The 56888-nt window shown below is 38.6% G+C and overlaps 3 protein-coding genes and 1 long non-coding RNA gene across 6 annotated transcripts; 2 read left to right on the top strand and 2 right to left on the bottom strand.

Moving 5' to 3' along the window:
- Positions 1-150: 150 nt before the first annotated feature.
- Positions 151-8707, bottom strand: pnp5b (purine nucleoside phosphorylase 5b). The gene is made up of 6 exons (XM_074688714.1): positions 8570-8707; positions 5829-5998; positions 5618-5721; positions 3276-3451; positions 2450-2640; positions 151-1060 (listed from the first exon to the last, which is right to left on the bottom strand). The coding sequence occupies exons 1-6, from the start codon at positions 8587-8589 to the stop codon at positions 843-845; spliced, it is 879 nt and encodes a 292-aa protein (XP_074544815.1). The 5' UTR covers positions 8590-8707; the 3' UTR covers positions 151-842.
- An 11418-nt stretch (positions 8708-20125) lies between these two features.
- LOC141804438 (ATP-sensitive inward rectifier potassium channel 10-like) lies at positions 20126-38214 on the top strand. Of its 3 annotated transcripts, none has more exons than XM_074688858.1 (6): positions 20126-20702; positions 29378-29723; positions 33657-33868; positions 33966-34097; positions 34185-34362; positions 35453-38214. In XM_074688858.1, the coding sequence occupies exons 2-6, from the start codon at positions 29378-29380 to the stop codon at positions 35845-35847; spliced, it is 1263 nt and encodes a 420-aa protein (XP_074544959.1). In that variant the 5' UTR covers positions 20126-20702; the 3' UTR covers positions 35848-38214. The 3 variants fall into 3 exon arrangements, with proteins under 3 accessions (XP_074544959.1, XP_074544961.1, XP_074544960.1); XM_074688860.1 differs by lacking the exon at positions 20126-20702 and adding an exon at positions 22721-22879 and having other exon boundaries at positions 29410-29723; XM_074688859.1 differs by lacking the exon at positions 20126-20702 and adding an exon at positions 22745-22879.
- Positions 38215-42282: 4068 nt separating this feature from the next.
- On the top strand, positions 42283-47258 carry LOC141804602 (uncharacterized). Its single transcript, XR_012599644.1, has 4 exons — positions 42283-42546; positions 42633-42911; positions 43223-43342; positions 45323-47258. It is a non-coding gene; the product is annotated as an uncharacterized LOC141804602 (long non-coding RNA).
- Positions 47259-53885: 6627 nt separating this feature from the next.
- LOC141804237 (uncharacterized) lies at positions 53886-55610 on the bottom strand. Its single transcript, XM_074688571.1, has 4 exons — positions 55526-55610; positions 55168-55446; positions 54299-54577; positions 53886-54129 (listed from the first exon to the last, which is right to left on the bottom strand). Exons 1-4 carry the CDS (start codon positions 55608-55610, stop codon positions 53999-54001), a joined length of 774 nt encoding a protein of 257 aa, XP_074544672.1. The 3' UTR covers positions 53886-53998.
- Between the last annotated feature and the right edge of the window lie 1278 nt (positions 55611-56888).

Genomic DNA, 56888 nt, shown 5'->3' with positions numbered 1-56888 from the left:
GATCTGAATCCGGTTTTCCCCTTTACGGCCTGTGACTCAAACCCACACACCTGCAGAGGAAACATAACCTACATCCCCCTAACAACAAAACCACCATCAGAAATCAGTTCCTCCACTTTTCAATGAAGCACAAGTGAAACTTTGTCGTCTTCATGTTGAGTCATTTTTATTGTAAAAGTAGAGCTTCAGTTTGTACAGTCACCTTCTCCTCTACATGCAGAAACCCAGCCTGCTTACACAGTGATAGGACATTGAATTCAATCTATCTACTTTGGTAATCTCATGCAGGGTGTAATTTCTGTTCATCATCTATCCTTTTAATATCATCAAAACAAATAAAACACTACTTAAATACATTCAGTATAAATATTTAGTACATCTTCTGAAGAATGTTCAGTATTATTTTCATCTTAAGTAATGATTTCAGTGAGTGGTGTGATGAGTTGGTTCAGTAAATTAAAAAATATAAATATAAATGTTTTAGTTTTTTACTGACATCAAGGAATGTAAAAGAACTGCAGTAATAAATATTTATATTATTCTCTTAAGTTAGAGGTTAAAATATGACGCTGCTTCATTCAAGCACTGGTCAGCTGGATATAGTGCAGTAAACCGCAGCAGGGATTTGTTAGACAGCATCGTTCAGAAGTACAGGAACAAAATGTAAACATGCTGAAAGAGCAGGGTGTATAAAAATAAAATAGGCCCCGTATCAAGGAAGAAGTAACAGTCAGAGGAACTCTATAGCTCTAAGGCTTTTTAGCGTTCTAGCAAGCATATGTAGAGAGCTGCAGAAGGGACAGTCGACCTTGTCCCAGGTGCAGATGTTTTCAGTCACAGGCTCAGTACGAGTTGTTATTTTGCTCCAGCCGAGCCACCATACTGGTCACCAGTTTCTCCAGCTGCTGGCTCCTCAGCCTGCCCGTCTCCAGGACCTCCTCGTGGTTGGCCTTCTCCTGGCTGTCGTAGTCCATTACAGACCGGTTGCTTATCAAGGAGAGGGCGAAGCAGCGCATGCCTGCGTGTCGAGCGACGATGACCTCGTGGACTGTGCTCATTCCTGCAGCGGGAGACAAAAAGAAGGTGAGGGATAATACATGACACAGAGACCCTGTTGATTACAATAGGGATGGTGGGGGTGTGTGGATTTATATTTCAAAAACAAAAATAAAAGCTTTATTTCCTCTGTGTAAATACTGAAATCATGCATAAGCTAGAAGCAGGCATTTCATTGGGCCTCTAAACTGGCAGCTTAACATCAGCTTCTCCTTGTTAAAAGTGAAAAAATGTTACAAAAATATGATAATCTCCTTATCTTTTGACATGATTTGGAGCAATAGAGAAAATTTGTTGTACTAATGCAGGGGTGGCCAACCTGTGGCTCGCAAGCCGCATGTGGCTCTTTGCTTTCGGTGTGTGGCTCTTCAATCCATTCATAAAAATATATATATATATATATATAGTTAAGAGTAGTGGTGTGCTGATCAATCTAAGCTATATATATATATATATATATATATATATATATATATATATATATATATATATATATATATATATATATATATATATATATATATATATATATATATATATATATATATATATATATATATATATGGACGCCAACGTCGAAATCAGTTGGGATTGATACTTAAGTTTCAGTTTCTCTTCTCTAGTACGAATTCAAATACACTTATAAACACAATAAACCTCACTTTGAACATTTATGTCAAGTGTTTTTGTAAGACCCTGTGCGTGATGTGGCTCTGTGTAGTACAACAGTCATTTTTGTGGCTCTTGGTCTCTGACTGGTTGGCCACCCCTGTACTAACATAATAGATCTACAAAACTAAATTTTAAAACATAACCAGCTGGTCACATTTGTTTATTTTTTTTAGCACAAACTTTAACTGTTTGATCTCACCCAAACTATTTACAAAGCAAACACTTAACAGTATGGATTTTGTGTGCATATTACACTGTTTCTTTCCTTTACTGCAGTAATTTCAAGATATTTTTAATATAGTATATTATATATATATATTTAGTATTTTGTCAACCAAGGCTGAGAGTATTTGGAAACTATTATCCCTGTCTGGGGTCTTATCTGGGGTCTTCCATTAGTCCAAATACAACTATTCAGCTTTAGTCAAATGATCTCAGTAAGAAGGTTTTATGCAATCTTAAAATGACTTTGGGCAAGAATTTGTTGGAACATTCATTTCTTACACAAGCATCATGTCTGTGGTGGAGCCGAAAACTTTGAAGTTGCATAAAAGTAGGTCAGTGACAGGAACACTGGTACTGTGAATCACTAACTCAGACCTTTTCTTGTGTGGTTGGTGTTAGTGCTGTTGTGATGATTGTGGTTAAGGTCTCAGCGATAGCACCAACGAGTATAAAAGCAAAAATGTAAATGTGTTTTATTGGAAAGGTTATCACTTACCGACAGCATCAGCCCCCAGCCGGTGCATCATGCGACACTCAGCGATGGTTTCGAAGGAGGGCCCTCCTAGGACACAGTACACTCCCTCCCTCAGGAAGTCGCTGTAGCCCAGCTCTGATGCCACATCTTGGGCCAGCTGCCGCAGCTCGCGATCGTAGGCGTCAGACATGCAGGGAAAACGAACGCCAAACCTGCCGGGAGGAGAAAAGTGTTTATTCAAGCATGAGCAGCCGTTGGATTCGATACAAACGTCCAACTCAAAACTGAAATCTCCCAAAATGACCCAGGTACCACGAAAGCAAAACATCAGGCTTCCTGCCTTCGTGTGAACACAACTCAACCATTCACGTGTCAGTGTTTGTGGTGCTAAACTACAGCTGGGTAATGAATTATTGGCAAATTAAAGATGGAATCACTGCATAAAGTACTCTTTGTGATGCAGGGTGAGCTTAAAGTATTTGTGAATGCGTTGCATGGAGGATTTGAAATGTGAATTCTTTCATTACACAGATTTATTCTCTCGAGCTTCAAGCCCTGTTTGAGAGTTTTGATGCCTGTGGCCTCAGGAAGAAGAGAACAAAAGTGACACAAGCATCAGCTTATTGATGCTTCAGGTCAGGTATTGTATAGGAGATTAAAAAAAACACAGAGTGAAATGCGGCTAGGGAAGAAAAATAGGCTGAGCCCAGTCTTTGAACCAAACAATAAGTTGAATGTCATGAAACTGATGGTAAAAAAGAATAAGACTTAAAGCTCCCTACATTTTATCAGGTCTGATTCTTTTGACTAATCCTGTGTATCTTTGTGCAGGGATTCTTCCCCCTACCTCTCATCGTTTGGTCCTCTCAGCGGGTTGACTCCAGCAAACCCAGGCAGGTTGATGTGGTCTTTGATGATCATGACGTCCCCCACCTTGTAGTCCTGGTTTAGGCCTCCGGCTGCGTTGGTCAGGATCATTGTCTCCACACCCATCAGCTTGAAGACGCGCATTGGCAGAGTGATCTGGAGGAAACAAGGTACGATAAAACCCTCAGACAATAGTGACATGTTTGAATGTTATGGAAAAGTTGTGCTGGTTCATAAGAAAAGACTCAACAAATGCCTGGTGCACAGACTTTGTTTAAAAGGAGAGCTGAACACTGCTGTATGTGTCATGTGTCTCCTGGGTGTGTGTAATTTTCACTACACAGAGCTTGATTAAAAAAAACAGACTATTATAGTTCAAGCTCTAAGGTGTGTCCATGTTTACTGCAAATCTACAAGTGCAGCGTTTGTTTCTGGTTGAACCAGACTGGAACGTACGCCCTGATATCTCTGCCAGGAGCATCTGTGAGGAATCTCAGACTTTTGTTTGAACCACTGAGGGTCTTTATGCCTCTGAAATGATACAAAGAGCAGTTTTGGTACTAAGTATCACATAAGTATCAGGATTTTTTGTGTTATGATATCAAAGTCCTGATTCTTTGTTAAAAAAACCCCTTTTTTTTTTCAAACTTAAATCCTTCGTTCCAGTCTTTGTTTATAAACTGGATTAGAAAAAAGTTTACACTTTTCTCCAGCAGATGTGAAATGTTTTTCTCTGACTTATGTGATATGCATTTTCGGGGAAAATATGTCTCTATGATCTCTGATTTAGGGATGTTCGATACCACTTTTTTATGTAGCCTGATACCAGTATGAGTACTCCTTCTTGAGTACTCACCAATACCGAGTACAGATACTACTCGTACTCTTGATACATAAAATTTTGATTAACAGTGACAGATCATTTTGATCAAAGACAGCACAGTCACTCTGCCATTAAGTCCAAATAAAACACAAACAACTCTCTCTGAGTTTAGAACTTTTTTGATCAATATAAAAAAATAGTATTAGAAGTGCACAATAAAACTAACAACTGTCAGAGTTTAAGTATTTTTTGAAGCAAACTAAAGTGTAAAATAAAAAGTTTAACTGTTAACTCTTCCTGGTTCATTCATTCGTCACAAGTACCGATACCTTGAAAAAAGGCTGGTACCGGCCTGATATCGATACCTGGTATCGGTATCTAGCCATCCCTAATATAGTCTGTAAAAAATCGCAAAAATGGAAATATCGAAGAATTACAATTTAAATCCAATCGACACCCTGAAAATTGAAAAGAACTGAAATGAGAGTAAAGCAAATTGTCCCAGCCTTGAATAATAGATATAACTGCATAATGATGAGCCACGGTTCAACCCTGAGCGTTCACTAAACCCACATATTGAAAAACATAGCTGTGGCATGCACGTGAGTATCTTTAATTGCTTCCTTTCAACTTTTGCAGAAGTAGTTTAGTGGTTTGATGCAGCAGTTTGATGTTTTAACAAATAATTTGATTTTTTTTCCCTTAAATTTGATAAGGCTGTGTGTGGTAGTGTGTTCTAGACCTGTGGTTCCCAAAGCAGGGGAGAAAAAGCAGGTTTTAAAATGTATAGAAAACTCTGCAAACAGAACATTTTTGATCTGTTTTCTTCTTTTTTATTGTTTCAATAAGAACCAGGGATAACTAATCCAGGGTAATGACAGTATCAGTAGCAGCAGATTCATGAATGAAGCAGCAATATGAGCACACAAGTAGTCTAATTTTCTACAGATCAGCTAAACTGAGTATTTAAGGCTTTTTTTTTCTTCTTTTTTTGCCTGTTTTCGAATTGGCCTTTCAGTGCATTCCTGGGTCAGGGGGACCTGCACCACTGTTCATGAAGTTGCAGGCTGTAAAGTTTGGGAATTCCAGCTCTAGTCTATACACGCATGTAGTATGTTTATGGGTTTTGGTGAGGGGTAAAGGGAAACATTGATAAAGTTGTTCAGGACCTGAAGTAATGTATCATGTGAGGAAATCAACAGTGTGTTGTTGGTAAAGAGTGATAGGATTGAAAGATTTTCAGGCATGTAGCAATATTTCTGACAGGAAACCTCACCCGTAACACTATGATGAGCACAGCTCACACACAGTTTTTAAGTGAGTAAGAGTTTGCCAAACAGGATTATGTGCATCAGCCTGAGGGTTGTGAAATAGTTGCATACACTTTATGACAGTATGTTGACTAACAAGTTCAAGCAAGAGCATCAGTAGAAGGAGATAAAATATATGATCATCTTCATTAACCAGAGCTTAAAGAGAGCTCTACCTCTAAGTCTCACCTTCTGGACTGGGTAGCCCTCATACAGGTGGAACCTGCCCTGCATGCAAACACATGGCTTCCCTTTTAGTGTCCCAAACACCAGCCGGCCTGCGTGACCATGCACTGCAACACACACACATTCAGTTAGTCACGCAGTGTGTTTAAGTACAGCTTACAAACGTGCAATCAACAGCAGTGTTCATTTCCAGACACCTGGAGTTAGTGCATACCTGTGCTCCGGGGGAAGTTAGGAATGTCGCTGTATTTGATGACCTGAGGGTCCTTGAGAATATCTGCCAGCCCTCCAAGACCAGAACCACAAACTATTCCCACAGTGGGCCGCACCTGTGTGGTGGACAGGAGCCAATCGGCTGTGGCCCGACACTCCTCATAGCTATCACTGAAAACAGAGAGAAAGGGAAAAGACAGTGAGCTGTGTGTAAAACTCCAGCATCTTAAAAGTGTACTTTCACACATGGCAGAGCAGAATAATAAATCATGCCTTTGCATTGACACCTACACTCATCTCTATACTGCGCTCAAGGCAGTATCTCTGAGGTATTTCAAACACCAGGTGGGGCTTGGGGAATTTTCTTTGTAACATAACACTCATACAGTTGTTGAACACATCACTCCAGAATAACAGGATTATTCTCCTGAAGCTGAAGCGTCACATGAGCCCTGTGAGGTCAAGAAAGCGTGGGATGAGGCTGAGGTATTATTATCTTCTTTTATTCTCATTCATTAAAATCATTATCATCCATCAAACACTCCAAAGTTTGATCCACATACTGAGCTTTCTCTACGGTGGCGTGACTCAGTGCTCACAGCGATGCCCTCTCAGAATGCACGGTCATGAGGCATTCAGTCACCGGGAAACACGCAGGAATATCTGATTAAACAGGAGGAATTTAGGCAGCGAGGAGGGCATAAAGAGTCACTAAACTGAGGGGATATCTATCCCTGCTTGAGTATTGTTTTTACATAAACAAAAACAGTCATAATAACATGTTATGGTCCTGTAGTTAAGGTTATGGTTGCTCTATTGTGCCAACAATGCTTCATTATCAGGTTCGGATGCAGCAAAGGAAACTTTAAAACTACTTTTGCAATAGATACAATTTCTTTTTTGTCAAATAAAGCGACTTTATTACATTCAGCACAAAAGACTTAACTTTAAATGCTTCTATTGATGTATCGCTTTAATCTGACTCTGAATCCAGCCTTGACATTTGTGCAGAATCTTACAATTCTGAAGATAAAACTGTTTCCTTTTGGAAATACAACACTAGTTTGACAGCCAGAGTGGATTTTTGAAAGAACCAATGAGACTTCTGTATGTCTCTAAATTTATTAAGTGTTTATAAAACGTATTAAAGTTTTATACAAGGTTTATTGTTGACTGATTGGGACTTAAGTAACAGTATTAAGGCCTCAACTGTTTAGTAAATTCTAATCTTAAGGTTTCTGGATTTTTTTTTTTACTTTTTATACATTTTTTTAGGATATTTCACTTTGTCTTGTTTTTTTTTTTATTTTATTTTTTATTTTTTATTTTAAAACAAACAGTTTCAGAGTTCAGCCAGAACAATAGCCTCATTTTATATCACTGTAATTTACAACATGCTAATGTTTACTGTTAATCTTTATGACTTGTGCAAACTCACAACTTCTGCAAGCTGTATCACAACCATATAAAAACTAGCCCCTCCCCCTTTACTCAAGAGTTAGATGCTATAATTTTCCACTTTTACTTAAAAGGGATTTACAGAACTTTTTCTTTAGAGCATTGTGAAAGCACTTAATCCAGTAATTAATATCCAAAGAATTCAGTGTGTTGTGGAGTCTCACAGGCATTGATGCTACAGTTTTCTTTTGGAGGAAAAAACTGAAAATTTATGTGGTGACAGAAAAATTAAAATACCTGAATGTTGGATTTTACTTATTTTTATATTTATATTTTCATTAAAAAGGGTGTGTCTTCAAAGACACATCACAATTCTAGACAAGACTTTTAAATCTTAGATAACAAAAGCTGTTAAAATGTGATATTCCTAACCCACTAATTTAGAGGCTTTTCTGTGAATCATCAGAGACAATCTGGCGCTTTAACCTCATACTCTGACTCTAACTCCACAGGTCTGTTCTTAGCCCAGCTGGTGCTTTAAGTGCTGTGCAGCAAATAATGAAATTCCACCGTGGATCGAGGGGGTTAACTGTCACATGACGCTGTGACAATATGTATTAAGACTTTTGGGGATCATGTGCGGTGAGGCATGTGTCTTGCCTGATGTGTGCCAAACATGAGCCACACATGGTTCACTTTGTGCAGGACAAACATCCTGAGGTGCGACTGCGTGAGTCACCTCACGTCGCGCAGACAGTCAGTGGATACACGCACTTCCCGTATGTCTTCATAGATTAATAGTTTTCCTTAATGAGTAAGAAGTCGGTCGGTGGGTTTATAGAATGACGTCACAGCCGATCGCGTGTGCCAAGTGGGGTTTTTCCTCCCCACAGCGAGTGGGCAGATAGACCGGAACTGTTCCGTGCTGTGCTGCGTTATTATCTGATCTCTGGGGAGCACGTTATTCAGCCCCAAAGGCCTGAAGCTGTCTCTTGGTCTTGGTTCAGGAAAGATAAAAAGAAATGTGCAGCATCCTCCCCGCAGCGTCACATCCCGGCGAGGCAGGGGCGCGCTTTTTATTGCGCTCCTAACTATCGCTTTAATTACACAGCCGGAGCGAATCTGTTTCTCATGGGATGTCTGAGAAATGTAGCCACTTTAAAAAGTAAAATACAAAGAATTAAAGCCCACACATGTACCTTTCCTGATTAATCAGCAGGGAAAACCCATCGAGGAATTCATAGTCAGAAATAAAATAAAGCTACTTGACATGACGTGATCACAGCACAGCTCCAGAAACGCAAACAAACCCTGTTTTAGATGAGTTTTAAGTTTCTTACTCACCCAGGCACGGAGTCAGACATGGATGCTGATGGTTGGCGGGCTCTTCCGTGTTATACTGTTCAGGATCAAGGTTATTCTCCGGGTTTCCTGATGAGAGACCGGTTTTAGGTTTACACCCCCCACGTCTATACAACAGGACTGACACACTCCCTTGACGTCATACCCCGGTAGAGGCTCTGATTGGTCGAAGCGCAGTGGTTGTAGTGAGCGTTTGATGCGCTCTTGTGGTACCATTGAGGGTGAGGCGTTCACGTACTCCACTGAAAAACCGAAATTATGAAAAATAGACACGAGGAGGATTTAAAATACAAGATACTTTTATTAAATGCAAGGAGAGGCTAATATGTTTACTAAATTAGTATGTAATGATTAAATGTAAGTGTTATTGGTGTTAGAAGGGTCTTTACCTGGTACTTTTTAAAAACCATATTCAACCATTTTTGTTTTGTTTTTATTTTATTCAACCCATATTTAACCAGGTTGGTCCCATTAAGATTTAAAACATTTTTTTCAACGGAGACCTGGCCAAGACAGGCAGCAATGAAACACAGTTACAGACAGGAAGCACAAAATAAGACAAAACACAGTCAACATAACACAGAATTATGGATTAAAATCATGTTCCAGGAGTCAATTGTTCAAACAACCAAGATAAAACACTGGCATCTTGTAGAACTGCCTTCATGTCTTTTATTATAAAACAAAGCAAAAAACAAAAAAATAAATATATATTAATAAATAAATTTAAAAAACACCCCCACCCCCAAAAAAAAAGAAAAAAATATCTCAAAGAGGCAATGAATATTGATATTACTCTTTAAAATCAGCTGTAAATGCTAAATGTTAGTTAAGAATAAAGGGGGGACGAGCATAGGCTTTCATTTCTTGCAATTTTATGTGATTTAGGTATCTCAGTGTTCTTCAGATTTGATCTTAAGCTCAAGTATATATATATATATATATATATATATATATATATATATATATATATATATATATATATATATATATATATATATATATATATAATTTTGGCAGGTAGGTAACAAATATCAAAGCTACAAGATGGAGATAAACAAAAATAACCTTTACTGTAAACCAATGGAAATGCTTTCCTAAACAACATTAATGAATCTTACACCCTTCAAGTTCAAGAGAAATTTTCTGTTTGAGTCCTCCTTTGATAACTTGTAGTTTTTAAGTTCATAGTACTTTCCATCATGAACCTACGTGACCGCACAGGCATACCATTGATGGAATTTCCCCACAGGACTTGAAAGCAGCATACCGCATTCATCCCAACGTGGTCGTGTTGCTGTAGGTGCTGATGCAATACCCTCCACAGTCACATCTGGTGAATGAAGGGTTACCTTGTAATGAAATAAACAGAGACTTATTCAACTGAGGAGCATTTAATATTTATTTTTTCTTTTCACCAATAAGCTTTTTTCTTACATGTGAAATTTACAAATTTTGCAAAACATAAAAATATGACCCTACATAAAACAAAAGTATGCTAAAGGGCATTTATGTGTACATAGTTATTGGAAAGGAAAGTTCGAGTACCTCAGATTATTTAAAGATAATATTTCATAAGCATGAGCCTTAAGTTTAATAACAACTCAATCCTCCCCATAAACATCACTGTGGTCTCATCTTTTATATCTGTTAAAAAAAAAACTCTTTGAGCTTGGTGGCAGAGAAGCACTGCAAACTTTTACAGCCAGTAAAAACCTCAGCCAGACTTTACAGGAGTGTTTGGCAGTAAAAAAAAAAAAAAAAACGTCCCACAGTGGAATGTCTGTCTGTGAGTGTGAGCAGGAAAAGCACAGAAAAGCCACAAAACAAACCAGACTTCACCTTTTCCAAGTTAGCATGCAACTTTAACACTCCCCAGCAAAAGAGAGCTGGACCCAAACCCAGCCATGCTGTAATTCAGACTGTTACGTAGAGTTTAAACTTTGTTATGAGTTGGATTTTCAGCATGATTTTGGGCTTAAGGACTCATCAATGACTGAGTTATTAAGACAGTTTATATATAGTCATGCATGCAGTATACTCATCATCACACTATGTTAAAAACTTATTTCAAATTGGTCAAAACCTTATAACAACAGAGATTGATTTATCAACAAAAGCAACGCCAGAGGTAATTGACGCTGCAGCAAAAACCTTAGCTCATGCTGGTCTTTGGAGTTGGAAGATAAATACAGTCTTCACACGTGGATGTGAGTGCAACTTCAGGAGAACACAGGATATACCATTAGGATCCACTAGGGGGCGCCAAAATTGACATAAAGGAGTGAACGCTGCAAAGCCATGCTGGTGAATATTCTGAGTCATGAAGCCCTGTGTTCAAAATGTTACAAAATAAGACTTCTTAACTATTATAACATCAATAAACTGGTTATATGTTATTGAAGTTAGTGCTAACATGTTAATACGGTTCTCAAGAGCAGGTCTACTTTTAATTTAACTGTTAAGAGACTGAAGATTAATCTACCATGAGAAAATGCTTGGCAACATTTAGGAACAGCAGAACAGAAGCAGATAGAGAAGTCATCTATGACTGTATATTTAACTGAATATGAAACATGATCCCGGTTTTGGTCTTTCCACAGTTGAATTAATGGCTATTTTGACATCAAAACAACTTTTCTGTATCTTAAATCAAGTAACGGGCTCTCCTGATGGATGCGATTTTTCTTTATTGCTATTTTTATAAGTTATGCTTTTATGCATGAGTAGTATTTTGATGTATCTGATTTGAGTGGAGCAGGTCTTGATAGTTATGTGCATTAAACTGTAGTCTTGATTTATAAATTCACCCACAGAACAAGTGTAAAAAGGTTTGTTTTGTATGCATATGCATGCGTGTGCACTTGCTGTGAATGAGGCAGCACAGAGCGGCCAGTGTTACCTGCTCTTATGTAACTGCTGTTTTGTATTCGGACAGCGTGCTTCGGCCTTTCTGCCTTCAGTTCCTGCGAAAGACACACACTCACTTTGCAAACACATAACAGAAGAGTCACCAGTGGGAAGGTTTTACACAGAGAAAAACAAAAAAGATAATGGATGCTTTTGTTTCTTTGGACATCACTCTGTGGTGCAAAACATAACTTTCCCACAGGAAAAAGAAAAGTGTGTTAGCATGGAAAGCTGCTGCTACTTTCTATGGTATCTGTCTAATGCCTGCTCAATACACACTCGTCTGTAGAGACTCAGTTGTAATGCTAAAGTCTTAAGACTTTTAAAGTATTTTTAATCATCCTTGATTTTTAGGATGGTTTTAGTTCTAGGTCATTCATTGCTCTAAAATATGCTACCAACCACGTGAAACATTTAGAAGACATTTGCTCTGGATATTCATAGCTCCAACAGAATGAATCACAATGGCTTTTATTGTCCCCTGATGCTTGTTGTTGAGTCAGCAGGAGGCTACAATTTCCTCACTTGTTAAGAAGTCTAACAATAAATCTCACTGGTAATCATTAGCAACTATTCTTATGTGACCACACGGGAAATTCAAATATAATGTACTTATAAGAATATTTAATTATAAGAATCTGAGTGAGAAATTAACCACAATATTTATTCACATGTTTCATAGTTTTCTCATCACTTGCTTCAGAAGCCTTTTCTTGTATAACTGAAGAAAAACATGAACTCCTCCGGCTCTCCTGAGGTTTATCTGAAGTGAACACAGAACATCATAACATCTGCCCAAAGGTCTGCTGAGCTCCTGAGCGTCTCAGTTCACTTGATCACATGCAACATCCTCACTGTGAGCCTCCGTGTCCTGAAATGCCCTTGGACAGTGAACCAGCCTTCACACATCAAGAGGGTTCCCCTCGTATGCTGCAGGGATTTTGATTTATTCATCCCACTTTAACTCTGTCTTTAGTTTCTTGAAATGTATATGCAATGATTGCTCTAACGGATAAATAATATGATTCAGTCATTCATTATTTTATTAAAATCAGTGCGTAGATATGCAGTTGATGTGTAGTTAGATATTCAGAGACCACATTACTTGAATTGTTGAGTTGTGACTTGAACTTTGAACTGTTTTGATGGAGCGAGAACCGAACCATAAACACTCTCCAATAACTTTGCAGCAAAACCATAACAGACTGATCCATCCTCAATAAAGCTCAAGCCAGTAACTCATAAACTGTTTATAAACAGTGATGCTTGCTAACAGGTAAGAAACTCTACAATGCTGTTCTGTCACTGGAAGCAAAAGAGCACAACACTTTTGGTTTCTCAAAAAATGCCCTTTATGATGAAGCGCTTGATCCAAATCAAGGTTAAACATTGGACCTAACGTTGCTAATAATTAAAGTCCCTTCCACGCTCTCTTTGAAGGGTGAACCTCTACTGCCTGAGCCTGGTTTTTCCTGGTCTGCTCAAAAGACCCACCAGAGTTTTCAGTGGAGCTGGTCCCTCTAAGAAGTTCGGAGGCTTGATAGCTCTGCTGGCAGCTGGCCTAAATAGGACCAAGGACCCCAGATTTTAGAGTCTCTGCTCTCTAGGCAAGGTGAGGCAAGACAAGTTTATTTATATAGCGCATTTCATCAAGGCAATTCAAATTGCTTTACAGACTGAGCATATTAAAAGAGAACAGTTCAAATTCAATTCAAAAGCAGATTTAAAATAATAAGATACAATAAAACAAAATAAGTTAAAAAAGAAAAGGATGTTGGAGGGGGGGAGAAGGCCTGGGCCCTCGTCAAAACCTAAATTAAAAAAAAAAAAAAAAATAATAATAATAATAATTTAAGTGATCAGCAATGAGGCTGACTGTGGACACTGTAGGGGACAATCTCCTCTGATGGAGTTCCGAAAATACTGGACAGCAAACTGATCTGAAACACCTTTTTGTCCACTGGAGGGCGCAAAATACAAACTTTAAGTTTTACTCAAGTTGAAAAGTTAGAGGTTCAACTTGAGGATTTGAATCTTAAATCATATACATTAAAAACAATACATTACAACAACATTATAAACAATACCTAATGTTTTATTTCCCTGGATGCATTTGTGTTCCTATTTCATTCATATGTGCATAATTCAGCATTTGTATATTCCCATTATGTAGTGTGTGTACTATGCATATAATAAATGTATTGTGCATAAATCCTCGTCTTAAAGCTTTTAGCTTGCACACATCTGACTATATTCTCTACCTTCAAAAGCTCAAATATCCCTGTAGGGGTGACTAAAGTGTTTGTTTTTCTAATGAACAACAATATTCAGTGTTTGTTTTGTTACAACCCAAATCTGATTGTGTGTCTTCTTCCAGGTGGACAGACTGAAGCCTTGTTCACACGAGAAAGATGAAAAGCGAGCCTGAGAAAATCTTGGAAGTACCAGTGAGTGCACAAACACACAAACACTAAACATGACCTGTGAAATGGCGCCACCTGCTGGCTGAACCACTGTAACACAGGTCTAAAGAAAAAGATGTCTTTTTTTTTCATTTCATTGGTTATCACATCATTCAGTAACCTTTCAACCCACAACCAAGTTTGATTCCAATATTTTTTTTTAACTAAAGTAAGGTAGCTACCTATCTAGCTACAATGAAGAAATGGAAAGAAAAGTCTATAGGTGATGACTCAGTGTGAAAACATGAAGCTGTTTTTCTCAGGATGTTTGTTGAGAGAAACAGCAGCAGGTCTTTAAACTCTCTTTGAACCCTTGTCTGTGTTCAACTGAACTGGGACAGCCTGAGCGTCGGAAGGAAGTGGAATAGTGAGAAAAACACCAAACAAACATTCAAGAGACGAGAGAAAGAGCAAAAGGCTGCAGAGATGTAGAAAGAGAGTCTCAAAGAATGAATGAATCAGAGGGAATGCTGCTAACACCAACACTGACACAGGAGCCAAAAGCACCGACTGACCCTCACACACACATGCACACACTGGATCCTCTTCCATCTCTCATCATGAGGAAGCATTAATCAGCTGATTCTGCCACAGACCTTTGATAAAATGTCAGACACACCCAACCAACAACAAAAACACATCACGTACACACAACCACAGTCATTTAACAGTCACACACACACAAGCATGCAGAGACAACACATCATTAGACTCATGATTATATCTCATGTGTTGGCTAACTGCTGTGAAATAATTTCACAATAATCCCTCAAAAACAACTCCTTTATTCTGAGAGGTCATGGCCTCTCCTCTTTCTTTGTTTCCAGATCAGCTGGACATTAGCTAGATTTAACCTTTCAAACATGGCAACATCCATCGTAAGACCTAAAAAAAAAAAAAAAGGATCTTCAGATTACATCACTGTTGCTTGACCATTTTAACCCATGACTCACACCTGAGTTCACAGCTGGAATTAACCTCAGTGCAAGACTTACCTCATGCAGGAGGGGAAAATACTCATGAGAAACAGGAAGTAGTATGCTTGAGTCTTGCTCACAACACAGTGATATTTTACAAAACTGAAACTTTGTGTAATTTTTTTTTTTACCTGTCACAACAAAACATTTCAACAAGTTAAACTTCCCATCAAAATTCCTGGTTTCTTGACATCATAATGAAACATGAAACTTCTGAAATCTTTATCATCATATCCAAAAATATACCAATACATCATCAGTTGTTTGAATCAAAGTATCTAATCCAGTATAAATAAAGAAATAAAGAAATATTGTGGGTAAATAGATTTATTTTAGTGTTGAAGAAAAAAGAAACTGAGCTCATGTGTGAGTGAACCTAAACTGGCTGTGAATTTCTTCACATGATGCCTTGACTTACAGAAAAAACTTCAATCAATCTTTATTCATACAACACCAATTAACAACAGTTCTTCTCTCGAGACACTTTCCAAAAACATTAACAGGTCTAAATCTGTTAATGTTGTATTATTAACAAAGACACAACATCACAACAAGATGAGGAGTCTTAGCTCATCTTAACCAGCAGTAAGTCAACAGTTTACAGCATCTAGCAAGTTACAGCAGCCAGAACAACCTTCCTTTAACAGGCAGAAACCTCCAGTAGAACCAGACTCATATAAAATGGCATGTTACTGTTAAGAGTTACATAGTTCAGATGAATGGTTTAAAAATTCAATTGTAGACAAGATATCCTGATGAAAGATAGTTACAGTAATCCAACCGAGAGCCAACAAAAGCATGGACTAGTTTTTCTGCATCACTCTGAGATAAGATGTGTTCATATTTTTTATTTTGTGAAGGCTTTTCTAAAAATTTGTCGGATATGAGAGTTAAAAGACAAGCCCTGAACGAACAGGACTCCAAGATTCCTCACAGTGGTGCTGGATGCCAGGCCGAGTCCATCTAAGGTTGTTTTATTGTTTCAAAAAGCTTCTCTGAAGTGTTCAAGTCCAATAAAACTAACTGATTTTTCTTATTTTCGCAATCAGAAATGCCCAGTCATCCAGATTTTTAAATCTTTGGCCATGTCCACACGTAGCCGGGTATTTTCAAAAACAAGTATTCCCCCCTCGTTTGTTTTTAAAGATACTTTTGTCCGCACGCAGTGGGCAAATCCGCTGGTGAGTGCAAAGCATGGCAAACCCATACTGGGCAGTGTTTTCCAGATGTAAAACCTGTGCCAGCCAATCAGAATGAGCTGAAAACTCAGTTTACCAGCATCCACACAAAACAATGAAACCGGAGTTTTCCAAAATCTTCACTTTAGCTTTTAGAAAGCATTGTTTTTAGTGACGTAAGACTGCGGTTTAGTGTGGACTACAGGCGTAAACATATAAAAATATAAATGCAGTTTCCCTAATACCTGGCTATGAGTGGACATTGCCTTTGAGGCATGCTTGTTTATTCAACTGACTGGTTTCTCCTGGTTTTAATGACAGATACAATAGAGTATCATCTGTATAGTAGTATAAATTTGTGGAGTGTTTCCTCAAAACAGCCACTAGAGGAAGCATTTGTGAAATGAAAAGCAATGGTCCAAGCACTGAGCCCTGTGGAACTCCCTAACTACTCCTGGTGTTCACTGAGGACCTACTGTTGTATCAGAATCAGTCCATCAATTACTTCAAGCAAAACACCTACATCTTATGTAACACATTTGATAAAAACTTATTGTCAGTAAATGTATTTTGATCAGTCATCCATGAATAAGCTTACAATTTTTTAAAGTTTGTTAAACTGTAACTCTTCAAAATATCTAATTTTAAAGTCCTCAGGAAATCAAACATCGAAGATTTTAATGTTTCCACAAAACAAAAGTTATTCCCATGTTAAATCTGTTTCATACTTTACTTTTGTCAGTTAAGCGGACATGAAACCAAATGCTTTCCGTTTGTGTGTGCACACCCAGCTTAAAAGTCTTCGCCCTAACAGTTAGCTGTGTGTCTTCCACTACACTCTGCAGAAACGCCCGAAATATAACTTTAAAAGGGGGGACATGTCAGGCAGGCAGCAGATGAAAAACATGACTGAAAGTTCTTCTTTTCCAGGGTTCTGCTTCCCCCCACACAGACTGATTGTGGTTTTATAAGCGTGTTATTGAGCATGTATGTTTCTTTCTGCCTTTTCTGGTCTGTTGGAAATTATATTTTCAGCCACAGACAGAAAACACCCTGAGTTACTCACTGAAGTTTGATTCTCAAAGATGCGTTTTGTTGTGGGTGGTTTTTTTTTTTTTATATAACCCCATCCCTCTCAACTACCCACACTTCACAGAAAAATAGGAAAATACTTTAGGTGCTCTCTATCCACCACATGAAGTGTACACATTGTTTCCATCTCAGACTGTTTTTGTAAGGGAACTCTCTAAAAAAACTCACCCTATTTTCAGGTTTCAAGTTCCGCTTCTGGGTTTCGAGATATGTGATGTAGACACATTTGGGTGGTCTTTTCCGTGATGCTAACTCTTCTGTTTCACTTCCTTCCTTGTGTGTTAGATCAGGTTACATGCCATGAAGAGAAATCTCAAGTTAAAGACAGACTGAACTTGTTCACAAGATAACCCTAAGTGTTTTTGTGGGTGTGTGTGTTTTTTTTTATTTTTTATTTTTTTTTGGTATTGCTAAGAACTAGATTTTGGATAAAAAAGATAAATTCCCTAAATTTCTGAGTGACTAAATTCAATCAAAATTCTAGAATAAACTCTTTTTTCAAAGAAAAGACTGCTAAAGATGCTAAAGTTGCCTTTTTGTAGCATTTCATGCTAGCAGAGCACTTCTTTGTCCCTGCAGCAGCTTTTTGATGCAGACCTGATGAGTTTCTGTCCTTTTTAAACTCACTGCAACAGGTCAAATTTTGTGGAAACTCGAATTGTAATCGATTGGTTGTTAGGCGCCACCCTGTTAGCTATGGCTGCCTCTTGCAGCAGCTCTCTCTTCTTTGTCAGTTTCTTGTAATTTTTTCATCTCGTTTTTGTAATTTTTGTATTTGGAGTGGATCATTACTTTATTTGGCTCATTTGTTGAGTCATGGACACCAAACTTTTTGTGGCTTCAGTGATATTTTACTACTTTTTCTCCTGTGTTTGTCTGGAGATCCTACATGTAACCATGGCTGCATTGTTTACATGTGAACTCAGCTGTTAGCAGCCTGTAGCATGTCAATGCTAACTGGTGTAAGGCCTGATGTCTTCCCACAAGGTGAGGAGAAGGAGGTGAGGACGACGTGCTGGTTCTCAGGTGTGAGCTAAGAAGTGACAACATGGACCTGTCCTTCCATCCATCGTTACTGGGAACATAAGATCTATCTCCATAAAGATGGATGAGCTAGCTGTGCGAACCCAGCAACAGAGGGAATACCAGAAGGCAGAGTAGCATCATGCTATTCACTGACATGGCTGACAGAGCTAACATCAAACACCAACACCACATTGGAAGAGCTTCACCTGCTGTGAGCAGACAGGATCCTGGCGACAGAGACTGAACAGACTGCTGAAGAAGCTCAGTCCTGGACCCTGTGGAGGTGGAGACTGGCTGAACTGGACAATGATGGACAAGCTGTCGGCATCTATTTTCTTTAGACCTTTTTGCACTTTCTAAACACTTTCTTGTTTTCTTGATTGCTGCTGTGACTTCAATTTTGTTGTACTTGTTACTATGACAATAAAGTTCTATTCTATTCTATTCTATTCTATTCTATTCTATTCTATTCTATTCTATTCTATGAAACCTCTGAAATACCCTCTGCACTAACTGTTTCTCTCTTGATATATCCTGTAAAAAGGTTAAAGACATTTTTACTGGAAATTACAGTAAAAGTATTTACAGTGTCTGAACTGTCTTCATAACATAATCAGTGTATTTCTTCCCACAATCCTTTAAAATCAGTTTGATTTGAGTTTTTGTTTTCTGGGTAGTTTTTAGTTGTAGGTAAGTGTTTGTGACCTTGAAGATGCTCTTTTTCTAGGTTTACTTCACTTGGGGTGTCGGTCATTTTTGGACTTCAAGTTTTCTTTCAGCTTTTTTTTCCAGTTTTGTTTGAGCTCACTCCTTTTTGTCCTCTGGATCCACCAAGGGGGAAGTGAGACCTTAACCCAAGTGAATCTCTGGGTCTTGTCCACGAGTGAGGATTGTTTAAATTGCAAGACTGGCGTATGGGTTGGTGTGGGTCAGCAGTGACGCAGGTGTTGTGCCATCAGGATGAGGAGCCTGAAAAGTGATCTATGTTCCAGCCCTGACCAACACTTATTACTGTCAAGTGCTATGGACAGTGACTGAAGGATCAAGGATAAGTCTGACGTGAAGCTGCCTCCTCTTACAATCTAAAGGAGCATGCTCAGGTGCTCCAGACTTCAGTTTTAAGGACTCCCCCTTAAAGCCTCCTGTCTTTGGAGGTTCTCCCAGCACGTCTGACTGAGAGGAGACCTGGGGTAAAACCTCACAGGAGGGATTATATAACCTCACCCAGCTGGCCTGGGAACACCTCGGGATCCCCCTGGAGGAGCTGGAAAACGTTGCTGGGTAGCGGGATGTTGACTTGATTAGCATGCTGCCACTGCCACCCGACCCCGGATAAGAGGAAGAAAACAGATTAATCGGTATTTGATGAGGACTAAGCATGCTGATGAAGATTTCTGGGCCTCCAGCAGTCCTTTTTATACATGTGGTCCTAAAGCTGCCTCCTCTTTTTCTAACAGTTTTCATTTTTTGTTGCACTTACACTTCTGTTAAACAAAAACCTTTTATGATTAAGACCTTTGCTGAACATTGAGTTGCTTTGTCAAGAACTCCCAGCCACATTTGACCAGTGGTCCTCATCAGCTCTGCCCACCTCCCCCTCTTTGAATCAAATAATGCTTGGTCACCCTCTCTTGAGGCAGAAAAAAGGCCCGTATTCACCTCACGGATGTCTCTCTTTATGTGTTCGAGCTCGACAGGACGCTCCGTACGGACGCTCTTGGACACAGCAAACGTGGGGCTCTGAAGTTATGAATAGGGGGCTCTGTGGTGCCCCCTAAAAGACTGTTTGTGTGTGTGTTTTTTCTCTGTGTGTGTGTGTGCTGCAGGGGGTGGTCTGTTGAAGTTGTTTGTTGGCGTGTGCTCAGTGCTAAAGAGAGACTGCATGTGATGCCCAAACATGTGCACCTGTTTGTGAGTGTGTGAGCATCCCTGTGCAGATTTTAAACGTTGTGCATTTAGTCTGAAACCAAAGGAGCGATGTGAAGCTCCAGCAAATGCATCAACTGTTTCTTTCAAGCCAATTTTCCAGGCTGCCATTGATGCATTTGTGGTCCTAAGCGTGAATCTGATGCTGAATTGAGACGAGGGGGAGTGGCGATCAATTATTACAGCAATTACACAGACATTTGCAGGATGCAGCAGGAATTCAGGAGTGAGAGGGAGAGAAAAGTAGAAGAGAGAGAGATGCCTCTTATAAAGCCAAGTTGGGTCTCTTTGGGAGGAATTTGTGGGCAGTGAGACCAGGCTTTGGGTCAGAAACAGGACTCGGATGAGCCAATGAATGTCTCCATAACTCTCCTCGATGGTGCTCGGGTGTCGAGGGACGCAGGCTACTGAAGTTTTACAGTCCAGGTCGTGTCGTGTGAGCATGCGTATGACAACAAAGTAGACATGTGGACGACTGGCTGAGGCTCCAGGCTCCTGCCTCCTCTCTGAACGAGTCAATTAGACTTCAATCCAAACAGAAAAGGTAAGAAAACTAACCTCCCAGCAGAGTGCAATGCAAAAACCCAAGTTTCATTAATTAATGGATTTTAAATGGAAACATATCTAACCTTTAATCCCAGTTTTTTTTAAAATCCTGAATCTTTTAAGTGTTTTCACCTGAAATCTCCAGATCCATAACACTTGATCTGTGAATTGATATCATCATGTATGTTTATTTTCTTGACAACAAAATGTGATGATGAACTGTGTCCACAGGCTTCTTCCGATGTCTTTGACATTTCTCTGGTAAATGACTTGGAAAGAATGAAAATTGATTCTGATTTTCTAATTTTGCAAAATTTGTAAGTTTTAGTGAAACAAAATCATCATTACCTAGAATAATATCATGGTAATAAGAATCAAAAATTGTTAGTTGCAAAAATGAGCCTCAGTCTCATGAATTCATGAGGGTGCAGACTCATCACTGAGGTTATAAAGTGAACACAGGTGAGAGGAGGTGCCCACTTGATAACCTCAGAGATGAACCGGCTCACGCTGCCCATCTGTCCCATCGAGCTCAGGCTGTGGGGGGAGATGAGGAGCCAGGTTTCAGGCTGTGAAACTCATCAGATGAGAAGATAGATCGCTCTCAGTTAACAGGAGAAAGTCTGTATTCCAATCCAAACTGACTGAGTGACTATTGTTGCAAAATTTACAAGAAAATGCTAAAAAAAAAAAAACTCTATGAAGTGAATACAATATAAAGGTGTCAGCACGAGCTTGAGGTAGATGGATAAAACCAGAGCATCTGGCTGTAGATCATCAGTTATAAATGTTTTCCCCAAATTTCCTCTTGAAATGCTGCAAAAGAGATTCAAGGTGACACATAAAGAAAGAAAACCTAAGTTGAAAATGTGAAAAAATGCCTGAAAAAATGTCTGTACTTCCTCGACTGATATACAAAGAGTGTAGATAAGAGCTGTCATTGTGTTTTGCAGCATTATGTTAGGTAAAAGAAGAAAAATATACTCTGTTAAAAAACAAACATTATGTCTATGACCAAGAAAGCGCAGGGTATTTACTTAAACCAAACTTGTGCCAAAAATTTTCATATGCAGAAAAAAGTAAAGCCTCTGGAAGGACCTTCAATTTTCTTTAACCTGTTTCCTTTTTTGATCATTATTTGGTTTCAGAGTTTTGGAGAAGTTAGCGTCTCTCCCGCTTCTGAGAAGTGAATGAGGTTTTTATTTTTAACCTGTGATCCATAAAAAACAAACAAAAAAATCCTCACATCATGAGAGAAAGGGAGGAAAATGAGGATACAGAAGAGTTACTTTCTGTTCAAAAAGTCAGGCTCTCCACCAGCGTCTGAATTTAGTATTTTATGCATTTCTGTTCAAGTAGAAACATGATGCTTAAGAAGAAAGTAGAGAGAAAGAAGGGTAAACTGTGTGTGTGTGTGTGTGTGTGTGTTTGTGTTTGTTTGTGTGTGTGTGTGTGTGTGTGTGTGTGTGTATGTGTGTGTGTGTGTGTGTGTGTGTGTGTGTGTGTGTGTGTGTGTGTGTGTGTGTGTGTGTGTGTGGGGTGCAGAGAGGGAGAGGTGGAGGGTGATTCCTCCACACTCCAGAATACTAACGAGGTTCTTTTGTCACAGATCTTTCTCTCTCTTTTCCTCTCTTCCGCTCCCTTGTTTTTCTTTTCACTCATCGCACACACACTCACACACACACTAACACACACACACACAAATTCACATGCACCACACTTGTACTGATGCTTGACTTTCCAGTTATTGCACATCAACGCGCACACACACATACATACATACATCACACACACATGCAGAGAAACAGGCGTGTAATTGCAGTCCCACTCTCACATAATAACACACTCTCACTTACACACACACACACACACACACACACACACACATACGGATGGACACAGTGTGGTTTTTGTCAATGGTGTCTTTTGTTTCTTTTATCTGCGCTGCAAACAAAGCATTCCTGTGTACACAGAGGAGAGAGCGAAGGAGAGGAAAGCAAAAAAAAAAAGAAGGACAGAGGGAGAAAGAGAAGGAGATCAGGAAAACAGTCCGCGGCCTCTTTTGTTTGGCTAAATAAAAAGTTTTAATTCAGCTTTTGGACCCGGCTCAGTGAGGCAGGGCGGTACAGTAAAGCTGCGTGTTGTCATGGAGATGGAATACATCCGACTGGAGAGGTTGGTCCCAAATATTTCACTCTCATTTACTCCCAAATTGCTGTATTAGTTATCTGATATCTGCCTGTGGTGGAATGTGCATGTGTGTGTGTGTGCGTGTGTGTTGGAGTGTGAGGAGAAAATTGGGCGACACAGCAACACGGGGATGAAAGAGAGAAGTTTTCAATGGTGTCATTGTAATTATGAATCTTGAAGGGGCTCACCCTTGCATAATCACCAAAGTGAGACGTAATTAAAGCTGATTGGTTACGTAATCTTTGAGCCGCAGAACGAAGAAGCTATTTTGATTCACAAAAAGAGGCCAAAGTGTACGGACTGCCTCATTTTGTGTGGTTTTATTAAAGGCTGTTTTTATTTTTAATCTAAAATAAATAAAACAAGAAATATGAGGTGATAAAATACCATAAGACAAATGAAGTACAGTGAATAAAAACCAAAAAATCTATCAAATTGATAAAATTTGAATGAGACCAATCAAATCTGCTCTTGAAGTCTTTCGTGTAGCATTCACATAAAAAAAGAAAACAGAAAACCTTGTTATCCTGAAAAAGTCCTGACCCAGGCAAACAGAAAGCACAGATCTGGCTCTCTTCCTACTGGACTCTTACCACCGTCTCTAGTTTCCAGTCAGGAGTTCACTCTTTGTCCATTAAAGGCCTCTCCAGTAAGATCCAACTGTAAAAGACAAACTTTATCTTGATCCATGCTGAGTTTCGAACAAAGATTTCTTCAACCTGAAGTGACTCATTCAAGGTTCTCCTCTTTTTCTCTCTTCTCCGTCTGACAAATGAGACTGTGTGTGGAGTTTGTTCGCTCAATACACTACATCTTCATCCTAATTCTACTCTTTCTCTTCTCTTTCTCTTCTTTCTTATCCTTCTCTTTTGTGGGACCTCTGCTCCCTGCGGGCCTTCCTGATGTGTTGGACGTAAGTGAGCTTGTTGAATGTGGAGATACAGTAACTGTCTGTCTGTCTCTGACAAGGGGGGACTTCATCTGATGTGTGAAAGAGGAGAAATTTAAAGACCATACCACAATGAGAAGCACTAAAGTGATGATATTTCTGTTGCACGGTGGTGGTTTCCTTTGTTAGTCAACTTAATGAGACTGTGAGGAGTTTGAAAGTGATCTTGAAAAAGTCTCCCTTCTAGAAATTTACCCGATTGTAATCCACACTTTAAAATGAGATTATCAGTGCCAATATCGTTGGTTACGGGTTATTTTAAATTGCTACTTCTTTGCTACGGCACGTCTAGGTCTCTATGACAACACCACCCTAGCTGACGAAGGTCAGTGGCGAGAAGAGATAAAGCACAGAGATCTGTGTTTTTCTCTCCTAAAAACGATTTCTGTGATTAATTTTGTAGTGATGGTGGACACAGGAGCCTAGCTGTCCGACATAAAAAGGACAGAAGAGCTGAAGAAAGCTAAATGGGAGAGTGATACAGCCCGAGTTAAAGGCTAATTAGCCTTTAGCTCGGGGTGTAAGAATGAGGTTACGTTAGCTCTGCTTGGTAAATGACTAGCAGGACACAGCTAACCAGGATTTACCAACTTTATACATTACAAACATGTCTTAGGGCTGCCAGCAGCGCTAAATATTAACGGCTACTAAACTAAATACAAACTGACAGTGATTACTTGTTGTCATGTTAGCCTACAGATACGTCTGAGCACCTGGTTGCTGATGTTGCTAACATGTAGCCAGCTGCTACTATGTCTGCTTAATGTCACGTTTCAAACTGTGGCGCTACATAACTGCACTGATAAATACCTTACCTCGGTGCGTTGTATCCAGAAAATAGTTGTCTTGAACATTAAATGTTTGTTTTCAATCAGCTCTCCATTTAATTTCAAAACAAACACACGGTTCACTAAAAGTAATTTACCACAGTGTGCGGAGACTTCAGGCTACAAGTAGCCAGTATGCAAAAACTTGCAAAATCATCAGTATACTAAAAATCCCCAGATGTCCTACTAATCCGGGAAAATTCCTTAGAATGCAACGGACCAGTCTACCTGACATACTGTTTCCCACAATGCATGGCGCCAACGCGGTCTGTCTATGCGGGTGACAGGTTTTGATGAATTACTGCCATCTACTGGAGTGAGTCAGCAATATAGTAGCAACACAACACTAACTTTAGACGGTCTGTGAGATAGACGAGAAATAATGCAAAGAAACACTAGTACATCTTGTCACTTCCAGTTGAAAAAGAGGTGTTTATTTTTAAAAATGTATTAGCCCATATAAACCACTAATTCACTTTTTAAACCATAAATGTATTATATAGAAGTGTTTTTCCATCAGCTGTAAAAAAATAAAAATTCCTTTCAGATTTGTTTTCAGTAAACGATATAACTTTTGGTGTAAGATTAGAAATCATGATGATGATTCTGTGGGATATGATTAACAAAATAACTTAAAGGCTGAGATCTGCCCATAGCTTGTTTTGTACATTAATATTAAAGGCAAAAAATAAAAAATAAAAAAATCATCATCTGTAGCTCTGCTACTGAAACCAGAGTAGTATACTATAAAGCAGACCCAACAGATCAGTCATACTGCATACTACAAGCAAAGCAGTAGGTTGTGCCAACTACATACTACATTCACATGTAGTATGTAGCAGGTGGTTTGGAAAACAGCCAGTGAGTTCCTCTGGCAGGAAGTGAGGCAACCCTGATGCAGGTATAAAACACTTTCACTTCTTTCAAAACTCAAAGGCTGTATTCTCTTCTTATTGGCAGTCTTTAATTTTACTTCACACAGTCTAAAACAGTCAGAGCTTGATATCTGACAGGAACTCTGGGCTGTGCAAATTTTTTATCAAGATCTTCTCTATAACAGGAAGTAACACTTCAGCAGAGGTGTTTAACTGCTCAGTTTGTGGGAAACATGGTTTGACTGATACGGTTCTAAGTAAATTAGTTTCAGTTTATGAGCTTGAAGGTTAAAAAACTAGAGTTGATCAAAATATTTGACCAACCGACTACTGACTTTTACTTTTTCGTGAGCTGTGCCTCTTGTTCCACGCGATTTACAATCATATTCAGACAAATACTTTTGTGCGTTTTTGCGTTATTACAAATGCTAGATTGAGTGGCAATTATAAACTTGAATATGGCACATATAATAGATGTAAAATACTTAGATTATATGTAAAGATGCAATAAAAAGTTCACTCTCTGACCAATATATTACAACAGTGCATTTGAAACCTTCATGTGTAGATTAGGAACCAGTAGGCATGAGTGAGATACAAAGGTCAGCTAGACCACATCAAGACCTGATGCTGTATGCCACAAATTCCCAACAACTATCATTGAGGTGTCAATCAACAAAATATTCAGGTCAACAACACACTTTTTTCCAACCTCAGTGTTTTTTTTTGTTTCCTGAGGTTTGTTTGGCAGGGTTTATTCTGTGGTCATTTGAGCTGCTTGTCAAATGCCAAAACAAAGTGCAAAAAGGTGTTGCATATATGAAGATGTATGCAAAGGCCTTGATTCACACACTTAACATCTTGTTATAATTTATTTTGAAGAGTCTCTCAATTGTTACCCAAGCTGTAGGCGCAAAATAACAACTCAGTAAAGACCATGCCTATCAAAGAAAAACAAGTCCTGTTGTTGGCCACAAAGCAACAATAGTTTATTGCTTCATATTTGTGAAGAAACACCTAAGCTTCCTCTCACAGCTGTAAGAGCTGTTAAACAAAATGAAGAACTACAAGTTACAATGCAACTTCTTCAGAAGAGGTGTTGTTAGATTTTCCAATGGTGTAATTCTTCTGAAATTTCCAAAACCAGCATGGCCGTGTGTTGTAGGTCTCACAGTGAGAGCCCATAAGCAGATAAGACTATCTGTATAAACAGGAGAAATTAATGAGGCCAGTAACTGAGCTTCTTTACAGTTCAACTTCATTCAGCAGAATCTTTATTGGTATATATTCAAAATAATGTTTCCATTCCTGACACTTTATGTGTTTCTGTATCTTCACACCACATCACAAATACAGAAATACCATTACAAATAAACACAATAAAACTCATATTACTTTCCATGTAAACTCTTACTTTATGAAATTATCTTGGAGGATTGGTGGATTAATATAAAACACACATTAAACAGCTTTGTAACTGAGCCAGTCTATTTTTGTTTTAAAAAACTGCTCCCCCTAGTGGCTAGCTGTAGCATAGGTTAAAAAATCCGGCTTTCCAGTCATTCCAGATGGGCTGTGGTCAAACTTTAAAAAATTATAACACCTTGTAGAAATGTTTCTCATGTCCGATTGTTGTGGTGATTTGAAGATATTATTTGGCTGTCTTGTATCCAAGTCCTCTTTTTTTCTGAAAAGTTTTGTTTTTATTAGTTATATGAGGTTAAAAATGAGACTTTGAGTAACGTTTAACAATGATTGACAGCTGCCGTTCTTGTGTATTTTCTTCGGGGATCGTAAAATATGTCGGGAGGTAGAGTCAAGAAGTGGTTAGACTCTCGAAAAAAAAAAAAATATATATATATATATATATATATATTTTTGTCACCCAGTTCCACTCAGATTTTCCCAGAATCTCTCATTGTCTCTACTGCGCAGAATCTGGCTCTAAACTGCTACAATGGTGGCGCCTGAAACGGTGGTATTTTGGCTTCAAAACCTTGCAATGATAAATGGCGGAGCCACGCTGCCCACTCTATATACAGTCTATGGGTTCTGATGATACCAACCTGTATTAACAGAAGAAAATAATGAGGCCAGCAACTTAGCTTCTAGTTCTGCTACCAAAAAGAGTCGATATGAGAAAAGCCCAGTGCCACACTGCCTCCTGCTGGTGACACTGAAATGTCTAATTATTTGGCTATTACATCCATATTGAAACATAAACACATTACAGAAATTATAACAACACATTTTTTTTGACATCACACATTCAGGCCTGAGTCACGCAGCTACAATTATTATTAAGTGCTCAAACAAACTATCCTTGGCTGCACGGTGGTGCTGTGGTTAACACTTCTGCCTCACAGTAAGAAGGTCGCAAGTTTAATTCCCATTTGAGCCTTCATGTGCAGAGTTTGTATGTATTCCCCTGTGCATGAGTGGGTTTTCTCTGGGTACTCCAGCTTCCTCACACAGTCCAAAAACATGCTCCTCAGGTTAAGTGGTGATCCTATATTAATCGTAGGTGCAAGTGTGTGCAGGAAAGGTTGTACCAACATAAAGTCCTCAGTGAAGTACTATTCCTGGTGTACTTTCTGCCAAGTCATCGGGTATCGTCCCCTTTCGGTAACTCCTGACAGTTTCTAGACAGTTTTAGGACACTGGGGCCAAACAATCTATGAGAGACTGTGCATTTTTCACACACAGACTTAAAATATTCAGTTTAGTTTAGATGAGCGAACACCCAGGTGGATCATGAAAGAGGAAGGGTTTTGTTTGAGGATGTTTGATAACACAGATGCAGAAGTAGAAAACAAAAGGAAGCAGAAATAACAAAAGTTCAACCTGAGGTAGACTCCAGGGAAAAGTCAGGGTGTAGAGACTTGAACTGATGCGTCAGCAGAAGTAACTTCTGGTTGTTACTGGAAAACATTAAGGAGTTCAGTCAATGTTTGAAAAGAGTTCATGACAGCAGGGTTAAAAACTAGCTGGTTACTGAGTCTTCTTCTGTTGATGTTTCTTATTTGTCTTCCCTCAAGTTATTTACACACAGAATTATAGTTAGTCTATATTTTAATACAATAAAAATAAGACTTCCTCAAACGCAGTTCTCAGAAAAAGTTTTTTTTATTTGACATGTTATTTTCTACCAGTGTTAAACTAACAAGACAATTCTTGTGCTTGTTCTTGATGACTGAGCTGCTCTCATGATTATTTTGGGGGGTTTAACTCATAAGACATTTCCAGTAGTCTGTGGAAATTCAGTGAAAAAGATCAGTTGAGCTCAGCCTTCTGAACATACTGTTGTGACTACATCATGCTGTGACTTATCAATCATGAAAGCCAAATCAGATTCTAGTCCTAACCCTGGCATTTAGAGGCACTTAAAATAGTTGTTTCAAATTCAGGAAACTCCCAAAAGCTTCATTCAAATTTTAAAAGAACAGAAGTATTCAAAAACATGTGTAGATGTGCAAAGATTGATATGTTTTTCCTTGTTTTGCTTTTAAAATTTTGGATTTTCTACTTTGAAACTCGAAAGACCTTCAGTCTAACCTCATTTACTTGTAGTTTCCTTTTTATAATGCTTGCTCTTTCAGAATATGGATCACTCATGCAGTTGTTAAACTGGCTGAGGTAAAGTCCCCTGTTAGAATGAGAGCAGGTGTCAGATGGATGTCAAAACTCTCAGTTGTTACTGACAGATTCTTGCTTTCCCTTTACATCATGGGAAATCACCAAAAGTGATAGGGTAGGTTTACCCAGCACTTATCTGGAATGACCTTAAAAAGACCTTTTTTTAATTAACTGCTCTTTCTTTGTTATTCCCCAGATGACATCCGCCACACCCCCTTCGTCCCGCAGCTCTTCTCCACAGAAAGTTTGCCACTCACAGACTCAGACTGACGTTTTGAAACCTTTGCTTGGAGGAGTTATTGCTGGTGGGGGTGCAAATCTTCGGAAGAGGAGACGTGTCCTGTCCAAAGATGGCCGCAGCAACATTCGAATCGAGCATGTCAGTGGGCGGAGTTCCCTGTACATGCGCGACCTCTGGACGACGTTTCTGGACATGCAGTGGCGCTATAAGTTCTTCCTGTTCACCGCCACCTTTGCAGGGACCTGGTTTCTCTTTGGGGTGCTGTGGTACCTCGTTGCTCTGGTTCATGGAGACCTGCTTGGTGAGAGAAGGAGAAATGTGCTTAAATCCAGAATGATCCACATTTTTAAACATGCAAAAGTCAATAAATCAACAGGACAAATGTAGCAAAAATAAACAATGAATTTCCAGAAACATGCAAAAACCAAAGGCATGTTCTTAAAAAAGAAATCAAAAACCTTGCATGACAAAGGAGGGGCCCCAGGGCCTTCAGGGGCCCTCAATAAAACCGTCGTTACTGGAAAGAATAAGATAGACGATGCATTGAATGTGCTGCTTGTTAGGCTTTGGTTTACCAAAAACTCAAATTCCACACAAATTTTAGAAATTGGTTTAGTGATCTGCTAGCTATGCTAAACTTTGTTGCCTGAGTTTGGTTATAGTTAGCTTTGACTCTTGCTTAGCTATGACAGCTAGCGGTGCTACGAGCTGGTTCTCTTGGCAGTCAGACGCTGAAGCCAACTACCAAGCTAAATTAGCCCTACAGTGACTGCTGCTGTTCATATTTTGAGCATTTTTTTCTTTTACATCTTTATGTAATTTAATATGTTTCCACTCTTGCATAATTGCAATTTGCATTTGGATTTAGAGCACCTTTTTGAAATGAAGATGGTTTAAGCTGTTGCGATTTAGTCAGCCATACAAGCCAGAGCTTACCGAGTCAGTGAATGGAAGTCTAGTCTTCTAGCAAGGCATTTTGTACCAACTCAAGATGGTTTTTGAAGAACTAGGTTCTCAGTCAGTAAAAGTTCAAATTAAATTTGGTAGGTATCCTAAATCCCAAAGGCCTGCTTGTTCAAAAGGTCCAGTGACACCAAGACAGAAGTTAAGGCAAAGGCTGAAAGGAAGCTGGCAGGAGCTGAAACCACCAATTGGCAACAACATCTGAAACTGTCCAGCTTTGTCCAAGACATCCAGTCTGAATAAGAAAGGTCTGGATCTGGGAATCCACTTTTTGCATTTTGGTACTCCTATTTTTTTAAACTGGGCTTTGTCCAGGTACTAACTTGTAAGGTTCCCACGTCAGGATAAAGTGCTCTATGTGAGATGAATTTCTATACTTTGTCATGGGGGGCTCCGAAATCCCCACATAGAACTTGAGAATTGGGTGAAACTAATTGTCTCAGAGGTAAAATATTTAATGCTGAAATTATGTTATTTTTCACACCATCTCTAATTTGTCAGCACAGAGATACGGCTAATCAAGATCAAAGATAAAAGGATACAGCAACAGAACTACTTCAAATTATTTTGGACCACATTAGGATATTTACACATTTTTTTTTCCATAGTTTCAGGAACTAAAAAGTTTTTATTGACACCAAAGTTTTATCCTGATAAAAACCAAGACTGGATTTCCTTTTTGACTCTAAACAACCTGTGCTGTATTTTTAATCAAATTGAATGTGTTTTAAAGTGAAAGTTGTTAAATCTTGTGCAGTAAAATCTTAGCTGTTTTTTTTTTTTATTTCCATGACATAAACAAAAAGCTTGGTAATGACAAAACAGAAAAATAGCTAATGTCTCACAACTTCATCAAAAATCAACTGGGTTAACCCCAATATATAAATAATAAAAAATCCACCACACTCAAGCCACTACATTCACAAGAGAGGCTGCTGGATTGTTGAAGTACTGTGACCCATTTGACTTTTTGTCATGACTCATTGGTGCTCACTAAGGAATTAATTCAAAACACACAAGGGGGCTTTTTTTCAATGATATAGAGATTCATCATGACAATTACTGACAGGACCAACGTAACCTAAGACAGATAATGTGGGCGAGTTTTCTGGGGATACAAAAATTGGCATGAAATGAGTACTTTTGGTCATTTAATGTGCCATTTTTTAAATTGTAAGATCAGTTTTTCTTTTGTGGAGCAAATGTTGATAAATCCTCAATGTTATGATTTATTCAAGTCTGGTTCATACATTCCCAATTAATGGCAACTATTTTTTTTTTTTTTAGCTTAACTACACAAAAAGGATTCAGGGATGTTTGTTTAATCTAACTGTGGTGAAAGCTGAGACTACATGGATTATTCACTGCCAGTCAGATATGATCGGATGAAGCCCACACCATCCTCTAAAACTGTTCACAAGTGTTATTGCTAAAATTTGACATTATATGACTTGAATTTTCCTGCATGGGTGGACTGCAGTGGGGACAAAAACGTGTCTGACAAACAACATACACCTCCAGTCATAGAAAAAAGTGTGATACCATTTACCATATGAACAGAAGGTGTTATGGCATAAAGGAGAATGACAACTAGGTTGGAGGTCAAGTGAAAAAAAAAAGTGTTACAGAGGCGGCTGTTGCTACAAGCTTGCATGTGCATGATCTTATGAGGTTGAATAGCCTGACAAAGGAGATAACCTTACATGTTCCTGCATTATCTCACTCAAAATATGACGTAATATGATATGATACGATTGGATAATAGAATACAATGAAAACACAATGTGATACATAATGTTTCAAAACGACAATTCCTCAAGATCTCATGATCCTTAATAATATATGAAATATGACACAAATAACATTATATGAAACATTGTTATGTAAGGTTGTGTTACATCATGTCATGTTACATTTTATATTTCATTAAGTTATTATATTACTTTGAGTTATGTGACAATATGTCAAGTCATGGTGCATGGTGTCATGTCACATTGGGTCTTGTCACTTTATGTCGTGTCACGTTATGTGGTGTCACCTTAGGTTGTGTCGTGTCTAAGGCCATTGAAGTTCATGTCACTTTATGTTGTGTTATGTTACATTGTGTCATGTTACATTAGGCTACATTACTCTGTGTCACGCTACATCACACTACATGACACTACATCACCTTTTGTGGGGTTATTCCTCATTGACTTACGATATTTAACATCACGTACCTTACGCACCGTATATTACATCACGATACCTTGTGTTGTGTGTTATTATTAAGTCACTTTACGTGACGTTTACATTATGACTTTATGTTTCATTACATTCATCATTATGCATCTTCATCCATCACGATACATTTGGATATGTTGCATTTCAAAATGAATCAGAACCATGCTGTATTATACTTCATAACACAATATAATCTAAAACTTTCCATCACAACATGATAAATCGCTATAACATATGATGCAATACAAGACAGTACAATACAATACTGCTCTATATGATACACTATGATTGATTACGATAAGTTATGATGACTTTGGCACTTTAAAGTATGCTATGATACACTTTAATACTACACCTGAAAAATGCATTCTGATAAGACATTATATATTACACTTCAATAGGATACAACATGATACAATTATTACGGTGAATTTCAACACAATACACCTTGGTGAAAAGGATAGATCTGTGAAAGACACCTGAGGAGAGAACTACAGTGCATCCTATCATTTATCCACCACATTTAACTCCCTGTTTCAGCCATACACATTTAGGCTGCATGCACTGAGTTCACCATCAGAGTGAGCGGCTGGTAGGTTACTATAACTGGCTGGTGAGCATACAGTAATGCATTAGGCACAGCTTTATCTGCACCACAACACATCTAAGTCCATACACCCCCAGTGTTGTGGAGACTTGAGGATATTGGTGTTAAATTGCATTTCCTGAAAAAGGACCCTGAGCTGAAAGAAGCCTGATAAAATGAGACATTAATAGCATCAGGAAATGATTTAATAACCACACTAAGACACATTTCTCCCCCTGCTTCCTTTATTATCTCTCTGTGTCCAGCACATGCTCAACAGAGTCCTCCAAAATATTGTTTGTGATCAGCAGGTATTTGTGACACCTATTGTAGACGTACAACCGACATTACAATGTCTGAAATCCAAAATTGTACAAAAGTAGAAAACAGCAGCACATCTCAAAAGGTTTTTTCTGTTAACTTATTCAACCTCTTGTTGTCTTTTTAACCTCCTTCCTCCAGAGTTTGACCCTCCATCCAACCACACCCCCTGCGTAATGCAGATGCAGTCCCTGACAGGAGCTTTCCTCTTTTCTCTGGAGTCTCAGACGACCATCGGATATGGCTTCCGCTGCATCACTGAGGAATGTCCAGCAGCCATCATCCTTCTCATTGTTCAACTTGTCCTCACCATGCTGATGGAGATCTTCATCACCGGTACCTTCTTGGCCAAGGTGGACGACACTGAAAACACTTAGCTGCAGTATTTAAAAAAAGTAAAACCAAGTTGTAGAAACTGTAGTATCCAGAACTTATGAAGTGCCTTTTCAGGTGGCGCGGCCAAAGAAGCGAGGAGAGACGGTTAAGTTCAGTCAACATGCTGTTGTATCGACCCACGAGGGTCAACCATGCCTGATGATCAGGGTGGCCAACATGCGAAAGAGCCTCCTGATTGGATGCCAGGTATGTGTAAATAAATGCTATTAGATATACTTTCACAAACTCTATAAAGTTTTAGTCTGGATGCTGAGCTCATGCAATCAAAACCAGGTGACGGGGAAACTGCTCCAATCGTCTCTGACCAAGGAGGGTGAGACGGTTCGTCTGGATCAGAAGAATGTGCCCTTCCAAGTGGACACGTCCAGCGACAGCCCCTTCCTCATCCTTCCTCTCACCTTTTACCACCTGATTGATGACAGCAGCCCTCTGCGAGCCTGGGCAGACAAAGGTAAGCTTACCTGGGAAGACAGGAGGTGTGGTGAATGGTTTGATTGCAGGTTTAATCTGCAGACAGCTATCTTCTGCTGAGTCCCTTCAGTACAATTTTTCAGATTAAACTGGGGATAATTGTTGTAGTTTTTAATTATTGTGAAGTAATCAGCAGCATGGTTACCATGGTTCCAACACATTTCTGCTCAGAGCATTCAGATTTCCAGGAATGGAAATAATGCAGAAGTTTATTACAACACAGCTTGTGACAGGATGACAAAATACAAACTGCTCAGGCCTGAACTTTTGTTTTTAGAGAAATGAAGATGATGTGAACCAGAGATGGTTCACTGGGAAAACACAGCGATGGTAATATTTTGCCCATGGCTTTTTAAAATTTTCTCTTTCCCCACAATACTTTCCTTAAAATGTTTAGTTGACCGACACTGGGCCTTATTGGTAACCTGGATCTCAAATAAGGTGTTCAACAGGGTTCAGTTCTTGGACCTTTACAGTTTTCAATTTACATGAAAACTCTTAGCTATATATTATATATATAATTATATCAACATTTTCATGACATAGATTTACATCCCTTCTTTCACAGTAAAAACAGTTCAATCAAACACCCTTTATGTACATTGTAGATATCAATAACTGGATGGCGACCACCTTCCTACAGTTAAACCCTCAGAAATTGTAGATTCAAGACTTGACTCAGACTCAGGATTTGATGACTCAACTGTAACACCAGGGCTCTTGCACACACAGGAAATAAATATAAATGATTAACCCTTTTTGTCTATGAATCAAAAATATCTCTTTCCCCGGCATTAAAATTTTAGTTTCCAAAAGTACAACTAATTTAAATTTTTTAACGTTCAGTCTACAAGGACTCAAAATCGATGTTCAAAGTCACAACCAAAAGTATGTTGATGGACTGATTTCTCTGATTGACTCTAAGTGGACTTGATGTTTTTCTTTGTACTTTCAAGTAACAACAGATGTGGTCAAACACAAACAATGTGGTCCTCAGGGTTTAGTTCCTCCCCCTCTCCATTTCTTAATACCCCTCTGGTTTTCCTCTTCTTCCACTCTCCTGTGATCAGGTGGAGGCTGGACAGATCCAGAGTTGGCAGACTTCGAGCTGTTGGTGATTATGAGTGCCACAATTGAACCGACCTCCGCCACATGTCAGGTCCGCACTTCATACCTGCCCGATGAGATCCTCTGGGGTTATGAGTTCCCACCGGTGGTCTCCCTTTCCCCATCAGGGAAATATGTAGCAGACTTTGCTTTCTTTGATAAAGTGGCCAAGACCAAGATGACACCCACCTTTAAGACACCCAGCCCCCAGCACGTGTACCAGAGCAACGGGGGTGGGCTTGTGTCAGAGCTGTGTGATCCAGAGAAGATTCGCCTGGAGCAGAGTTACAGGAAAGGAGGGGAAGACCGGGGCCGAGGCAGAGAAACCCCTCTCAGTGTCCGGATCAGCAACGTATAAATAGATGAACGGGTTGGGATTGGAGCATTTCCCACAAGACAAGGTTGTAGTCAACAGAGAATCACTGAGAGACAGTTTATTCAGACTGTTTGGAACTTTTATCAGGAAGATTTCCGTGTGCCAGTCGCAGCAAGACCTGCAGTGAGTTTGAAGGATCTGGACAACTTCATGTTGACGTAGTTTTACACAGGTTTCATTGTAATCATCTGATAACACACTGTCTTACTTTAGCTAATGGATGTGTTATTGGTCATACACTGTAGACTCTCTTAACGCAACAATAATAGCCTGATTTATTTATTCACATAGAGAAAAACAACTATAATTGGAGAGTACGGAAAACTCTGTGGGGTGGTTTGGGCTCCCCCCTGAAACAGAAGCTTTGTGAGTCAGTAACACTATGTAGTTTCCACACGTGATGGATGGATGATTCCAGCAGATGGTTGGTTTGTATAATCAGGTGGAGGGGGAAAGTTCCACAGAAACTCTGTAACCTTTTTTTTTTTTAAATTCTCTTAAAGTCAAAACACCATGTTCGTAAGTTTGGAGTAAAGTGGAACATGTAGCACTGAGAATACTCTCGCGCTGCTTTCATTTCCTGTCTGGCCACACAGTGCAGAGCGTTGTGGTCTGCACTGAAACTTCTGAGAATATGCTTCACATTTCTGAAACGATGATATCTTGGTTCCTCCTTTTTTGTCATTAGGGGAGACTGGGTATAGTTGTAACACATTTTGCTTCAGCTCTTCCAACTCACTAAATTTTTGAGTCAGAGTTTTAAAACTTTAATGCAAAGTGTTTACTACAAGAGGCACCAATTCAAACCTCTGAAAGAATATCACAGACCTCACCAGGTGATGTCAAATACCTGGAAACCCACACTGGTATATCACTGGACCCTCAGCTTCTCCAGTGATTTGTAGGAACATGGCAGATCCCATGTGCCTTCATGACTGATCTGACTAACTCACCGTTCTTCATGACTTCATCAGATGCTTTTTAAAAACATCTGCAGACACACCTCTGTCAGTCTTTCCTTTCCACTGCCTGGGCATTATGTAACATCATTAAAGAGGACATACCATGCTGATCCGTGATTTAATACTTACATATAATATAATAAATTTGAAAACAAGACCTTACACCCCCTGAATTTTCAAAAAATGAGATATTGTATTTTTTTCTGATATCCTAGAACGAGATTTGATGCCTCTGAAAATAGGTCATTGGAATTTGGCTTCGAGATTTCGACCTTCATGACGACACGAGGATCCTTTCTTTTTATTGGAGTAATCTGATAAAGCAGCTCCTCCTGATGTCAGTTAGTCACACAACCGCCACCGAGGGATACACCCACCAAGATACGAGTATCCCCCCTCAGATGCTGAATGCAGGGACTCTGCTCTGCTGAGCAGCTCGGCTTTACATGGTGAATTAGCAGTTAAAACACTGTAGTTTTAGCAGACGTCGTAATACTTGTGAGACTGTGATATTTGCATGCTTGTTCTGACATGCACTGTGAACCTGGACCACAATAATGCTGCGGTAATAACATAGTGACGAACTGACGGTAGAGGCGATCTTTAGACTACACTTTCAGCATGATGGATAAAACAGACAGAGAAAAGTGAAGGAGCAGGATGGAGCCCTGTTATAGAAATTGTTTATTGGTGAAGTCTGCCTATATTTCCACATATAAACTCTACATGTTACAGTACCGGTTTGACTCACCACACTGAAGTGTCCTGAGATGATCTGTGTCGAGGTGGATTTTCTTCCTCCTGAGCTGCAGAACCGTCCGGGTCTGACTCTGGGTCCAATACAAAAGTGTATCCTACAATCTGCCATTTTATTAGTGCTATCAATGCCTTACGGTGAAGTTTTGGCAAACAGCAAACTCGCTCGGTCTGCCCCATCCAATATGGCGATTTTGTTAATACTGCCATGCTGCAAAAACCGCCCCCTGGCTCTACCCCCTCCGCCCCTCTGATAGAACTGACCAATCAGAGCACAAAGGGCTGTGACGTTGCGAGGTTACTGGAGGTCATTCTCGAAATGGAGCGTTTCAACAAGATCTTCAGAATGGCCTAAACTGTGGATATTGAGAACGCTATTAGGGGAAAATGAAGGAACTAAATGACTTGTACTGAGGGCAGAAATGCTTTACAGGCATCCTAGTCTGGCATAGTGAAAAGGAGAAACAAGCATTATATGTCCCCTTTAAAATCAAGAAGATGTTCTTAGTTGTTCATAAGGGGACGAGTGTAACACTTTTTAAGGGTGTGTCAAAACCCACCCCACCCCTGTGAGCCAGTGTTTAGCTAGCTGTATTAGCATAGCGGATTGAAATTAGCATGGGAGAAATGCATCACATCTTGCCTGAGAAACTACAATTTATTCTGATATAAGTCAAATGGTTTTATCTGTAATAGTATAAGTACTTAACAAAATATAGTCTAAGATAAAAATGTACTTCCTTACCTCAAATTTTTTTTTTTTCTTTATAGAATCTGTATGAATCTGTTTCCAGCCCTAACAATCACCATGTCTGATCAGGGTGAAAGTGGGTAAACATTGAAATGATCATATGACTCATATCTTATCCCTGATTGGTAAGATTGGTGGTGTTACAACTCTCCCCATGTTACAACCATACCTGGTCTCCCCTATGACTGCTGCTTAAACAGAGAGTTAGCACTTTATGTGAGTATACTTTGTATAGTTGCACCTTAGGAAGTTTATCTGCTTTCCCCCTAAAACCTTAACTGAAATGTATTTTATCCTACTGAATGCTCTTGCACACTGACTGTCATTGAAGGAGTGAAAATAGACTTTATTTTTGTCATTTTTTTAAGCTAAAGCAGTTTGTTTGTCCATCTTGGTGGCAAACGGACGCATCCACTGTGGTGATTTTCTAAATGTCATGGTGAAAAGTGAACTCACACTGTATGAGACTGAATTGCTCCCAGTGTTTACTGGGTCAGAATCAGCCTTGATTTGCACAGTTTATGACACAACTTGTTCAAAAAGTTGAAGTTTTATGACTTCAAAAACAGCTGCTGTAAATAACATGGGTTTTAATATCAGGCTGGATGTTAAAGTTTGCATTTATAACACTAAACATTCAGTTTGTGTGGTAGGAACCTTCTGTATTTTAACCTCCAAGTAACTAATGTAAAAATGTGTCAAAGCCCTTTATATTTTTTTAGACGAAAAGGAGATGAGGAAGACTTGGAGGATGACCACTCGAGCCCACACCTGAGTGATGACTTTTGGGAATGTGAAGGAGATGCAAGTTACTGAAAATGACCCTACGAGGAACAGATGACGAAGTTGGTTTGACATGAGGGGTGCATGAAAATGTGTATGATGATTGAAAATATGTGAAAGATTACAAGTTTTGTTTTTCACTGTGATAAAATAACTTGAAGTTCTTCATGTAAATGTAAAAAAGTGCCTAAAATGAAGAAAAAAAGAGGAAACAATTCAAATATCTCCACAGATTGATTTAATAAATCTGATTTTGAGTTTACTAAGGTCATGTTTTGGTCGTCATTCAGTTTGAATTTGTATGAGAGCTGAAAACAGCAGAGCAGGATCTCTTTAACTCACTCACAAGTTAGATCCTTTACTCTCCACTGTTCACTCTGTGTTCCTGAAAACTTCAGGTGTTTCAATCTGTCTGTTTAGGATGTGGACTGATTTCACCTTCCTTGTTGCAACGGAAGTGGGAGTTGCGGGTAGTCAATCTCCTCCAGGATGGCATATCCATGCATGAAGGTTTGCAATCCAGGACTTGATTCTTGCTCTTTGGTGCGAAGAGGAAGTGCAGGCCTGCATATCATGAGCTGTGGTTATGAAACTATGCACAATGAATTAGTCTGCAGTCAATTATTTTTTTTACTTTGATTTCAGATGTTTTTGAATTCTCACTTTATCTGCCTTGACAGTATGTTTAAAAATGAAAGTAACAGGACCGTTCACACCGGAAATCTGCCTCGGAGGCAGTTTAAAAGAAGGTAGTCAGATACTCGGATACTTCCTCATGTTGATCATTGTGTAAAATGGGTCGCCTCGCAGTTCTGATATCTTTCTCTTTTCTCTCCATTCTGGTTGAAACAAAAGGTAATGACTATTTAATTTATGTTTCCTGTTGTTTGAGTGTTTTTTTTGTTAGTTCTGCTGCATTGTTTTAAAAATTAATAGGTTAAAAATTGATCTAACTTTGTACAATAATGACAAACTATCCCAGACATAATTCTGTACTGAAGTCAAATTGGATTCAGTATCATGTTCAGTATCAAATCAAAATATGAGTCAGGTTTTATTTTTGTGTAGAAGAAGAAATATTGGAACCAGCCACAGCTTGTTGTACTAACTGGCTGGGTGGTGGTGCTGTCACAGGAAGTGGTTCATATGTCAAAGCTGTGGCTGTGTGGGGACTTTAAGTGTAGTTTGACTGTTTGTCCTGTGTTTGAATCTGTTTTCTCTGGATTCTCCAGCTCTTTCCAGCAGTCCAAAGATGTGTTCGTTAGGATAATTAGTAACTCTGAGTGAACGAATGGTTGTCTGTGGCTACATGTTGGCCCCGTAATGCACTTGGGATCTCTCCAGGGTGTAACCTGCCTCTTGCCCAGTTTTAGCTGGGTGAGGCTTCAGTCCCTCCAAAACTCAGATGGAGTAGCAGTGAGGATAACAGATGGATAAAAGGTGCCCTTGTTGAGGGTTAGGGTGCAGAATTTTAAGAAAATTCAGGCTTCAGACTTCTTTAACCTTTAAACCTGTCCCACAATCTGTCCAGAAGTCTCTTGAATCTACACAATACTTCCAGGATAAAAACATGAATCCATAAAGATCTTGCATATGAAGCTTTTTGTATTTCTAATGTAGGGTCTAAAGATAACAGTATCGCGGCCAGTAAGTGGCTGAAGTATTGGGCTGTGAACTAAACTTTAAAAAAAAAGAGAGCTTTTCTTTAACTTCCTCTTAGTGTCTGTGTGTTCTAAAAAAGTGTGAGAAAGAGCTGCAACAATCTGCATGAGAGGTTATTTCCACAGACATATTGTCAAAACCACAAGAGCTGACAGCCACCAACCCATGTCTCTTTTTCTTTTGTTTCATTTGGTGACCCTGTTATGGCTGTTTTTATTGTCAGGGACAGAAGGTAGGGGTCAAATGCTGCGACTGTTATTAAATAGGTATTAAATGGGTTTAGAATGTCATGGGCTTAATCCCAGCAAGGTTTGATACACAAAAAGTAAAAAAAAAAAACAGCAAAGGCAAAGATTGAGTGATCCAGCAGGAAAAAAAGTCAGGAAACAAGAACAGGACCTCAAAACACCCAAGAGCTATCTAGACTAGTGAGGGAACACCGGGGCTTAGGGAGGAAAGGAGGAGTGAATTTAACAAGAGAGAGGTGAAACACACTGACAGGAAACAAGGGTTAACAAATTAAAACAGGGGATGAGAAAAAAATAACGTGAGCTGACAGTCTGACAATAATAACAGTAGAATTGGTAGATACAAGGATGCAGATGGCCATTTTAGATAACTGTATGGGTAATGTTTGGTCAGCAACAAGACGCTAACCCACATCATGGCTGACCACTAACTACTAACTTAAAATACCAAACATGTTAAAAAAAGTCACTTCAAAATCATTTTGTAGATTTAAAGTATTTTTGAGCGGTTGTTTTTAAAATCGAATTATTCCCGGTTAGTCTTTTATGGTGATGGATTCTTTGCCTGATGCAGTGGTTAACTTTAAACTGTCCACATTCAGCCCTCCTTCTCTGAGCTCTGTGACACACCTTTAATAATAAACAAAATGTCACAACTTTTATCACTGCTACTATCATCAACACTGCTCGTGGTTTAAATTTCTTTGCAGCAACCAGTAGCTAGCTACCAGTAGCTAGCTAACTGAAGCTAATGAGTTAGCCTTACCTTTAAGTCTACAGTGTCAACAAAAAAAACAGCTAGACTCTAAATTCTTCTTTGTGGATTAATTTGACATGACATGATCGGTCTGCCTCTAGTGTTGCTCATGTTAATGAAAATGAATAATCATCATTAAAGGGTTTTAACCAATCAGAATCAAGTATCTTACACAACCAGAAGATTATTTATTTATTAAGAGCTGTTTCCTGTAAAATATTCCTGAAATGAACTCTTAGATGTGCATTTGGACCTGCAGCATCACAGGACAAGTTTCTGTACATTTTCAAATACATTCAACTTTTTGTCAAGCTTCTCAAGATAGTATTTGTGAGCTTTGGAACTATAGCGATACACATTGATTGTCTTATTTTGCAAATAAAGATTGATACATCATTAATTGAAAGCACTGACTTTGGCTGATCATGCTGTATAAATAACTTCAACATTTGTTCTTTGTTGCAGTGACTCCTCTTATTAAGCAGACAGGGAAGGATCTACTTCTGGAAGTAAAGGAAATTGTTACTCTGTCAGATTCTGATCTTTTATTTTGGACTTTGAATGGCAGTAAAGAGATTGCAAGACTTGATGATAGTGGGAAAACAAAAATTTTCAGGGATTTTTTAGGAAAAGCTGAAATTTTTCCTCAAAATCAGTCATTACTGTTGAGAAATTTGACAAAGAGTGACAGTGGAGATTACAGAGCTCGTGTTTTTGGTGACAATCCAAAAGTTATTGCTGATTACAAGATCACAGTTCTTGGTAAGTTTCATAACACCTCCACTATTGATACAGTCCTCTTTCTTTTTTCCAAACTCTTCATATTTGTTTGTTTTTGTTTCTCTTAGATCCAGTGTCTCCAGTGAACCTGACAGTGACAAACTGCAGCTCAGTCTACTCTAACCTCACAGTGAGCTGTAGCACTCAGGACTCTCTCATCAGCAGAACTTTCACATGTGTCGACCAAACCTGCTCTGAAGAGAGAGGAAACAGAGCAGAGTTTACCACACCTGCTGCTTCTCTTAAAGTCTACCTGAAGAAAGACTCAGTCATCTGTGTTCACAGCAACCAGGTCAGCAGGACAGAGGACATCAGAAAGATTGAAGACTTTTGTGAAAAGGATCCTGGTAAGACCTGAGACTAAATCACAAAAAAATTAAAACACTAAACCACCATCTGATAGTGATGTAAAGTGTGAATTGAATGAATGTAATATACATTTTTGTGTTTTCATGTTAGTAGGTGAATATTATCACCTTTTTTTTATAACACAATATTCTTTGTTATTGTTTCTCGACCAGGTTGAATTCTCCCTCTACTTTGACATGTTTTAACTACAAACTTCCTGCAGTCTTCCTCAGAAAAGCCATATAATTTTGTTGTGATGTCCCTCAGCTGGTTTTATTGAAGGTTCTGTATGTTTATTCTTCCCTGATAGTACCTGAACCTATTCATCACAAAATCGATGTCCTCCGGATTGTTCTTCCTGTCATTGGTGTGGCCCTTTTACTGCTCATCCTTGGTGGAGTAGCTTGTTACTCTCGAAGGAGAAGAAAATGTAAGTAAACAGGGATTTAAATTACAACAAAAAGTAGTCTCAGTGATAATAAGTGCGACACAGCTTGTGGGTGTTTCTTTTCACACAGCTCAGAAGTCATGAAACAACCAACCAGTAATGCTTTTGCAGACAAACATCTGTCACCCATCTTAAGTTTGGTGAAAACTCTGCGTTGACTCTACACTGTCGTGGCCATCGCTGCTATGAGCACTACATTCATGTTTGTCATTGTGTCCAGTCCACGTTGCTCTGCTGTACTCCATCGAAATAGGTTTCTGCTTGTTTGTCAGAGTATTATTTTAATTTGGAGCTGATAAACGCTAACACTGATCATTGGAAGTTATTATCCAGCAGAAAAGAGAGCAGAGGTAAGAGTCGAGTTAATGTACAGCTGATGTACAGGAAGGCTTAAAAAGAAAGAAATATGATGCTGACCAATTACAGGATCTGAAATCACAAGTTACATTTTTTGGAAGAGGTGCTTGACAGGTTGCATGTGTAGACTTCAGCACTCCATTAAGGCTTGACAAACCAACAGCACTGATTAGAGGCAAAGGTTTCAGTCACAACAGAGATATAAATCCAGCTCATCCTGGCCTGGCAGGCTCAGGCCAGCTCTTACAAAGTTCTCTGAACAACCTTTTCAGATCAGCTCAAAGACATGCCAGGGGGCATTACTCCATCATTTGTGTATCTCATATTTGGAATGTTGCTAAAGTTAAGGATCCAACATCCAACATCCAACATTTTAACATTGCAGTATTCAGTATGCGTGCATTAGTATCAGTTCATCAGAAGCCAGTCTGGAAATTTTACTTTGAGTCTAAAAGATTAATACACTTAAATTCAAAGTAAATGATGTTGTTTTTTATTGGCTTACCTGCAGATAAAACACAGAGCATGGAAAATACTGTGTACGAAGTTCCTCAGGTAAGGGGGAAGATTTTTCTTTAACATCTCTCTGATTCCTTTCCCCTTAGACATGTCAGTGTTATTAATACTATTTCATGAGCACACTAAAAACTCTATCAACTCTGAATTTATGTAAAGGGAAGGGCAAATTTAAAACCTTCAGCCTCACATAGTCCTGTCAGCTATCTCTGTGATTAAATGTCTATATTCTGTTAACTTCTATGACCTTTGACCCCCTGTGTCACCAACCTCAGCATCAGTCTGCTGTTACATGTCTTGCGGCTGGCTTTATAAGCTTAATTTATTCTTCTGTGGATAAGCTCACCAACTGATGTGTGCCTCCTTTAGAATATAAACACATGGATCATGAGCCTTGTGATTGGTCTGCTGGGCAGCTATGTGTTTCCTGCATTTACGTTTCTAGAGTCGCCCTTCATAAATTGGCTGTACCTAGGCCAAGTATTCCATTTCCTTTTAACGTCTTCTTTTCATTCTTGTAATAACCGTTGAAAGATAAAGGGAGAAAAAAGTCAAGTAGAAAACAGAGCTTGGCTGGAAACAGGCAGACTATCACACAAACCACACTGCCCTCATATGTTTTGTTGGAGTATTGCAGGGCAACATAAATACACAGAAACAAAAATATGTAGTACTCACAACTAGGCTCTGGATGAAATACAGAATGAAGTATAAACCAGGCTTCACAGCTGTTTGCTCGTGCCAGTGGTTGTTCCTCCTTTTTTGCCCTTCAATATTTAGTTTTGAACCTGACAAATTATAAACACAAAGTGAACAACAATCCAACTGCTCTAACAAACAATAAATCTCTTCTGACTACTGTTTATGTGCTACTTGCATATCTTTAAATTTTACTTACCAGCTTTAATCTGAAGCTAATGCAATAAAAAAATCTCTTCTTTCAGTCCCAGAGTGCGGGGAATTACTGTATTGAGCTCCTGTTAATTGTAGTATTATTCTACATGCTAACACACTTTAGAAACACAATCTGAGCGAAAGCCTGGTGATAAAATATCAAAATAACCCTTTCTTCTGTCGTATGTTTTACAGGCACCAAACCAGGATCTACTACTGCAGCAGAGACAAATGAATGACACCGTCTCAACTGATCTTCCACCCACCATCTACCACTTGTTAGGCCATCCCATTGAGCCTGAAGTGAAGACTTTGCCAGAGAGTGTGTACGCCACGGTTCAAAAGACTCCAAAGACCTGAGATAACTCAGCTTTGATTGTGTTCAATAGAACGCATCTGCACGCAGAAGATTTTAACAAGCAGCTAGCAACGATGGACTTCTGGCTAAGACTTTTTCTGTGCACATGTCCTTGTTTGCACTCCAACTAGCAATCTGAGTCAAAATCATTGAGAGGTGCTGCAGGGTGGTGCAATGGTTAGCGCTGCAGCCTCACACAGCTAGAAGGTCCCCGGTTCAAGTCCCAGCTTGGCTGATGGGCCTTTCTATGTGGAGTTTGCACATTCTATAAGGGTACTCTAGCTACATCCCACAATCCAATATATGCTCATCAGGTTAATTGGTCACTTGAAATTGTCCTTAGGTGTGAGTAAATGATTGACTGGCGACCGGTCCAGGGTGTACCCCACCTCTTGCCAACCTCTTGACATCTGGGATAGGCTCCAGCCACCCATGACCCTGCACAAGATAAGCGGCTAAGAAAATGAATGAATGAAGATTATAAAGAGTTAAATCAGAACTACAAGCATCTCTTTGGCCTTTGAACACAGGCTAATTCGCCTGTTGGCTCACTAAAATGAGATGGGGATGGTACCACTGGGACAGATATGAAACACCAACAATCAGATTTGAGCTTTAAGAAAATAAAACATGGATATTGGGCTAAAAATCAGCACATGGTAAGGTGGTGTAATTAATTGGTTCAGGAGGTGGTTGAGGTTCTTTGTGCTGGTTTCTGCCAGGTATAAAATGGAGAAAAGATGAAGAAAACAAAGCAACACAGAAAGAAGATGACTCAGCTGTTGTCTAGCCAGCTAGCCTTTACTGCATTACATGGCTTCTGCTGCAGCACAAACCATTTCAGAAGAGATGAGGGATGACAGCATGATACTCCACCCAAACCTCCAAGAAGTTTTGTAAAGAAATACGAGGTATGGAAAGAGAGAAAATGAGAAATGACATTGAGGAGGTGCTAATTTCAAATCAGCAATAAATGTATTTTTCACATTTGTTTAAATAGTGTCTGTTTTTTATATAAACATTTCTTTATCTCATCAGTGCAATCTGTACAAAAAAGTTATTAATTTTCATGCTCATCAAGCCTTTGGATAAAACACCATTTAGAAGAATAATCAATGCATATTCAGTGTTTACTAGGTGTAAGTTTTTATCTTTTTTTCACTTAAAAAAGCTGCGATATTTAATGACTAACTTTTGGTGTTGCCGCCACATGTTCCTGATGACCTATTTGGCCCAACCTCACTTCTAAGTAAGTTTACTCACTGCTGCTGTGAAGTTACCGCACACATGCTTTCCCATCCTCTGACTGTCCCTGATACTAATCGTCTGCCTCCTCTCAGCTGTCTGGTACTGTCTCTACTGCCCCCACAGTGATCTGTCAACTGGCTGTTCTTGTGTCAGTCAGCACGTAGCTGGTGTCTCCTCCAGGCTGGATTATTGTAACTCTCATCAGGAAAAGAAAGCACAAAAGACCACTGAGTATTTTTTAATGATCTTGCAGAATTTTGCTTGAAAAGCAAATGAAATTTAATACATAAAATAAAATACAAACATAAAATGTTAATGTTAATAAGGGATCATAAGGGAAGAGTTCTATGTTGACATGAGACTGAAAACCATAGGCTAAATGTGATCACTTATTAATATATGTCATGATTAACGCCAGAGGATATAAGTGTGTCTGGTGATCATGCTCTCATGTCTACTGTGCCAAAAAAGACATGCACAATCTGCACAACTTCACTCAACAATTCTTTCTAACTTGTGTTTACATTTTTCCTTTTTACCAGGTTATGCTTTTGTCTTGTTTCATTTTGTGATAACTTATTGTAGTATTTTATTGTATTTTTGGAAATGCTGGCTGTTTTTTGATATGCTTTATAAATAAAATTGATTGAATTGGATGCCCACATTTTTTCTTAATTGATAATCAGTGAGTGTAGCTTTGGTCAGCCACAGGTCCCCGTTAGCCATGCAGCTAGCAGTACTATTAGCGGTGTGTTAGTGTTTGCTCCATTAAGAAGCACAGGACCTTCAGACATCGAGGATACCAAAAGTTATCAGGCTGAGGAATAAAGCACGGGTTGAGAAAGAAGCATAGTTTGACAACAGGAACATTAAAAGCAAAATTATCCATGACTCTGACACCAGGGATTGCAACAAACCTAGTGAACAAACCAAATGACCCCTAGTGGATGAGCATGAAGGAGATGCAGTCAGCTGCACCGGGTGTCGTAGGGAGCGCATACAGTCATAGGAAGCAGAATAACTGTTTCCATTAACTGTTGTTAAACCATTTTGATCCTAAGAAATTACACAATGTACACCAGTTAAGATGTTAGTTAGTTTAACAAGCTCTGAAGTGTGAATATGGTGTTATTTATCTTCTCTATTCTGAGAACAGGAAGTTAACAGCTCTAATAAAAAAACAGGGTACAGGAAGCTTTAACTTCCGCATTTGATTCACTGTGAAGAATGGATCCCATCGTGCTTCTCGTCACGCTTTGTCTGTGTTTTTGTCAAGCCGAAGGTAAGAATTCTGTTCAATTATATTTCATATTTCTTGTTTTACTGCCACATTGCTTTGACCATAGAAAGGTTGAAAAATACTGAAAGGCTTATGAATAATTTGAGAAGTTGGAAAGCTCTGTAGGTGTAGGTAATACTGAACCATGATGCGATTGTCATACTTAGAGGCCGAGTTTCATCAATATCATCAATATTTATGCCAAATAGAAATTTTCAGGAATTTTTTCTAACTGAGTCTAACGGTCATGAATATGGGCATAAATATTTGTCATAAGCAAACATACATGCAAATATCCCTGATACAATATTGATAAATGGCCCTAATCAGTTTTTAAAACTGAATAACTTTTTTTTTTTTTTTTTCAATTTTCACAAAACAACAAAAACCATGAAAAGAAAAAAATAAATAGGTTCATGTATTTACAATAGCCTAAGCAAATTCCTTATGTCTACTTAGCTAGCCTCCAAACATGATACACATTTTGTTGAGCACTTGTAAGTTTACTTAAATGTATTCATTGCATAAAGTTAAACTATACCATCAAATATCTTTACCTCATTACTTTCATCAAATCTTCTAGACTTCTGGACTCCAAATCCAGAAACGGCCTTACTGGAAATGCTGTAGACTGATAAAGTATTGGCTGATGATCAAATGTACACTGAACTGATTGCTCTTGTGATTCATGGTACACGGTTGAATTTGCAATCAATCATATTCTATCAACCAAGATCATTTTTGCATTAACTCTGGGGTTGTCGAGGTCATAGGTATGGATCCCTGTATCCCTGAGAGAGAGAGAGAGTTTTAATTTTACAAGCATAGTTTGTGGTGAAATTAAAAGTGAATTATTCTGTAAAGAAAGCTTTAAGACTGATTTTTGTGCAGCACATCTCTGTGTGTTTTAAGTGTTTATGGGGACAGCGACTTCTGACAGTTATTTTAATTCAATGGTGTGAAACCACAGAGCAGGGAGCTCTTGCTCTCTTGCTCAGATGTGCTCAGATGTGCTCAACCGCTCATGTGGTCACATTCACTCAATGCCCTGCAGTGTGTTGACGTGACAAAATATGATTGTCTCAAAAGTGGCTAAATCTGTCTTTGTATAATGTTCTTTGCAGGTACTTGGATAAACCAGGAATAAAAATGTAATGCTTTATTTATTTATTATCTGTTGCAGTTGTTCCCTTGTTTCAGCAGACCGGGAAGGATCTTCTTCTGGAATTAAAGGAGGCTGTTACTTTAGAAGAGACTGATATTTTGATATGGAATTTCAATGGCAGTAAAGATATTGCAAGAAGTGATAGTAAAGATGAAATAACTTTTTTCAAGCAGTATTTAGGAAGAGCTGAACTTTTTCCTCAAAATCTGTCATTACTGTTGAGACATTTGACAAAGAGTGACAGTGGAGATTACAAAGCTCATGTTTCTGGTGATGATGCAAAAGTTATTGCTGAATACAGGCTCACAGTTCTGGGTAAGTTTCTGATATTTCTTATATTAATACTAATTTATGTCTTGAGGCCAAACTCCTCACTCTTGTTTGTTTCTCACAGATCCAGTGTCTCCAGTGAAGCTGACAGTGAAATCCTGCAGCTCAGACTTCTCTAACCTCACAGTGAGCTGCAGCACTCAGGACTCTCTCATCAGCAGAGCTTTCACATGTGACGACCAAATCTGCTCTGAAGAGAAAAGAGACAGGGCAGAGTTTAACACACCTGCAGCTTCTCTTAAAGTCTACTTGAAGAACGACTCGATCATCTGTGTTCACAGCAACCAGGTCAGCAGGACAGAGGACGTCAGCAAGATCGAGGAGTTAAAAGACTTTTGCAAAAGGTTACCTGGTAAGACTCCAAATGAACCATTTGAGTGTTTTGATGAAACAGTACTGTAACTGTATTTTTCAGCAGGCTTTTTAAAATTTCTTAATCTTTTAATAATAATAATAATAATAATAATAATAATAATAATAATAATAATAATAATAATAATAATAGTAATATATTTTAAAATGGGTTTAGATGATACACTATGAAGATAGTATCATTATCACCAAGTAATGAATTGACTCATAAAACCAGGGATTTATTATTGTTTTTGTGTGTGTGTGTTTTTTTTTTTTTGTTTTTTTTTTTGTTTGTTTTTTTTTAACGTGGTTATAGTTTCAAATCATGTCTACATGGCATCATGTCTTATTAAAAATCAAACTCAATCACATTGTTCCAAAGATCAGATATATTTACAAGAAAAATGTGCTGATAAAACCTACTTTAAAGGCATTAACTGTTACGTAAAATTCTGCTGGTACACTGTTACACTGATGTGATGCATGATGTTTTTTCTCCGCAGGTCCTAAACCCCGTAGCACTCTAGTTACAAAGATTGTTGTTCCCATCTTTCTCTTCATTGTGATTCTTCTTGTTGCAGTTTTTCTTTATCATCGAAAGAAACACAAATGTAAGTCAACATGTGCATTAACAATAGATCTTTTTAAAAATTAAATCTTTATTTTCCAGTGATAAGAAATTACTGGAAGAGAATAAGACTGTCGATGAAATTTCAGTCTCAGTTTTTTTTACTGGGTACTTTATTTTTTAGCATTGTCAGAGGTAAGAAGTGCATGAGTTCTCAACATTAGAAACAGTTTTTTCATATATATGGGAAGCTGTATGTTGTAATTAAAAGTGACTCAGACATATCAATTCTGCCCTCAGCATTAATTTGGCTGAAGAAATGTTATTCTTATTCTAGTTTCATCAAAAGCTTGAACTTTTTTTTTTTAATTTGATTGACCAACAGGTAAAAGAGAGAGTGTGGAAAATACTGTGTATGAAATTCCTCAGGTGAGTTGGATTATTTAAAAAAAATCTTTTCTAGTCTTTACAATGTGCCTGGAACTTTGGGAGAAATGATCAGTTGAAAACTGTCCAACATATTTTTGTAAGATAGACCCATGCTGAAGTTCCTCACAAGGTAGTGAATTAAATCTTAAAGGGGGGTTATTGTACTACTTTTAGGCTTCATAACATCCCTCTGGTGCCCCCCTAGTAGCTCCACATTACTCAAAGCAAAACAACAAGAAACAAGCAAACAAAAAACAATCACAATTTTCTGACACAGTTGTTTAAGAAAACCCTCATTTCAGCCTCTGTCTAAACACATCCATTTAGCTGGCGTCTCTTTAAAACTCCCTGCTCCGCAAACCCCCTTGCAGCCCCCATTCCTTATTTTTTTCCGATTAGCAAGTATCATAAAAACATTATGCTATTTTTATTTCTATTTATTTATATGTTTTAAGAATAGACCATTTCAAGAAGTTTACAGACAGGATTTAAGGATTTCTACAGCACATGAACATGCAGTTTGAAAAGTTGCCCAATGCCTTTACCCCAACCCAGAACTTAACATATGTGTTTACAATATGGGAAAGCATGATAGCCCTCTTTAAAGACTCAAAACTAACCTCTGCATCAATCTCCTGTTCAAGGCCAGGCTGCCTGCATCTACCTGTCACCTGTCCATGTGTTGTCCTGCTTCCTTGTGCTTGGACCCGATGGGTCTGATTGTTTTCCTGTTGATCCATCTCTTCTAATCTGCTGCATCTGTTTCTTTTTCGTCATTTGTCCGCTGTGATTGATATATGTTTGAAAGACAAACTGTGAAGCTTTTTACAGAGTCAATGATCTTTGTTTTCAATCCTTCTTAAAGTGTTTCTGTTGCCAAGGCATTGTGAAAGCTTTCTTTGTGTGTTTGTGTTCACTGTGTCATGCTCTTGCAGCCAGGCTGTTTGTTAAACTTATCAAAGACAGTTTTATAAGAGGTTAGAGGAAGAATGCCCAACGTCACACCATCTTCTTTAAACAGTTTAACTCATGCATGTTCTAGACAGTTGCTTTAATGAATGAACGGTAAAATTTACTTTGTTTTGATGTCTTTTAGCATTTTATTCGTATATGATCTGCTGTTAAAGGTCCCATATTTTGCTCATTTTCTGCAGTTTAGTATGGATCATTGATGTCTTCATGAAATGGTAGTAACATGTTTTGGTCCAAAAAGCCAATAAATCAAGCACAGCAGCATTGTTTCCAGGCTCTCATAGCCCCTCTGTTCAGAACGCTCTGATTTAGTCATACGTAAATGAGTCACCTCTGATACCCCCCCGCTCTTCCGCGCCACTGAGAGCGGCCCCACGAGCTCCAAGTGCACAATGTTTAGAAAACAGCGAAGCACGTTTACCAGCCTGTTTACAACAGGCTAACCACAGCTAAAGTTAGCATCCTGAAGCTAACACAGAGACAGGGGGGACACTGAAGAAAAGCTCTTACATCTGCTCCACAGCACACAGCATCTAAAATACTGCGCCTGGATTCAGGACCAGTCTATCCACTAGCCCTCTGTTGTACTGCCCAGAGTCGGAAAAGCAGTCGGCTGTGAAGTGACTAGCACACACATGCACAGTTTTACTGAGTGTAGCTGGCACATTTCCTTGATAAATGAACTCTAGCCTCTTAGTCTTGTCTTTTTCCGAGATGGGAAGCTTGAACATGGAACTGTGTGGCTGTTTACAGCCTAAAACAGCGCAGCTCTTCAGCTTTTGCATTCTGAACAGCAGCGGGGAGGGGAGTGGGCGTGCAGGAGGTATCTGCTCCGGTGGACCAATCAGGTCAGACTTGCTCCTGATTGGTCAAAAAAGGGAATCGCTGACGTCGGCAAATCCTCAAAATCCAAATAGCTCGTTTTAGGTCAGGATTTTACATTCACAAGCACTGCTAAGTGCAGGTTTTGTCGTTAAATATCACATTTTGTGGGCTGGGAGGAAAGACAAAGACCCACAAATTTCACTCAAGACTTAAAGTGATTTTTGCATAATATGGGACCTTTAATGTGAGAATTCATTGTGGTGCATTATTTGAATAGCTTAACAACCTTTGCGATGTTGTGTGTGTTTAAGATTGTTAGTAAAGGTGAACTCCCGAAGAAGAGACCAACAAATGACGCCTCTCCAACAAGTCCACCCACCATCTACTCCACTGTAGGGAACTCTGGAGTCACCAAAGCAACCCCAGAGGCTGGAAGGGAGACTTTGCCTGAGAGCTTGTACTCTTCAGTACAAAAAGCTGAAAAGTCCTGAAACAATTCAGCACCAACTGTGTGACACCAGCTTCTTCTGCTGCAGGAATCAAGCTTTAGCCAGCAGCTGAAATTGATCTGTGGCCAATATTTCTTTTTCTGTGCACCTCACCTAGTTTACAGACTTACAAAGAACTTGATATATCCATTGTCCGGACTTTTTCTTACCTGTGTTTTTGTCTATTTATGTGCAGCACTTTGTTGTGGCTGTAGCTTTTTTAAAAAAGTGCTTTATGAATAGAGATGAGTTGAGTTAAATATAATATATGGACATTATCTCTGTGATGTCTCCTATTTGTTTCTGATACAAAGTTGTCGCCATATTGGAAAATCTGAACTCAACCTAAGTTATTTAAGTTTGGATGAGTTAGAGAGGCGGCTTCATCCTCTTTAGTCTTGTCTCTTCATCAAATACACAAGAGACTGGAGACGACTGTCAAAATGAACAAAACAAGAAGGGACTGTACTGTACAGAAATGTATTTTTAAATGGTTTAAGTATTTTCTGTTTTTGTATCATTTTTTAAACATATATATTTTCTTCATGTTGTAAATGTATTCTCGAACTTTTGAAATAATAAACAATAAAGCTTTTGAATGTAACAGACACTGAAATCATTTAGTATGTAAAACACAAGTCCTGCTTTTACTCTCCTTCAGCTTCATGACAGAGGAAACAGCTGCCACACAACATAAGAAGAGTCATTTCAGTTTAGTTTATGTGCTTTTTACACAGCCCTGAAAATGCTAAGTCAAATTTGTAGCTATAAGCTGAAACTTATCTCATTTAACTAATTTTACATGTTCCAAAACAGAGTAGTGTATTTACAGACTGATTGTGGAGGATTAGTTGTTCACTTCCTCTTCTTGACCTTCTCCATGACGTGAACGCTGATGACGACACACACCATGATGATCAGACCAGAAGAGATCACAATTATCTTCACTTTACACACAGAGATGCTACTGTCCACACTCTCTTGATCTGAAAAGAAACAAAACAGTTTGTTTTGTAAAAAACTTCATGAAGTCTATGAAACAACACCACAACAGGAGTGAAAACAGTTTGTTTTCAGGTTATGATGAACATGTTTTCCTCAAGACATTCATGTGAAAACTCTAAAAACTTCTGGATTAGTAATTTAATCTCTTACCCTGTTCTTTTTCACAAAAGTCTTCAATCTTTCTGATGTCCTCTGTCCTGCTGACCTGGTTGCTGTGAACACAAATGATCGAGTCTTTCTTCAGGTAGACTTTAAGAGAAGCAGCACGTGTGGTAAACTCTGCTTTGTCTCCTCTCTCCTCAGAGCAGCTCTGGTTGTCACATGTGAAAGTTCTGCTGATGAGAGAGTCCTGAGTGCTGCAGCTCACTGTGAGGTTAGAGGAGTCTGAGCTGCAGGATTTCACTGTAAGCTTCACTGGAGACACTGGATCTGAGAGAAACAAAAACAAACAAATATGAGGAGTTTGGAAATAAGAAAGAAGTTTGTATCAATAGTGGAGGTGTTATAAAACTTACCTAGAACTGTGAGCCTGTATTCTGTGCACCTCACCTAGTTTACAGACTTACAAAGAACTTGATATATCCATTGTCTGGACTTTTTCTTACCTGTGTTTTTGTCTATTTATGTGCAGCACTTTGTTGTGGCTGTAGCTTTTTTTAAAAAGTGCTTTATGAATAGAGATGAGTTGAGTTAAATATAATATATGGACATTATCTCTGTGATGTCTCCTATTTGTTTCTGATACAAAGTTGTTGCCATATTGGAAAATCTGAACTCAACCTAAGTTATTTAAGTTTGGATGAGTTAGAGAGGCGGCTTCATCCTCTTTAGTCTTGTCTCTTCATCAAATACACAAGAGACTCGAGACGACTGTCAAAATGAACAAAACAAGAGGGGACTGTACTGTACAGAAATTTATTTTTAAATGGATTAAGTATTTTCTGTGAATGAACATGTTTTCCTCAAGACATTCATGTGAAAACTCTAAAAACTTCTGGATTAGTAATTTAATCTCTTACCCTGTTCTTTTTCACAAAAGTCTTCAATCTTTCTGATGTCCTCTGTCCTGCTGACCTGGTTGCTGTGAACACAGATGATCGAGTCTTTCTTCAGGTAGACTTTAAGAGAAGCAGCACGTGTGGTAAACTCTGCTCTGTCTCCTCTCTCCTCAGAGCAGCTCTGGTTGTCACATGTGAAAGTTCTGCTGATGAGAGAGTCCTGAGTGCTGCAGCTCACTGTGAGGTTAGAGAAGTCTGAACTGCAGGATTTCACTGTCAGGTTCACTGGAGACACTGGGTCTGAGGGAAACAAACATGAGTGAGGAGATTGTTCTCAAGAATAAAGTTTGTATTAATATAAGACATATCAGAAACTTACCTTGAACTGTGACCTTGTATTCAGCAATAACTCTAAAATTGTCACCAGAAACACGAGCTTTGTAATCTCCACTGTCACTCTTCATCAAATTTCTCAACAGCAATGAGTGATTTTGAGGGAGTGTAACTCTTCCTAAATAATGCTTGAAAATAGTTATTTTACCTTCACTACCACTTCTTGCAATATCTATACTGCCATTGAAAACCCATGTTAAAAGATCAGTCTCTCCTAAAATAACAGCCTCCTTTAAGTCCAGAAGTAGATCCTTCCCCGTCTGCTGAAACAAAGGAATCACTGCAACATAACAACAAAACAACAAATAAACAAAAAACAAACAAACAAATGACAACAACAAAAACAAAAACAAAAAACACAAAAAGTAGATATTGTATTTTATCATGTAATAAGAGCAACTGAAACCAATACTTTTTAATTAATAATGTCTTTTATCTCATTACTTTCAAATCAATGCATCTTTAGCATCAATCTATAGCAAATATTATCTAAAGAAGTGCTAAAAATAAGGGACCCAAGAAAACATTTGATTTAAAGACAGATTTAGCCACTTCAAGCTGTTATTTGTTGCTTTTGTTAAAAGAAATTGCAGAAAAGTAGAAGTACCTCTGATTCTGAAAGTCAGAGAGCTGCTAAAAATCTTTATTGACGCTTTTTAGAAAAACAAACAAACTATGCTATCAATACAAAAATGTTTGATCACTCATATAGCTAAAAATAAAAGCTAAGATGAGTTTGAAGAAGTGACGTGTGTATCATTTCTTTTTGTAGAAAGGTTTATTGTTTAAAGTATTTTTAAGTTGATGGTATTTTATATTTTTTGTATTTTGATTTATTCAAGAACTCCTACACAAATAAAAGACTTTGTTTTTCACTTTGATTTTAGTTAAAGATGACAAAACTGTATTAATGAGCTCTCTGACTCTCAGCCAAACATAAAGCCAATCACTTCATGCAAACATCAATCCAATCATCTGTCATGACTGATTTTGAGGAAAATGTTCAACTCTTCCTGAAAAATCCCTTAAAGTTGTTCTTCCACTATCATCAAGTCTTATAAAGTTCACTTTCATCATTTACTTCAACTAAACAGATGAAAAGTGATTGGTTAACAGCTATTTCTCGCTGTAATATTGTAAGGAAGCGTTCATTAAAAATAAAGTGCCTCATCTTATGTCACAAGTTATTGTTATTTGTTATAAAACAGCAAACCTGAAGTTTTAGAGCACAATTATAAGAATGTTAAAATATTATCAGATTATTTTATCTACAGCTTCACCAAAAGTCAATCCCGTAAGGCAACATTTCAGTAGTGACAGAGTAAATACTTTTGATGTAAATTAAAAAA

This window comes from Halichoeres trimaculatus, unplaced genomic scaffold, assembly GCF_033239565.1.
Source record: "Halichoeres trimaculatus isolate MK-OKI-2021-1 unplaced genomic scaffold, fHalTri1.1 fHalTri1_scaffold_15, whole genome shotgun sequence".
Taxonomy (NCBI): Eukaryota; Metazoa; Chordata; class Actinopteri; order Labriformes; family Labridae; genus Halichoeres; species Halichoeres trimaculatus.
Note: the sequence above shows the minus strand (reverse complement) of the source record. Positions and strands in the feature narration are given on the sequence as shown.

Coding starts and splice junctions, on each gene's coding strand:
- pnp5b (XM_074688714.1), bottom strand. CDS start 8,589: ATGTCTGACTCCGTGCCTGG. Junction 5,999..8,569: donor ATGTCTGACTCCGTGCCTGG/GTGAGTAAGAAA, acceptor CTCTGTTTTCAG/TGATAGCTATGAGGAGTGTC. Junction 5,722..5,828: donor TAACTTCCCCCGGAGCACAG/GTATGCACTAAC, acceptor TGTGTGTTGCAG/TGCATGGTCACGCAGGCCGG.
- LOC141804438 (XM_074688858.1), top strand. CDS start 29,378: ATGACATCCGCCACACCCCCTTCGTCCCGCAGCTCTTCTCCACAGAAA. Junction 29,724..33,656: donor GGTTCATGGAGACCTGCTTG/GTGAGAGAAGGA, acceptor TCCTTCCTCCAG/AGTTTGACCCTCCATCCAAC. Junction 34,098..34,184: donor GCCTCCTGATTGGATGCCAG/GTATGTGTAAAT, acceptor AATCAAAACCAG/GTGACGGGGAAACTGCTCCA.
- LOC141804237 (XM_074688571.1), bottom strand. CDS start 55,610: ATGAAGAGTGACAGTGGAGATTACAAAGCTCGTGTTTCTGGTGACAAT. Junction 55,447..55,525: donor ATACAAGGTCACAGTTCAAG/GTAAGTTTCTGA, acceptor TGTTTCCCTCAG/ACCCAGTGTCTCCAGTGAAC. Junction 54,130..54,298: donor CTTTTGTGAAAAAGAACAGG/GTAAGAGATTAA, acceptor GTTTCTTTTCAG/ATCAAGAGAGTGTGGACAGT.